Genomic DNA, 60948 nt, shown 5'->3' on the forward strand with positions numbered 1-60948 from the left:
GCTTGTCATTTATGGTGTATTTTACAAAATATAAATAGCATAAAAATAGTTGGACTGGATGTGATAGGGTTATTTGTGAGTGTAAAATTCAGATGACATAGGTTAAATACTAATATTTATGCCTGAACATGTGATAGTATAAAGGTAACCTTGGGACAACTGATTTTGTTGTCCACTTTAGCCTCCTGAAGGAATGTATAAGTGTATAAGCCAGAAAACTATTCTACTCTGAGCAAGATAAAGTGTTTAATGTTATTTTTGACTAACACAAAAAAAACCATGTGACATCATCATCAAAAGTGTGAAGAAAATTCTATAGAGAACTATCGAGAAGAATAATAAAGCCAGTTCTCAGCCTCATCCATATGTACCTTGTTCCATATGAGATGCAATTGTTTCAAGGATCAATTTCCCTTAAGAATAAAGTGACATCAGCAGGTGTAGTGGTTTGGATGAGAATTGTCCCCGTAGACTCACATATTTGAAAGCTTAGTCACCAGTGAGTGGAACTATTTGGGAAGGATTAGGAGGTGTGACCTTGTTGGGATGAGTATGGCCTTGTTGGAGGATGTGGGCCTTGAGTTTTCAAAAGCCCACCCCAGTATCAGTCTCTCTCTCTCTGCCTGCTGCCTGTGGATCAGGGTGTAAAGCTCTCAGCTACTTCTCCAGCATCATGCCTGTCTGCTTCCCTTCCTGCCAAGATGATCATGGACCAACTCTTTGAAACTATAAGTAAACCCCTAATTGAATGCTTTCTTTTGTAAGAGTTGTCTTGGCCATGGTCTCTTCACAGCAATAGAACAGTTACTGAGATGCAGACATTACCAACGTTTGCTCTTCAGTATTTCTATGTGAAGGAACCTCACTGCTCTCTGCAGAAAATTTTCCTCATGAAACCACAAATACAAGCCAACTCTCACAAATAATGCTCAGTGGCTGGCAGTCCTTAATTTTCTGATAGGATCACCTTAGGTTAAATCATGAGCTCCCTGCAAACAATAACACCCCATTTTACAAAAGAAAAAATTGAGCATCAGAGGTATTAGGAAATAAATCTCAAGTCACTGTACCTAAAAGTGATGCATGATCCATACTTGATTTGAATAGTACTATTTTAGAAGTTGTAAGCACTTCATGAACTCTCTTTTATTCTTTCTGTAAGTCAGTTCAGTGACAGATGTCTGCATTTATAGACACTTCCGTGGTACAGAGGGAATGGGGCTCTGCACGGGATTCAGATGGCAATGTCCTTGGTATTTTCATTTTAGGTCCATACTTCTTCAACTTACTGTTCTGTTGCCATTTTGCAGGAGAGTGCCTCGAGGTATTTTTCTGTTGACTTTTCTGCTTATGCTAGAAGATAACACTTTTGATCTTTGGAACCAACCTCAGACAAAACAAAAACACATCCTATCAACTTCTGTATCATGTAGGAGTCCCAACTAGAAATGACACATGTAGTAACCAGAATGAACTGCTGGCTTATCTAACCACACAGGGAGAAGGGTGGGAGGACACGCACCCTCAAGAACACAAGTTCTGTGGATTCTCCTTCACATCCCCGTTTGCTGCCTCTGGCTCCAGTTTCCCAGGTTTCTCCACACAGCTCAAGACAGGCATCCTGAGGCACTTAGCAGAGGAAAGAGGTCCCCTTTCTCCACAGATTCAAGTCTGAAGAATTCAAGGAAGCACTCAGACTGGCTTACCTAAAAGGTCTGTGGTCTCTACGAGGTGTGGGATTTCTATGAGTGACCAGAAACACTGGGAGTTGGGTAAAGACCAGTTCCCAAGATGTGTAGTCACAGAGAAAAGTAGGATGCAGGCCGACAGAACAAATGTTAGAACAGGCACTTTGGTTCTCTTTTGAACAGGTCCTTAGAAATAAATGGTTTGGGCTATCTTATGGTGCAAGATCAGGGAGCTGGGGATTTAGTTCAGTTATGGTGCTGGCCGACCATGTACAGGCCTCAACACTGAAGAGCAATGTGATCCTTACAAAAAAGTTTAATGATTGATAGCATACCAATGAAATAGAGTTTATACATTCAGCTGTCACGTGTTCAAGCTGTGTGACTGTGACTTTCTTAGTCACTTGAAAGTCTCTCCCCTGACCCAGATTTAAAGGCTACTTATTTTTCTTTTTTCTTTCTTACTGATTATCATTTGTCTTCCCTTACAGTGAAGACACATCTGCAAATAGGAAAGCATGCTGTCTTTTAGACACTATTTATTAAAGTTATTTTACCCCAACTTCCTTTCACAGCTGAGGGAGCTGTGACTTGGGGAAGGCAATAAACTTCATTCCCGGGGCCTTTTGATTGCATGGTTGGTCTGTTCAAGACAACTAAAGAAAATAGGGGTTTGTTTGCAATGTGGAGATGCTACAAAAACACAGAGACAGAGGTCAAAGTTCAACCTTCTGAATGAGGGGGAGGGCCTCTGTCCAAAGCCATGACATGGCTTGAAAAGGCTGGCTCTCTTCTTATGAGAAAAGCTGTGGTTTGCATCATACATCTTCCCTGAAGGCTCACATGTAAAGGCTTGATTGTGCTACTGTTGGGAGGTAGGGGCACTATGGAGCATGTGGCACCTTTCATCTTTGAAGAGTACATTGGGAGCCTCCCTGCCCCCAGTTCCTGTTTAGAAAGTGAGTGACTTTTCTCAAATACACATTTCTGCTATTACAGTCTGTTTCTCCTCTGGCCTAAAAGCCACAAGGACAAGTGACCATGGACAGTCCTCTGAAGTCAGGAGCCAAAATAAGCCTTTCCTTCATTGAAGTTGATTTCGCGGACATGTAGCTGAAAGTTTTCCTGTATCCTGCCTGGCCTGCAGTCAGGACAAATCTCTCTCATCCGCCAGTCCCACAGCCACTCAGACCCAAATAAATACACACAGGCTAATATTATTTTTAAACTACGGTCATGGCAGGCTTCTTGTTATCTAGTTCTTACATCTTAAATTAACCCATTTCTATAAATCTATACTTTGCCACATGGCTTGTGGCTTACCGGTACCTTTACATCTTCCTTCTCATGGCAGCGGCTGCAGCATCTGCTCTGCTCATCTTTCTCCTTCCTCTCTATCTGTTTGGATTTTCCACCTGCCTCTAAGCTGCCTTGCCATAGGCCAAATGGCTTCATTTATCAGCCAATCAGAGCAACATATTTTCACAGTATATAGAAAAATATTCCCCCACTACTAACTGCCAGACACTCTGCAGGACACAGAGAGAAATGACTGACAGACTCTAGGCCTGTGGGCTGAAAATGGATGCCCCAACATTGCAGAAGAACTTTAAGCGACTATCCAGGCAGCCAGCTGTCTCTGTCATTCTAGAGTTTTGGAAGTTGCTTACAATGCACTTCCTGTTTACTTAGATAATATTATATCCTTCATGAGGTCTTTGATGGAGTTGAAGACTAGATAGTTATAATTGTGGTTTTCTTTGGTTATGATAAGAGATAAGGTAGATATGAAACCTTAGACTCACAAATATAGGGTAGATAGGCTATTTTCTTTGATTTTGTCAGATACAAATAGATCAGATATTATAACTGTAATTCTTCCTTGATATATGTAATTTTACTAGGTTAAAGTTTAAACCTTCCTTTTGTGTTTAGAAAGAAAAGGGAAAGTGATGGAGGAATGTCTTTCTGTATGTTGTGAAAATAACTTGCTCTGATTGGTTGATAAATAAAGCTGTTTGGCCAATGGTGAGGCAGAATAAGGTTAGGCAGGGCATTCTAAAGAGAGAGAGAGGAAGGAAGAAGACAGAGCAGAGGAGACACTGCCCGCCGCCGCCAGAAGAAGTAAGATGTAAAGTACCAATAAGCTACAAGCCACACGGCAAAGTATAGATTTATAGAAATGGGTTAATTTAAGATATAAGAACTAGATAACAAGAAGCCTGCCATGGCCATAGTTTAAAAATAATATTAGCCTGTGTGTGTTAATTTGGGTCTGAGTGGCTGTGGGACTGGTGCATGAGAGAGATTTGTCCTGACTGCAGGCCAGGCGGGATACAGGAAAACTTTTAGTTACACAGATATATTGTTTATTTCAGTTCCTATTACCCATAAGTATGTTCATATTTCAACCCCTAACCATACAGATCCTGAAAGGCAAGAGAAAAACAGTGTGAGCATACAGAGTGCGAGCAGACGAAGCAACCATCAGAACCAGATTCAGACATGCATAAATCAGAATGATCAAACAGGGAATTTAAAATAGTTGTGACTAATACGTTAAAGAATCTAGTGGAGAAAAATAAACTGGACATAAACAAAGAAATAGGATTTCATGAAGCACTCAAGAGGAAATGCTACAAATAGAATACAAGCAATGAATGAAGACTGCCTTCGATGGGTCTGTCCACAGACTAGCATGGTCAAGAACTAGGATCTGGGAGCTTGAAAATGTGTCAATTGGAAACTTTATAAAGTAAAATGAAACATAAAAAGATGATAAGGCAGAACAGAATATTCAAGAACCATGGGAACATTAACAAAATATGCTACATATAAGTTGTGGATTCCTAGAAGAAGAAAAGAATAAAAAAAATTGAAATAATAATGAGCCAAGATTAATGATGTCAAATCACAGATCCAGGAGCACGAGAGAACACTAAACAAGATAAAAATCAAATAAACTAACAAAAGCCAACAAAGACATGCCCACATGCAGCCATACTACATTCAAACTGCAGAAACGCACACCTAAAAGAACAGTCGGTGAGAACCGCCAGTGCCTCCGTCATGGTTTCTCTCTCTCTTTTCTGTACAGTTCTAAAATTGACTTGGTTCACTCATAATTGATATTCATATGGACCATCAAAGACCCAGCTAGCTACAGTTTAATACTTTGGGTCTATGGTTCCAGATTTTAAATTCTTAATGGAAATCTGACTGGCTTGCTCAACTTTGGGAGACAATGGAGGTCACTGAGGAAGAGGCTAAAGAGAGGTTTTTCAGAATCAAGAGCCCACCCCAGTCTAAGTTAGGTGTGGAGGAGATGTAGATGAAGTATGAATGTGGTTCCCACTTACTCATCAGGAGCGGTTTGCAAGGCTCTTTTCTGAGGTCTGTGGGTGGACCAGGTAGCAGTGATATCTGCTCCCGCCTGAGTCACTTGGAAGATAATGGAGTGATTTGTTTAAGCAGTAAGTAGCACTCTTCTATTTTTTTCAGTGGTCTTTCCATTGGATGGTGTTGCTTGAATACGAAAGTGCCCCCATGTTTGAACACTGGTCCCCAGCTGATGGTGCTGCCTGGGAGGATGTAGACCCTTTAAGAGGTGGAGTCTTGGTAGAGGAAGTGCTTTACTGGGGACAGGCTCTGAGTTTTACAGCTGGTCCCACTTGCTGTGTGCTCTGCTTCCTGTGTGGGGATGCAATGTGATGGGCTAGCTCCCTGCACCTGCCCACATGGCTTCCCTGTCTGTGTCCATGTCTTCCTCACCACGATGTGTTGTGGGACATTTGTACACTGTGTGAAAATGTGTTGCTGTGATTGTTGTAATAAAAAGCTAAATGGCCAATAGCTAGGCAGGAGGTATAGGTGGGACTTCCTGGCACAGAGAGAACTCTGGGAAGAGGAAGAAGTGGAATTGCCAGCCAGACGGGGAAAAAATAGGAGGTGCAAGATGGAAAAGAGGTAATGCCACATGATAGAATGTAGATTAATAGAAATGGGTTAATTTAAATTATGAGAGCTAGTTAGGAACAAGCCTAAGCTATAGGCCGAGCTTTCATAACTAATAAGAAGTCTCTGTGTCATTATTTGGGAGCTGGTTTGTGGGACAGAGAAAGACCTGTTAATATGATGGACTTTACTCCTCTGGAACCCTAAGCCAAACAAACCCTTTCCCCACAAGCTGATTGTTGGCAGGGTATTTCATCACAGCAACAGAAAAGAAACCAGGCCACGTGGATGGGAAACAATTTACTAAGGTGAATGTACTGCCTATTAACCAGGTTTATACACACACACTCCCATTCCCAACAATTTCCAAGCATGCAACTACCTGTACAAAAATGTACAGATTGTCATGCTGCAGGTCTCCAGAGCTACCCCATCCTGGATGACCTGAATTCACTGCTGTGGTTTGATTGTGTCCCCCAGACGACTTGTGTCAGAATACATCCAAATAAAATCATTGTAAACTGAAAATATTGTGAAGTATTCTAGTCAGCTAAGAGTTACTATAACAAAATATCTGATGTAAACTAAGACAGAACGTGTATTTGGCTCCCAGTTTGGGAGGTTCAGAGGCGTGGTGCCCATATCTGCCTGGCACTGGCAAAGGCAGCAGATGGCAGTCATGGGAGCACAGGTTGCTGGGAGCATTCAGATTTCAAGGCAGGAAGCAGAGCGAGAGACTGGCTCCCACACTGTCCAACTAGGGTACCCCCCAATAACGTAAGGCCTCACCTCTTAACGGCCCACAGCATTTCCCAATGCCACCACCTGGGGGATTCAGCTGTTACATAAGAACCTTCAGGGGACACTCATCCAGAGCACAGCAGGAAGTCAAATGCATTTGATATAAACCACCAAGAACCATGCCTTGTCCTGGCCTACCTCTCCTGTGTTCAGGATTTACACCATATTTTTATATAATGTATTTTTTATTATTTTATGAGCATTGGTGTTTGCCTACATGTATATCTAGGTGAAGATGTCGGGTCCCCTGAAACTGGAGATCAGAAAGCTGTGAGCTGCCACATGGGTGCTGGGAATTGAACCTGGGTCCTCTGGAAAAGCAGGCAATGCTCTTAAATGCAGAGCCATCTCTCCAGCCCCATGATCTACACACTATTAACAGAGCCACCTGTACATCTATGGCACTATTTACAATAGCCAGGGTACACAACCAGCACATGAGGTGTGTGCGCGCGCGCACACGCGCACACACACACACACACACACACACACACACACCTTCTCACACTTGTGGGACTTAGGGGTGAAAAACAGATGAAGTAAAAGGAGGCCTACCAGAGGTAGGGGAGGTGAAAGAGCTGGTGGGTGGGAGAAAAGGTCGTGGGCATGGAGGACTGTGACCAAAGTGCGTTATATGTACGTATGACGTCGTTACGACAAGCCCTTTACTTTGCACAATTAATATGTGGTGATAAAAATTTGAAACAGTAGTAGTGACAACTGAATCCGAATGTGTCACCTCTGACTCAGGTGGAATTGTGGATTAGCGTGACCACTGCTAGATGCTGAAGGACTCTGCTAAAGTGAACTCACCATGAACATAGCTCCTGTAAGGTCACTGTCCTCACACAAACAGAGCATGGGGTTGATCCCAGCCCTGCAACGCTTAATAAACAAATGAATGAGAAGAATCGAATGCTTTAATCCAAGCGTTTAATCTGTAAGACTCTTAAAGGACCCATGCTCATTCTTTGCTCATATTTTTATCCGCATTCTTGGGCACTGGCATCTAGTATTGATTTGCATGGTCTGACTTCAGTACTGGGAGTCTTCACTGAAACCTCCTTTGGGGGCTGGTGATGCAGCTCAGCAAGTTAAAGCGCCTGCTGTGAAAGCCTGGTGACCCAAAGCCCATTTTTTAACGAAATATTTTAAAATCCCATGGTCTGTTGAATACTGAAACCGAAGAGCAGTACAGTGGTGTGGGAACTTTTGAACTATCCTGAAGCTGGAAACTTAGAAGGCAAACCACCCCGCGTTGTCTACAAGGAGAGGTGGGATTGTTTTATCAGGCTGTGAGGGCTCTGGCCTGTTACAGGGACAGGTTCCTTGAGTTTGACTCTTACTGCTGTTCTCCCCTTCCCTCTCCCCCTTTCTCCCCCTCCCTCTCCCCTGTCTGTCTCCCTCTCCCCTCCCCCTCCTTTGTTAATTCCCTGCTGTGGAATGATGCATAAGAAGTCCTTTTCCCCCATGCTGGCTCCTATGCCTTTGACTCCCTGGCCTCCAAAATTGCAAGTCAATAAATTTCTACTCATTATAAATTACCCAGCCTGAGGTTTCCTGTTACAACAGCCAAAGCAGACTAAGTTACCCACTAGCCAATTCCCTTCTCCTCCTGCTCCCCGCCCCATGGAGGTGGAATCGAATGCCGCATTGTTCTTCTGTGCCAGCGTGTCTCATTTAAGACACTATCTCTGAGGTCCGACCATGCTGTGAATGGCAGAGTTCCCCTCTCTGCTGGCCTGAGTAGTGTTTCCTTACATATGTATCATTCATCTGTCAGTGGACATTTAAGTAGCTTCTACCTCTTGCTTATTATGAATAATGCTGTACTTGTGAATTAGTGTGGGATGTACAAATAAACACTTCTGTGAAACCCTATTTTCAGTTATTTTGGCTAAATTCCCAGAAGTAGGATTCTGGATTGTGTGGCAGTTCAACTTTAAAATTTTTTGAGAAATCTCTATGCTATATTAATGAGTCTTTTTCTGTCCTGCCAGCCAGCTCCCAAATGATGACACAGAGACTTCTTATTAATTTGAAAGCTCAGCCTTAGCTTAGGTTGTTTTTTTTGTTTGTTTTTTGTTTTGTTTTGTTTTGTTTTGTTTTTTCGAGACAGGGTTTCTCTGTGTAGCTTTGCGCCTTTCCTGGAGCTCACTTGGTAGCCCAGGCTGGCCTCGAACTCACAGAGATCTGCCTGGCTCTGCCTCCCGAGTGCTGGGATTAAAGGCGTGCGCCACCACGCCCGGCGTTAGGTTGTTTTTTTTTAAACTAGTTCTTATAACTTAAATTAACCCATTTCTATTCACCTGCCTTCTCTCGCGCACCGCCCACCCTGCTCCCTCCTTGTCTCCTCCTGTCTCAGGGCAGCCTCATTCCTCCTCCTCTTCCTTTCTCTCCCGGAAATCCTGCCTGTACCTCCTGCCCAGCTATGGACCATTCAGCTTTTTATTACACCAATCAGAGCAAATACATCTTCACACAGTGTACACATACCCCACAACACTGTATTATGTAGCAAACGCACAATTTTTCACCCTCACCAATAGAACCCGCAGACACCAGGCTCACTACAGTTTTGATTGACAGTTTCCTGACAGTTGGTGATTAAGCATATTCTCACATGCTTACTGCCATTGGGGTACTTTGGAGATGTGTCTATTCAAGGAAGTCTTAGCCATAGTGCTGTTTATTTTCTTGTTGAAGAGTTACACCTGTTCTTCATATGTCCTCGACACTAGTCCTCTTGACAGACAGCACAGGAACTTGCTTACTGTTGACTGTCTTCTTCATCAAGTTATCGGTCTCCTTATTCTAGAAATGGCACTGTTGGCTAGAGATATGCCAAACATGTGACATCATTATTTTACACCAGGAATCTGAGAAATCGCACTACCTTAAAAAGAAGATTTATTGGGGTTGGAGAGATGTGGTTAAAATATCTGCTGCTCTTTCAGAGGACCTAGATTCGGCACCAAGGACTCACTTCGAGAGGCTAACAATGACCTATTATTCCAGCTTCAGGGGCATCCAACACCTTTCCTGACCTACACACACACACATACACACACATACACACACACACACACACCTAGAGGTCAGAGACTGTCATCAGGTGTCTTCCTCAGGTGTTCTCCACCTTTTGAAACTGTCTCTGACTGAACCTGGGCTGCTCAGTTCGGCTGGACCAGCTGGCCAGCAAGCCCCAGAGTCCTCCTGTCTCTGCCTCCCAGTGCAGAGGTTACAGGTATGTGCATGTAACTTTTTATGTGGGTGCTGGGGATCTGAACTCAGGGCTTCATGCTTGTGTGACAAGTACTCTATCAACAAAACCAGCTCTTTAGCTCTTAATCCTTGAAAAAAACAGAACAAAATATAAAAATCACGTGTTTCCCACTTAACATCAGTTAAGTATTAACTTCATATCTAGCCTTCTGCCTTTTTGTCCTAAACATAAATATATATGCATATACTCTTTACATAAACAGTGGAACCATAGTTTATGTACCATCTGTAATTCATTTTGGTTTTCAAGCAGTAAACATAACTAAAAATAATAATAAACTAAAAATAAAAAATAACTAAAAATAAAGAAGTTTTGGTTTTCAAGCAGTAAACATAACTAAAAATAAGGTTCAGTAAAGCAAAGCAAAAAAGAAAGAAAAGGTCTCCCTTTCCTGTTTCTCACAACGTTTTCAGTTTGCTTTTTTTTTTCCTTTTCCTGCTCCTTCGTAGTTCATCTCTTTTATCTCCATCCATTCCTGTGGCTCACAGCTCCATGCTTCCCATGACCAGGTACCTCACAGGCATTGAGAGCTACTGAAAAGAAAATATCCAAGGCACACAGCTGGTAGGCACGAAGACGTTAGTCCAACAATCAAGAGTTACATTGTATGACTGAAAGACTCTAATGGTTTCTGTGACCATGTGTCAGCTGATTCAGAGAGGAGCCACACTCAGGCAGATCTGACTCAGGCTATTCATGGGGAAGACACAGACTGGGCGAAGATGGAAGTCCTGTCTTCATGTAGGACACCCCCAACCCCCAGCCCCGCCCCAGGAAATGTAGTCATCCTGGTCTTCCTTCCCTGAGCTTCCTTGGTCTCATCTTCCAACATGAGTGAGTTGCTGCCTTCAGAGAACACAGCTTGACATATCTAGTCTGTGGTGATAGACCCAGTGTAGCTGGAGAGCTTTCCCTCTGGGTCCAGCTAAGCCCCGGCAGTTCCTTAGCCCATTTATAGAATAAACACACAGACTCTTACATTATTTAAACTGCTTGGCCATTAGCTCAGGCCTATCATTGTCTAGCTCTTACTCTTATATCAGCCTATTTCTATTAATCTATACCTTGCCACATGGCTCGTGGCTTACCGGCATCTTCACATGTTGCTGGCAGGGTCTCTCTCCCCCGCAGCCTTCCTGTTTCCCAGAATTCTCTTCTCTGCTTGTCCCACCTATACTTCTTGCCTAGCTACTGGCCTATCAGCATTTTATTTATACAGAGTGATATCCACAGCACCCCAGTGATTGATTATCAGGTAACATGGTGAGCAGTACGTGCATTGTTTTGGGGGAAAGGGCCTGCCAGAATCCTGGGTTCGGGCACAGACCCATGGGTGGGTATGTATGGGTGCTTTGATGCTTAGTGTTATCGCTCCTTTTTGTTGGTGTTTTTACTGCTCCTTGGTCCTCCTCATGCCAGGCTTAGGGAGTGTATACTCTAGAGTCCCGAGTAAGTCATTGTCTCAACTACAAACTCCTCGAGACTTTCCAGTTCCTGACCATTCCAGACACAGCCGGTCCAGGGAATGTCTTCCCAGGAAGCTTGTGGTCAAGCCGGCTTACGAAAAACGACCTTGACTAGTTCCATTTCAAAGCTGCACAATGCACAGGAAATATCCAAAGTTCTGGGAAGTTCTATAGCTAAGAATGTTTCTCCCAATTTGTTCTAAACTTTCCTCACCATGGAACCTTTTAGGTAAATGCCTATTCACACTTCTTTAAACTGACCAGTTCCCTTCAGAGAAGCCTGGTCAAAGCTTGCCCTCCAAAGGCTCCCTTACTTCAGATGAAACTACTGTTTCAAATTTTTATCACCACATATTAATTGTGCAAAGTAAAGGGCTTGTCGTAACGACGTCATACGTGCATACAACACACTTTGGTCACAGTCCTCCATGCCCACGACCTTTTCTCCCACCCACCAGCTCTTTCTCCTTTCCTATCAATAATATGTTGTTTTGACTTTGACACAGTGGCTGTGCCTTAATCTACTGCTTTTTCAGCCAACAATTCAGACTCCACAGTTACCGGCCTGCTTTTCTGGCAGCTGCCTGGCTGCTCAGCCTGGCAGGAATTCTGTTCCAAGGCACTGGCTCTGCTGCTTCTGCTAAAGGTAACTTTACCTAAATCTCTATCATTCTATTTATAAATAAGACTTGAGATTCAAAGGCTGAGGTGAAAACCTGCTAGCTCAGAGAGGTTGAGTGGCACCTAGCTAAACAAAAAACAAACTGCTCCACTCCAAATCCCTCCCTCCTACTTCCTGTGTCTCTCATCTCTCCCAGATGCCCTCTGATGCTCTAGGGTTACTTTCTGTTAACTAGATGCTAACCCAGCCTCCTGACCCAAAGTTAATTTTATTTAGTTAATGCAAATGCAAACTCAGGGTTTACAGTGTGATTGAATCCCCCAACACTTTTATTTCATCTTTTTTTCACCCCTAAATCCCACAAGTGAGAGAAGATGTGTGTTTGTGTTTGTGAGACTAGCTTGACATGGAGATATACAGATCCATCCATTTTCCCAAAAAAGACACTTTTATTTATGGCTCAATGAAATCCTGCTGTGTGCACACCTCATGTGCTGGCTGTGTACCTCGGCTATTGTAAGCAGTGTGCGGATGTGCAGGTGACTTGATCCTTTGGGTAGAGAGTTGGATCAATACTAGGTCTAATCTAGTTTTTTTGAGGAACCTCCGTACTGATTTTCATACAGCTTGTGCAAATTTACACTCCCCCCAACAATGTGTGAAGGCTCTCCTCTCCTCGTCCTTGCCAGCATTATTTGTTGGCTTATTTTCTTGTTAGTAGCCAATTAAAGTACGATAGAATTCCAATTTTGCTTAACTTGCATTTCCCTAATGTCTAAAATTGCTGAACATTTTTAATGAATTTATTGGCTATTTGTATTTCTTCATTTGAAAGGGGTCTATTTGGGTCGTTTGAACATTTATTGACTGGGTTATTTGCTCCTCTCCTGTAGGCTCCTCACTCTGCTAACTGCTTCTTTTGCTGCACTGTTTTTTTGTTTTATTTTCTTTTTTGTTTTTTTAGTTTAAAACACCCCCATTTGTGAAGTCTTATTTCCTCAGCCACTGGACTCCTATTCAAATGACCTCGACTCTGCCTGTGTCTTATAGTGTTTCCAGCATGTTCTCTCAGTTTCAGACTTTTAGGTCCTACATTAAAGTCCTTGATCCATTTTGACTTGATTTTTGTACAAGGTGAGATTTTTACATAGAGACCTAGCCTCATTCATCTGCACACCAACACCCAGTTTCCCAGCATCGCTTAGAAGAGGCGATCCTTTTTCCAGTGTGTATTTCCTCTTCTCTTGTCAAAACCAGATGGCTGGAGCTATAAGAGTTTATTTCTGGGTCCCTCGAGCACATCTCCAGCCCAAATGTCACCACTTTGGGTGGATGTAATTGTTAAAATGATATCTTGATCATTTCTAGGAGGGAAAAAAGAAATAAAAGAATTATAGAGAACACGATAGGGACAATAAAGTGACTTATAGGGTGATTTATTTGGAAAGATCTTGGTTTATTCCATATTTGTTTATAGACTGCCGTGTAATTTGAGAGGAAAATCTGAAAATATTTTCTACAAATACTCTTTCACAGTTTGCCTTGTTTACTATCCCATTTTAGAACAATGCATATTGCTAGCAGCATTTTCCAACAAAACCACCGTTTTGTTTGTACAAACAAAGGCTCAAGGGCACACACAGCTACTCCCTGACCCCACACGGTTGACGAGAGCCAGGCAATCTGCTCTCTTCCCTGTCTCTCATGTCTTCCCTCCATCTTATTGTCTCATCTGGATTTCTCCAAGAGGCCTTTCCCCGGGAGAAACAGCAGCCTGGACCGCAGTCTACCAACTTTCCTGGAACAAAGGTCCTGATGTTCCAGATTTCAACATTTGGAGAAAACCCTTGAGGGGTTATGCAGTATTTGCCAACACTTTCAGGAAATACACAGGCAGTGTGGCAGCCTCAGTTCAAAAGTTCTAAAATCCTGTCCCCAGAACACCATCCCCAGTGTTCAAAGATGGATTCCGTCTGATCAATGACATTAAAATGCACAGGCTCTAGAGATGAGTACAAACAGCTTGCTCTTGGAGAGGACCTGAGTTCTATTCCCCACACCCTTGTCAGACAGTCGCTTATACCTCCAGCTCCAGGGCCTCCAATGCCCTCTTCTGGCCTCCACAGGCAACTGCACACATGTGGCTTACATACATGTGCATACACACAAATAAAAATTAAAAATACATTTTTTAAATGCAGATTCCTGGGTTTGCCTGGGACTCAGTTTCTGAAGTCAGGGAAGGCAGCTTTTCTTCTGGAACACAGCTTCTCGGCACCACTGCAGTCACCTGAGGCAGAGCCAGGGTTAGGAAGAACTGAGGGGTGGCTTGGACAGACGCTAAGAACTGAGCAATGCTGCTCCAGGAGTGGACAAAGTAAAGGACAAACAAAACTTCGATTTCATTCTGATTTGCCGAAGAATTGTTGGTGGAGCTGGAGAAGTGTGGCCAGGCAAACACTAATGGTGTAGAGAGCAATTATTCAGGAAGGATTCCTGAGTCCAGGGCTGAATTCTGTGGTTTCTCAGCATTTGCCGTGATTCTCAACCTGGCAATTCTTTACAATGCTCAGGACTTGGCTTTTTAACGGTAACCCTCTGGGCTGACTGTATCAGAATCTGAGGTTGTATGCGGGGTTCCTTGCTATTTTTAACAGTCCAGAATGGCTGTCCTGTCACCCGACCAGCAGGCATAAGACTGCTCTGTGACTCACAGACACTGTTGAGTCTCCTGTTGTTGACATCACAAACAGCTAATGTTATTTTCCCAGCTCTGTGAGGTTAGGTCCTCAGGGACTATTCTTTCATCTTCAGCTCCTATCTCCTAAGCCACCATCTTTCAGATTTACATTATTTACACAGATAGTATCAATAGGCAAGTAATTTTGCCTAGTGCTTTCTTGCCATAATTATGAAGCAGTATTTTTCTTAGTCCACAGCTAGAAGTTGGATGACTTACAAGTGGGTGAAAATCCATGTGTTTGGAATGGAGGTAGTATTTTTGGAATTTTTGACCTGTTGCCTGGTAACTGTACCTAAGACAGTTAAGCTCCCCTCTGTGACCTGTCGGATTTCAGAAGCTTGGTCGCCCGGTCATAGCTTCTTACTACTAGAAGGAGATGAGCGCTTCACTATGCCCAGGGCTTGAAAAGCTGCAACTCATAGCAGCCCTCTCCTAGCCATGTCCCACTTCTTCTACCTGGCTCCAGAAATCCTGCTCCCCTTCAGCCCTCTCACTTCTAAAGAGTTCGAGCTGATCAGACGCAAGGCCCGAGAACTGTGGCAGGAGGAGACGCGTTGGACGGCTTCTTCGGTGACAACCTACTCAGGCAGTTACCGGCAAAAGCAGCTGGATGAAGCCACCTGCAGCCGACTGGCCCAAAGACCAGGCCAGCAGCAGTCTGAGTACAAACGGTAAGATCCCTTTGTGATGTGTGCTAGGATACGTCGTCGCTATCCGCTATCGAGAGACAGGTGCCATTAGAAAGGGGTATTGGAGAGCTGGGGAGCCTTCAAGATGTTAACCGTCTGCTTCCTGTGTTCATGTCACTTACCAGTACGGCTCCAATCCAAAATGGTATATAACGACTTATTACTGGAAGATAGGAATATGAGAGTTTGACTAACGTAGATTTTTTTTCTTTTTTTTTTATTTATTTTTATTTTACAATACTATTCAGTTCTACATAACAGCCACAGATTCCCTTGTTCTCCCCCGTTCTGCCCCCTCCCCTTCCCCCCAGCCTACCCCCCTTTCCCACCACCTCCAGATCAAGGCCACCCCCGAGGACTGAGATCGACCTGATAGACTCAGTCCAGGCAGGTCCAGTCCCCTCCTCCCAGATTGAGCCAAGCGTCCCTGTATAAGTCCCAGGTTTCAAACAGCCATCTCATGCAGCGAGCCCAGGACCTGGTACTACTGCCTAGATGCCTCCCAAACAGATCAAGCCAATCAACTGTCTCACCTATTCAGAGGGCCTGATCCAGTTGGGGGACCCTCAGCCTTTGGTTCATAGTTCATGTGTTTCCATTCGTTTGGCTATTTGTCCCTGTGCTTTATCCAACCTTGGTTTCAACAATTCTCACTCATATAAACCCTCCTCTTTCTCACTAATTAGACTCCCAGTGCTCCACCCGGGGGCCTAGCTGTGGATGTCTGCATCCAGATTCCTCAGTCCTTGGACGGGGTTTCTGGCACAACTACTAGGGTGTTTGGCCATCTCATCACCAGAGTAGGTCAGTCCCGGCTGTCTCTCGGCCATTGCCAGCAGTCTTTTGTGGGGGTATCTTTGTGTCTGGAATCAAACTCTGGTTATTGGGCTTTTTATCCTTGGAGCCATCTTGCTGCCCCTCCCCCTCTTTTAGACCGGGTCTCTTGTATCCCAGACTCCCTCAAACTCACTCTGTTGCCCAGAGCAACCGTAAACTCAGGATCCTCCACCTCTTTAGTACAGGAAACACAGGCATGAGCCAGCACACCCAGATTACATGTGCGGTACTGAGCATCAAACTGTAGACCTAACAACCCGACTCACATCCTTGGGCCTGAAATGTGGCTTCTGAGAATCTCTTTTGTTTCCTGTAATCCTTCCTTTTGCAGAAAGGCGAGCAAACCCACCAAGGGTGCACACCAGGACTTAAGGGTGCCCACAAGAGCTGAGGCCCAAAGGTATTCCCAAGGGCTTATTGGGACCCCAGGCCCTGTGGTAGGCCAAAGTCAAAAATTAATGTCAATTCAATTCTGCAGCAACAGATATGAGCACCCGACTCAGGGAAAGGAGGTCTCACCAGCAGGTCCTGAAGAAGAGGGCTTGTGGAAAGAGCTAAGGCAAGCTTCCCCGTTGTGGGAATGGGAAAAACACACCATTCCGAGGAAAGCATGTGCCCCTGGGCAAAGACGCCTGAAAACGCTGCATGCCAGAAGCCTATAGGTAGCTCAGCGCACATGAGCAGAAAGTGTAAGTCTGGACTCCGAAAAACTCCAGGGCTAATTATGAAATCTGTCTCTTTTGGTGTTATTTAGCAAATATCCAAATTCTGGAAACTTCTTTGAAAATACCTTGGATTATTGGCTCCAATTCCTGATGCAGTATTTGAATAACCCATGCATGGCTCTTCTAAATGGCAGTTATGGGGCTGGAGAGATGGTTTAGTTCTTAGGAGCACTGGCTGCTCTTGCAGAGAACCAGAGTTCAGTTCCCAGAATATGCATATTGGGTAGTTTAGAAGTACCTGTAACTCCAGCTTTAGGAGAGATGATGCCTTCTGGCCTTGCATGTGGGTCTCTCTCTCTCTCTCTCTCTCTCTCTCTCTCTCTCTCAATAAAGTCTTAAACAAATATATTAGTTACCTCGCCTTCCAGAGCTTTCCAACTCATGGAAATCAGCGTGCATTACCCCACCTTCCCCAGCTCTCTTTGTGAGAGCTCTCAAGCCTGTCGCCATTTCAGTCAGCTTTGGCGGTTCCTCTGCTAAGTCTCAGGCTGTTGGCGAGATCCTTGGCCAGGTACGGGATCTTGATATGTTACTGAGATCCGCTCTAAAAACACATAGATCCAAAGAGACCCATGCAACAAACTTGTTATTGTTTAATATGTTTAATAGACCTTAAAATGTGGTGAAAATGCACATAACTTTGAATTTGTTTCTCATTGTGTGATTCATCCCAGTTAGGAAGCCCAGAACATTGAAAACCACAAAAGGGTACATGCTTATGACATTTATCTGGGTGTGTTTGGAATCTTAGACACTTCAATATACTTACTGCACAACTACTATCCCGTTAGAGGCTAAAATGCAGCAATGAGAGTGAAGAGTAGGTCGAGCTTGATTGCAAAGTACCAACGGCATGCTTTATTGCTTTTGTTTTTAATCTTTCTCTTTGCTAATTTTAGTCCAGAGGAGAAATGTCTTCTAAAGTTCCAAGCAAAAGCTGTTTAATTAAAAATTTTGCGAAACTGTAGTGTGTGGTGATATTGTGTTCTCCAAAATATCGTGTACCTTAATAAACTTATCTGGGGTCAGAGAACAGAACAGTCACTAGACAGACATAGAGGCCAGAAAATGATGGCACTCACACCTTTAATCCTAGCATTCCAGAGGCAGAGATCCGCCTAGATCTCTGTGAGTTCATGGCCACACTGGAAACAGCCAGGTGTGGTGACAAGAGCCTTTAATCCCAGGAAGTGAGCACAGAAAGCAGAAAGGTATATAAGGGGTGAAAACCAGGAACTAGAGGCTGGTTAAGCTTTTAAGCTTTTGAGCAACAGTTCAGCTGAGATCTATTTGAATGAGGACTCAGAGGCTTCCAGCCTGAGGAAACAGGATCAGCTGAGGAACTGGGGAGGTGAGGTGGCTGTGGCTTGTTCTGCTTCTCTGATCTTCCAGCATTCACCCCAATAACTGGCTCCAGGTTTGTTTTTATTAATAAGACTTTCTAAGATTCGTGCTACATCTGGAGGCCAACATTCGTGGTACGAATTCACGAAAAAGCTGCTTGCCTGTGGCCTTGTGGGCCCCAGCTCAGGCCTGAGCTACACTCGGCCAGTTGTGGTGGTGCATGCCAGTAAGATTTACTGAAGGAGGCAGAGGCAGGAGGATCTCGAGCTTGAGGCTGGCCTAGGAGGCTTGCTCAGGAGAAGCTTCGGCCAGGCTGAGCCAGAAACAGTGGTGGGACCATGGAGGCAGAGACTGCTGCTCCGAGTTGCTGGCTCCTTCTCATCGTGTTGGTGACTGCGGTGATGCTGCTACCTGGGACGAAGGGTTTACTGCTTCTTGTTCAGAGAAGAATTGCCAGGACCATCATGTTACAAGAAAGCATCGGCAAAGGTCAGTTTGGAAAAGTTTGGCAAGACAAATGATGGGGAGAAATTGCTGTGAAGATTTTCTCTTCTAGGGAAGAACGTTCATGGTTCCAAGAGACAGACATTTATCAGACTGTAATTGTTCCAAACCACAGAGGAGGCACACACACACACACACACACACACACACACACACACACACACACACACACACACAAAAAAAAAAAAAAAAAACCAAAACAAAAAAAAAAACAGTCAGCAGGGAACCATGACCATGACTAACAGCAAATTTGAAATCTTCAAAAGGATGATGGGACTCCACAGCGATGATTCTGCATGGACTATGGTAAAGCCATTAAGCTGATTAACACCACAGAAAGATTGACTTTGGACTACAAACTACTCAGGACAATTTTGAGATGGCTAGCTGAGATGATCCAGCCTGACAGACTACTTGAACAAGGACTTGAAACAAGCCCTGCACCTTCTCATTATGCAGTGACTGGACAAATGATACAGGACTTGACAATTAACCCAAAAATTTTCTTTTCAGGATTCCCTAAAGATGCCTTCACCTCCCAGAAAGCAGGAAGTCATTTTAAGAAAATGATGCCACATTCCCAAGATGTGGGAGGGGAGGTTTTTGGTTGTTTAATGAGTTATGGATATTGTTGTTGTTTATGATGTTTGGTTACAAGCTGTTAATTGTTAATGGTCAGGGAAAAAGCTGAACAAGGAGATTAGATTCAGAGTTTTTGTTTAAAAAAAAGAAAAAAGAAAGAAGAGAATATAGATAAGAGGTAGATCATTGAATCTATTCTGAGAAAAAAGATAAAGGAATAATAGAATAAATGGATAGATCATTGAATCTACTCTAAAAAGAAAAAGGGGAAGATATAAAAATGACAAAAGGTAGATTATTGAATCTCTTATGAAAAGAAAAAAGAGAGAATATGGATATGATAAGATAAAAAGGTCAATTTTTTAATCTACTTTTAAAAAGGAACTACTTGTTTTAAATAGGATAAGTAATGACATTTTTTTTCTGAATTTGTCAAATGTTAATGGACTGGACATTGTTATATATTAATGGAATTTTTCATCTGAATCTGTCAATTGTTAATGGACTAGACATCGTTAATGTAATTCTTGACTGTATATATTGTATATACTTTTTGGATATAGTTCTTCTTGTATTAGTTATAAGCTTTTTAAAATTTTAGACAAAAGAAGACAGCAGAAAGTTGTAATAAAATATTCCATAAAAACCAAAGGAAGAAAAAAGAGATCCAAATGGTTTTTTACAAAAGTTTTTTTGTGGTGGTAGTATGTTCCTCAAAATATTGTGCACCCTAATAAACTTATCTGGGGTCAGAGAACAGAACAGTCACTAGATATAGAGGCCAGAAAATTGTGGCACACACGCCTTTAATCCTAGCATTCCACTTGGATCTCTGAGTTCAAGGCCACACTGGAAACAGCTAGGCATGGTGACTCACGCCTTTAATCCCAGGAAGTAATGGCAGGAAAAAGTATATAAGGAGTGAGAACCAGGAACTAGAGGCTGGTTAAGCTTTTAGGCTTTTGAGCAACAGTTCAGCTGAGATCCATTTGGGTGAGGACACAGAGGCTTCCAGTCTGAGGAAACAGGATCAGCTGAGGAACTGGGGAGGTGAGGTAACTGTGGCTTGTTCTGCTTCTCTGATCTTCCAGCATTCACCCTAATACCTGGGTCCAGGTTTGTTTTTATTAATAAGACTTTTTAAGATTCGTGCTACAGTAGGGAGACATTTTTTATGATACTAAAAAGTCTTCTTCTATGTAAAGACTGTACAAATGCAGGAGCACAGCATGGTCACAGGGACTGTTTATGGGGCAGTGAGGGCATCTGAATAAAAATGGAAATGGTCATTTAAAATGCAGTAAGCCAGGGAAATTCTGCACTAGAACACACTTTTCATTCGCACTGTTCATCCTGTGTTTGCAATGACATCCTGAACCACACCATTTGTTCTCAGTTAGCCTAACTGTCAACTTGCCTCAGTTTACTGTCATCTGGCAGGAAAGTCTCAAGTGAGGAAATACCCAGGTCAGACTGTGGGCATGCATGTGAGGAACTGTCTTATCAGCTGACGTGGGAAGGCATGATCCTGTGAGTGAGTCACACCATGAAGCAGCAGGTGTGACGTTCCTCCATAGTTACACTCCAGGTCCCTGTTCTGAGTTCCGGCCCCAATTTCCCTTAATGATGGATGGACTATGAAGTAAGTGTAAAATGCAGTAAAACCCTTTCATCCTGGGAGATCCTTTTGGTCGGAGTGTTTTATCCTGGCAACAGAATGAAATTAGCATACGGCACAAGAAGAAGAAACCTGGGGGAACCTCAATCACTTCCCTCTAAAGCAGTTTTAATTCATAAAATTCCTAATGTACAAAAACTGCGCACGTGCTGGGGGTCGGAGATGCACAGTAAGGGACGTGTACTGATACGATGTTAGGGTCAATCCTCGTTGCCCACCAAGATTAGAATGGGGGAGCATTGCACTTTGGAGCTGCCGAGACAGGCGCAGAGTGCCACTAGGATTTGCTGTGCAGCCGTGGGGTTAAAACAGGGCCTCCCCCGCCCCCCCCTCTAGACAGATGCTCCCTGAGGAGCTACAATCCCCAATCCCAGCCCTCAGCACACACTTTAAAGTCTTGAAGCTCTACTTGCTCACTAGTCAAATATTTATTTAGGTCCTACCATGCTTAAGGTCTGAAATTTGATACACCGGTTCTAAAAACTCATGGTCCCTCCAAGAGCTTCTCATCAGGTGAGGGAAAAGTCACCAGGGAAACCTGAGCCATTGGGGTGCTGGAGGACTTGTTTAAGCAAAGTGGGCGACAGTCAGTGTCCTACAAAGTGAAACAGTCTGATTGTGTTACTCCCGAACCACATTCTTAGGTATTTGCTCAGGAGCACGAAAACTTAGTACATACCCATACAAAACCAACGCAGAATCTTTATGATACTTTTCTTTATCATGGACACAGATTGGAGGAACCAATAGGTAAACAGACAAACTATGCTATATTTATACAATAGAGTATTATCCAGTGATTAAAAATAAAAAAGATATGAGGTACCAGGCTGTGAAAAGCTGTGGATGAGTCTTAGATCCATATTTCTAAGAAAAGATGTAGGAAGTTACACATTGTATATTGCAAACACTATATATATATACACACACACACACTATACAGATCACTGTTTCCAGAGGATGGGCAAGCGTTAAACAGATGAAGCACGCTGATGTTTTAGGTCTGGTGGAGTTCTTCTGTGTGATGCCATACTGGTGAATACAAGACGTTAAATGTTTGTCAAAACATACAGCACTTCATAGCATAAAGAGTGAACTTTATGCAGATTGAGAAAACATTCAGGAGTTTGAGAAGCTAAAAATAGGATAAAGAGACTGAGAAATACGGCTCTGTGAGATGAGCTCACTGGCATGTGATAAAAGGCTGAGGTCAGTGGGAGATAAAGATAAAGATAAAGGAGCTGGGCATAAGCAGGTTTTATGACTGGCAACGTTGTTTCCCACTAGATTTGAGCAATATTTCTGAAACTATTATATGCAGAAGCTAGAACTGAACAATTCAGCAAATGGGTGATAGGTGGTGGAAGCCAAGGTTTTTATTGGAACAGGAAGTAAATGATAAGGAGTAGAGTCTAGAAATGACCCCTGTCATAATGATCAAAATTAGATAGTTGTTAGTGTAGATGATAACTTACTTAGAGATAACGATATATGGAAATAGTTATGTGTATGTGTCTATATACAGGTTACTGTATATTTCCTCATTCTCTGCTCAGTCCATGTCAGTGGAGACCTTTACACAAAAGGACCTTGAAGCAATGTTTTGCAAGTGCAGAGATATCAAGGGCCCTGATATTGGTTTCTGCTAAGTTTTCTCCAATACAAAGGAATCAGATTTACTTAGAGAAACACAGACTCAACCAGGTGGTAGATACAATGAGCAGGGAGCAGGGAGTGCCAGAAAATGTTAAAATGCCAAGAGGTGAAACAGCAATGGTGGGGGGGGGGCAAATGAAATTTCCAGATGGTTAAAGCTGAAAGGTACTGAGGGAAAACAGATATTACTGCATCATAACCCAGTGTACCAAATAAACACCCACGAGTCCACACTGGAGTAAATAACAATTGAATTATAGAGGGGAAAGGACAGATTCCCATGCAGAAGGTCGGCAGCCATAGGCTAATGCAAATAGCTTCTTCAGCAGCAGTTGCTACTGTAACTGTTTTTCTGCACCTGAACAGGAAGACTGATATTTGAATTTAAAAGCTTAATACCACTTATGTTAGTAGTCCCCTAAAATAAAATTTGTGAGTAAAAATTTCATAATATGTACAAGACCCACATAAAGAAAACTAAAATTCTGATACAAGAAATCATAGCATAACAAACCAATACAGATATTCCCTGTTTATGGTTAAGAAGACTAAATAGCATCAAAATGTTCTTCCCAACTCAGTGTGTGTCCTGGCTTGTTTCCTGTTCCTGTGATGAAACACCCTGACAAGAGCAACGTGGAAGAGACAAGGTCCCCTTGGCTCATGGGTCCACGTTTGAGTTCATCACTATGGGAAATCAGGGCAGCAGGGACTTGAAGCAGCTAGTCCCACCCACGGTTGAGAGCAGAGAGAGAACCCAGGCATGCTTGTGTGCTAGTGCTCAGTCCAGGATCCCCAAGCCTGGGAGTGGGGCACCTACAGTGGGCACAGCTAGCATGATGAAGACAATTCCCCAAGCCAGGCCCATGGGCCACGCTGATCCAGACAGCCCCTCATTAAGATGCTATTCCAGAAGATTCTAGATGATACCACATTGACAAAACTAACCATCACAATGTGTGAGTTCAATGTGAACCCAATTAAAGTCCCAGCAAGTAATTTTGTGAGCACCAAAAACTGGGTCCAGTGTTTAACTGGAGAGACAAACAGGCAGAACCACCAGCAGATTGTAGAGGAAAGGTTGGCGGACTAACAATGCTTGTCTGTGAGTACAGTACATGGCACTGGTGAACAAACAGACAGACAGACGCTTGGAACAGAACAGAGCCCAGAAATAAGTGCACATAAAATATCATTTGTTAATATTTGGCAAAGAAGCAAAGTTATCCTTTCAAAGCATGTTAGATCAATTGGACTCCTATGTGTGTGGGGTAGGGGGATCTAGACACAGACAAAAATTAACTCAAAATGGATAATGCTCTAGTGCAAAATGCAAAACTATAAAAGTTCCAGGAGATTAAAGCCTAGATGGCCTTGTGATTTGGAGGGCACAGAATCAAAGATTTGGTAAAATTGGACTTCATCAAAAATTTTTAAATTATTTCTTTCTTTAAATTTTTTAGATTATAATATAGTGTCATCATTTCCTCCTTCCATTTCTGCCCTCTGAACCTTCCCATATACCCCTCCTTCATGACCTCTTTTCTAATTAGTTGTTGTTTTATACACACACACACACACACACACACACACACACACATCTCTCTCTCTCTCTCTCTCTCTCTCTCTCTCTCTCTCTCTCTCTCTCTCCTTAAATACCTACATACAACCTGCTCAGTCTGTACATATGTGTGTGTACACACATATTTATGTTTTCTGGGCTGACCATTTGGTAGCGGCTAGCAAACTGGTGTACTCTTCCTTGGGGAAGACAATCTCTCCCACTCTCAGCGTCCTTAGTTGCCTGTAGTTCTTTGTGTAGGATTGAGGCATCCTGGGCTTCTCCCTGTCTCCTGACCTCCCTCCTCTGGTTCAGATTAGCCTGTCTATTGTTGTCCTTGTTCAGCTCACTTTCAGGCATCACGTTGGTGAGACTTATGGGTGTGGCTTCCGACATTCCTAGGAGATGCAACCTCTCAGCAAACTCCCTGTTCCTCTGGCTCTCACAATCTTTCTGCCCCCTCTTGAGCTTTAGGTGTGGGAGTTGTATTGCAGATGTATCCACTGAGATGGGGCGCCACAACTCTCCATTTGTTTGGTTGTAGTTTTCTGTAATGATCTCTGTTTTTGCAAAGAGAAGTCTCCTTGATGTTAGGCAAAGACTACGCTTATCTGTGGGGACTAGGACAAATATTTAGAATTCAGTTAGGGATTCTGCTGGTTTAGTAAAGTGGCCGCTGCAGGTTCTCCTCCAAGATCCACGACTTCACCAGCCCTGGGCAGTTGGCTAGGTTTCTAGTCCCAGGCGTGATTTCCCTCTTGTTCACTGTGTTTCCAGTCCAATTAGAGAGCTGTTGGTTACTCCCAAGGTGTGTGTGCCACTGCCGCACAAATAAAGGTTATTGTGCCATGCTGGTTCTTGTTCATGAAAAGTTTTAAATTTCTGAAAAATGCAATGTCAAGAGAATGAGAAAACAAGTAACAGATAGGGAGAAAATAGTTGAAAAGTCCTTTTTTGGTAAGTATTCTGATTAATATACCCAAGATTCAGAAAGAGCTCTTGTAATGAAAAGAATAAACTATTTGATTTTAAAATGGGCCCAAGACTAACAGATATCTCATCAAAGAAGATGCACACATGCTTCACTTCTATGCTATCAAGGAAATATAATTAAAACAACAATTAAGTTCCACTACTCACCTGTTGGAACGACAAAAATCTGGACTGAAGAAATGGCTCAAGTTAATAGGACTCAGTGTACAACTACGAGAACCAGAGTTCCCATCCCAGCACTCATGTAACTGTGTGTATGTATGCATGTATGCATCTGAGGCAGGTGGAGACAGAAGATCTCTGAGGCTCGCTGGCTTCTAGCCTAGCTGAGAAAGTACAGGCCTTAGGTTCAGGGAGAGATCCTGCTTCAAAGGAATAAGTGGAGAGTGACAGAAAAGGAAACATGATGCTTTTTCTGGCCTTAGGGTACACAAACAGACATAAGCACTCATACTCACACATGCTCATACAATCACACATACACATAAATAAAACTTTTTTAAAAAAAGAATGATCAAAATCCAATAATGTTGGTGAAAGCATGGAACAGCTGGAACTTTCATTCACAAAAATACAAAACAGCCACCTGGAAGACGATTTGGCAATTTCTTGGAAAACCAAACTATATTGTTATTTAACAATTGTCTTCTTTGGTATTAATCTGTAGCTGGAGGGCTTCTCTCCAGGTTCCCCAAGCCCCGCAGTCCCACAATCCACTTATAAAATAATCACTCAGACGCTTATATCACTTATAAACTGTATGGCCGTGGCAGGCTTCTCGCTAACTGTTCTTTTATCTTAAATTAACCCATTTTTATAAATCTATAGCTTGCCACGTGGCTGGTGGCTTACCGGCGTCTCTACATGCTCTTCTCCTCCCGGTGGCTGCAGTCTCTCTCTCAGCCTTCCGCTTCCCAGAATTCTCCTCTCTCCTTGTCCCACCTACCTCCTGCCTGGTCATTGGCCATCAGTGTTTTATTTATATAGAACAATATCCACAGCACTTCCCCTTTTTTCTTTTTTTTAAAAAGGAAGGTTTTAACTTTAACATGGTAAAATTACATATAACAAAACAATTACCGAGCAAGAATTATAGTTACAATATTAAAGAAGATGTCCTATCTATCTTATATTTGTGAGTTTAAGGTTTTATATCTAACTTATCTTTTATCATAACTGAGGAAATTACAACTATCTAGTTTTCAACCACATCAAAGACCTGAGAAGGAACATAATGGTACCTGAGAAATGGTAGACGGATGCAAGCAACTTCGGGAATCTTGCAAGAGTAGACCAAGACAGCTGGCAGCCTGGACAGTCACCTGATGTTTCTCAGCATTGTTGGTGCATTCAAATTGGCTACAGGCCTAGAGTATCTGACAGACCATTTTCAGAAGCAGGAATTCTGAGAGACCATCTTACCCTGTCTTGGCAGAGTACAGTGGTCGCTTTCCTTGTGTCCCGCTTGTCCAGAAAGGACAGCATTGCATTTGTACTGTCAGCCGTCAAGGCAAGGGCAGTTCTTTGCCCAGTAGGCCATTTTGTGCCAAAAAGACAAACTTCCAAATGGAAATGTCTTAGAAGCCCAACATTCTCTCGGATCAATTGGTGCAGCCAGGAGCAATTGTGTCTCACATCAACAGAATTTTAAGTTATTTGAATGCCATATTCTCTAGGTCTATGAAGTTTTTGAAGATTACCTATCTATCTGAAATATATCTATGTATACCTAGAAGACTTAACTAACATGGCTACAAATATGATTATCATAGATGACTGATTATTAATCTATTTTTAATCATCCATTACAATTTTAAATGAGTTAAACATAATACCTCAAACAAGAATAGAAATATATATATACAGTATAACAAAATTAACTTTAAGTTTGTATTAATAAACTAAAATTTTTACCAATGTAAAACATTTTAAACATAAACTAAAATCTATACCAATGTAAAACATTTTAAACAAGTTGTTCTTTAAAAGTAGGTTCATTAATCTACCCTTTTATCTTATCATCTCCATATCCTCCTATAATCTATATTATATCCCCTTTTCTTTTTTAGAAAGAGATCACATTTATAATCAACCTGTTTTAAATAAAAATATTGGTTTCTCTCTGTCCCACACCAGAGGGCTCTTCTGATTTGGGACACAAGAATCACTTAACCATTTTTTTTTTTTAAAGCAATATGTCTGGGTTTAGAGGGGAGTGAGCCAATTCCACCTCTAAAGCCAGCTTGGTATATTTGGGAATTTGGGCGTAGCATCTCTTACTACTTCCTGCTGGAGGGGGGCGCTGTATCTTATGGGGATGTAAAGAAAATTTTAGACCTATGGGGGTAGTCCGTGAGGCTGTATTGTGCGAACCAGTTGCCTTGAAACCGATCTGGATGTTGGATCATCTGGGCCATGGTGTCATCGGAGTCCTTTCAGGGGGTCTTGGCTGGTGAAACCTGATGTATCTTAATCTGGAACAAGTCCACAGCCTCTGGCTTTCTGTGGAAACAAAAGCAGAACCTCTTTTCCAAAGTAACATATCCTTATATCCAAATTTTGAAGTCAAGGTACTTTAAAATATACATTTTGGCATAACTCAACAGGTTTTGTAATCAAATGTTTTTCTTTAGTTATGAATATCAAAGAGAACATAATCCAGATTCTCTGTGTGGTAGCCATCTTTATGTGGCTTATGTTTTATATTACCTTGAGCCTTGAGCCTATTGCTTTAAACTGTACCATTGTAAGCCTGAAACGGCGCTGTGGCTGCTGGCTCCGCCCACTTCAGCTTCCCAACATGGCAGTGGTACGTTTTCCGCCAGCTCTGGGAGTCATCAAGTCTCAGAAATAGTGGGTCTATGCTTCTTATCAAAGCAGCGTGTAGCCCAGAAACCTCTTTTTTTTTTTTTTTTTAAATACTAGTAAAGACTAAATCTATCACACAGCTTAATTTGCCGCTGGCAGATGCCTCATTTCCGCCATACTGCCGGTCAAACGCACCCGCCAGGAACCCGCCAGTGTTCAAACCTGCGTTTTGCAGCGTCTAGCTGCTCATATGAGACAAGAAGCAGGAACCTGGTTTTGGCTCTGTTTAGAATTGGTTATTAAATATTCTCAGGTTTAAGTGGAAACTCGAGCCGTTGGGCGCCATTTGTTGCTGGAGGGCTTCTCTCCAGGTTCCCCAAGCCCCGCAGTCCCACAATCCACTTATAAAATAATCACTCAGACGCTTATATCACTTATAAACTGTATGGCCGTGGCAGGCTTCTCGCTAACTGTTCTTTTATCTTAAATTAACCCATTTTTATAAATCTATAGCTTGCCACGTGGCTGGTGGCTTACCGGCGTCTCTACATGCTCTTCTCCTCCCGGTGGCTGCAGTCTCTCTCTCAGCCTTCCGCTTCCCAGAATTCTCCTCTCTCCTTGTCCCACCTACCTCCTGCCTGGTCATTGGCCATCAGTGTTTTATTTATATAGAACAATATCCACAGCATTAATCCAGAGGAATAAAAAAATTATGTCCATACAAAAATCCATATAAATTCTTTATGGTAGCTTTATTCATAACCACCAAAACTTGGTAGGAATGAAACTGTCTTCTCACAGGTCAGTGGTTAAACTGTGGCACACACATACAACAGAATGATATTCAGTGGTGAAAAGCAACGACTTATCAAGGCATGAGAAGACATGAAGAATTTATACATATTACTAACTGAAAACAATCTGAAACAGCTATGTACTCTGTATAGCCAACTAAATGACATTTGGAAAAGACAAAAAAATCTATGAGGACAGTGACTATATCAGGGAACTCCATGGGATTGTTGAAAGGGGGAAGGACAAAGAGTTGGTAAATAAAGGGGCTATTTTAGGACAGTGAAAATATTACATTGATATGATATAATTACATTGATTTCATATCATAATATGATATGAAAATATTACATATGATACTATTATGAGGGATGTGGATATTGTACAGGTGGCCAAACCCACGGGCTTCTCACTTCAGCTATGGACTTTGGTGTCCGTTCTCACAAGTGTGCCGCTCTGCTGAGGAATGAAGGGATCGGGGAACTGTGAATGCACTAGAGAGCACTGCCTCCTCAGCTGCTTTCTGAGTGCTGCGATCGAATGCTCTGACCAAGGCACCTCAAGAGACAGAGGGTTTGCTTGCTCTGGTTCGCAGTTACAATGCAGGAGTCACGTGGCAACTGGTCCCGCTGCATTCACAGTCAGTATAGAGAGGAACAAATGCATGCTGGTGCTCAGCTCCCTTCACCGTTTATGTAGTTCAGGATCCCGGCCAGGGAACTGTGCTGCCATGATAGGTAGGTCATCCCACCTCCGTTCACACTCCCACCCCTCCCGTCCACTCCTGTCCACTCCTGTTCAGAAAACTACAAATTACTGAGGGAAAATAGACAACATCTGAGTATGTGGATAGATAAACCATGTTCATGGATTGGGAGACTGAATGTTGCAAAGCAGTGTCGTTCCCTCCTAATTTATAGACCCAGTGCAATTCTGATAGCTTCTTTGGTTTAGAATTTGATGAGGCAATTCTAAAGCTTAACATGAAAACAAAAAGTGTTGTGATCCAGCCAAGATATTCTTAGGAAAGAATCAACTATGAGAGTTTACTCTACAGATAGCAAACATCACTGTAGCTTAGGGGGATACAATAAATAAACCGGGACAGTAGTATGGCACAAAGGTAGAGCAACAGGTCAATGGAATGGAGGAAAACAGGGGCTGGAGAGACGGCTCAGCAGTTAAGAGCGTGTATTGCTCTTGCAGAGGACCTGAATTCAGTTCTTAACACCTCCTAACTGAGGCTCTTCCTGAAACTCTGCCTCCAGGGAACCTCCCATGTCTCAAGTCCTCCACAGGCACAGCATGCACACACACACACCCACACTCAGACATACATACACATAATTTAAAGTAAAAGTAAACCTTAGCCTTAACAAGGGAGTACAGATTAAAGAGCAGAAACAAACCTACGCTTGTAACAGGTGCTGACGTATAGAAGTGATGCCACAGAAAGGCTGTGCTCCCAGCTCAGTGAGTTAAAGACCTTAACAAAATTTTCCCAGGGGCCTGCCCTGAGAATATTTCTCCCAGAGTCCTGGGGAAGACGCTATGGTCGGTGTGGGGTAGTATGAGGGAAAGTAATCTAAGTACACCGGGTTCTTTCATCCGTTTACTTTATTCCTCTGAGATTAAATACTATTTACACAGCTTCAGTTCTGTACTCATACTTAGCTCCTCTCTGTCCCTTTTCCTCCTCTCCTATCTGAAGGGTTCACAACACACCCACACAGTTGGGCATGTTTGCATATGCCCGGCGGACCTGACACTTCTGCCTAGCCAGTTCCAGGTTAAGACAGCCATTTCCGGGTCAAGGCGTCTCTCGTGACCAGGATTCGTGACTTTGCATGGTTATGTAAGCGCTCAGTGTAGCCATGTGATCTACGCACATGTGTGGAGTAGTTAGGTCAACCTGTGCACGCCCAGCCTTTATAAGCCGGCGCCATATTCCCAGCTCTTTCTTCTTCTCTACATATGTGTCTTCCACAGGCCTGGGCACTTTCTGTCCCTTTTATCTTAATAAAACTCTTATTAGCGGATTCTGTCATGTTTCATGACATTTCCTTGCAGGGTAAGAGCACAGCGCCACAAAATAACTAATGTTGTGCCCAGATCGTGACCCCCAGGGAGACCACCAAAGACGAGCATGCCGGAATGCAAAAGCAAGGTTTAATTCTGGATATCCAAAAGCAATACAAGCCTAGGCAAGGACTTCGTCCAATACATCCAACACAGTGGAGGCTGGAGGAAGCGCCCACCTGTCTGCAAGCTCAGTTTTTAAAGGGAAAAGTCACAAGGTTACATCATTTAGGGGTGCTAGTACGGGTACAATTCTGATTGGCTCGCTTCTAGGACTTCTAGAAATTACTTCTAAGGGAGTGGTTGCCCGCCACCATTTCTCATTGGCTGCCCTCAGGTGGAGGCATTTCTGTGATCAGTTACCCTGGAAACCAGGGAGAGGACATTCCATAGTCTGGCAGGCATTACCTCGTGACTATCTTGTGGCTCTGTACTTTTACACTTCCTGGTTTCTGGAATCTGAACTGACTGGTCTCAGTAACTTCTGGCCTGTTCCAGTAACTTATGGCCTGTAGCTAAAAGAAGCAGTCTTAGGTTTAGTTTTGGGGTGAGAGCATTTTGGTCTTATTTTGGTTCCACATTTCCCCCTTCTCATGTGCCTAATGGAACCCAATCATGGGTTTTGGACAGTTAGCTCCTAAGTATCCCTCTCTAATAATGGCCATGTATAGTTAGCCATCTTGTCTCTATGCCAGGGAGTTTTCTTTTGACCCAGCATTTCAGCCTTTCCTGAACAGGGAATATGGGTGATGTATTCTCTTCTGGAACTGCTTCGAGCTGGCATTGGGGCGCCGATGTCAGGGGACCCCAAAAGGCTGAAAAGCTAGTCAAAGACTGGGCAAGGGGGCATTTGTCAGAAGCATGTAGCTGCCTGACCCCATAGGGATGGGGAAGAACCATGTTAGCTGGGCTGGTCCACATCAGCTTTTAGCAAGTCTGGAGCTCACAGTCGTCTGGAGCAGTGGAGTCAGTGACTGAAACCTGGAGGTGACTGCCAGCTGAGTAGAAATCTGTTGAGACAAATTTAAACTAGGAACAGAAGTTAAAATTTATGAACTTATTTGGAACCCTTAGGTCCATACCCTTAGTAATGGGAAAAGCAGTAGTAGTCCCAAGACCAGGAGAGAGGAAAAATACCATCTTTAGGAATACTTTTCTGGGGTCCTTTTGACCTCTGCGAAGTGGGTCTAGGTTTTTATGACTCTTTTGATCCTTTGAGGACTACTTACAAAATGACATAAAAGTTTTAGATACATTAGTATTACCAATCTGTACTGAAATCCATATTGTAGACAAAGCAGGTAATGGGTATCTTGTAAAACAGCAGAAGTGGACTCATACCTTTGAGTCCCAACAAGTTACATTTAAATATGACATCTAAAACAAATCCAAAATGTTGAGCTTGTGACTGAATAGTTAAGTAGTCATTGCTCTACCAGCTCATCAGAGCTCCTAAATGTTAAGCTCTGAACCACAGAACAGGAGAGTAATCTGAAACATATCTCATTTTAGACTCATATCTGAATCTTTATGACTTAAACTTTTATATCTTAGAACATTTTCCTAAAAGTGAGCTAACAAGCTAGCTATGGCCTTGCAGAAGGATCTGGTTGATGCTGCCATGCTGACAAAGTTAGAGCTAGCCTGGCCATCAGTACTGTCAGAGATCTGAGAAGGATAAACTATATCTGAGTGCAGACCAAGAAGCTTCCAATCCTATAAATTACAGGGACCAAACCCTACCCAGGTCTCCACAGCATTGGAGGCACCAGTCAGAACAGCATCAATCTTCTTCCGCCATCAGGTCCATAAGGCAGAGTATTTTTCCTGTGGAATAGGGACATGGAAGACTGACCTTGGTCATGCAAAAGGGTGCAATCAATTCCAGTGTCCTACTGCTTGTCCACAGTCTGGGCTGGGTCCTGGCGGCAGGCGTTGCACTGGGGCATCTTGCCCTGTGGTCAGCGTTGTCATATTTCAGGCAGAGACGTTGTGGTGCCTCGTACGTAATCTTCTTTGGAGACCTTGGGTCACTGCTAGGATCTGGAAGCCTGTCTGATATAGTAAGCTTTTAGATCAACATTTAAATGCCATATTCTGCAGATCTCTGAAGTATGAGGGCTGTCCAGGTATATCTGAATAGACAAACTTTGTTTCTAATTACTTGTTTCAAGCTCAACCCTAAAAACATATGCAAGAGACTGAGTAAATGAGTAAACTTACATCAGTACTTACTTACCCTGACTACAATTAAAAAACTTGATTACTTATGACTGACTATTTATGTTCTCTAACAGTCTACAAAAGTAGCCTAAAAACAATGTTTTTAAGTTGAAGCTCTTCTAGCATCAAATACAGGTTCAGTAAAGAAACCAAAACAAAATATCATTATACAACATTCTTAAGCCTGAACGTACCTTGGGTAAGAAGAAACATTTTTAAGCCATTTATTTTTTAACTATAAAAACTGTTCTTAAAAGACTGAGATCTCTCAAATGTCTTCTACCACTGCAACTAGACTCTTTTTGGAACTCTAGTCCTGCCATACATTTGCAAACCTCAGCTGTTTCCTATGATTCCTTTATGTTGCAAAGTTTGGCTGCCAGAGCAAGGTATATTCCTGTGAATAAAAGCATTGATGTGCAGCTTTAATATTAATCAAATACCTTATTTATTAAACATATGTTGCCATCTATTTAAATTCTCTAGAAACTTGCTGTTGAACACTTGGTAAAGACATAAGTATTAGGTGTTAACCCGAGTAGATCTTTATATCCTTAGTAAAAGATGGCTGCCAGCCACATGGCTGCCCATGAGATCACCAGCCAAGATGGAGGAGCCACGTGGTTGCTGTTTAAAGCTCGGTTTTCTAAACAATAATTACTTGCACACATACACACAGTTGGATCCAAGTTACTCACATACATACATACAGTTAAAGCTTGCTTACATTTTCAAGTCACATGCCTGTATACATACACACATAAGCAGTTTGCAGAATCATTAGCCATTCTTAAGATGAAAACCAACAAGAATTAACTTTCAAATTCAGTATTTGCAGGTATAAGAAACCATAACAAACAGTTTACATCACATCCCCTCTGACCTTCTACAACCTTTCATGTACCCTCAGTCCATTCCTTTGATCCCTCAGACATTTACTCTAGACAAATTCCACCTTTTCTTTTCCTTCAAAACAGAAACTCTTACCAAAGTCTTTCTTGTGATTTCCCTCAGTACTCTAGAATATATTGTAAAGTTACAATATTTTAAACAAGAACAGAAATACATGCATACACCATAACAAGAATAACTCTCAATTTGCATCAGCACTGTACCGCAGACAAGAAACTGTTGGTGACATTCCATTCTTGGAGCCAGACCTTGATCGAGTTTTAGCCCCAGGGCAGGTCTTGGGAGCCCCACCCAACAGCATGGAAGAGGAAGATGGGGAAAGCGGGGGGGGGGGGGGGGGGGGGGGGGGGGGAAAGCATGCACCATGGAGACAAACAAGAACACGAGAATGACAGACTGAAAGTGACTCCATGCCCTGGCTGGGCCCACAGATCTGTAGGTCACTCCTCAGCTGTGACCCTGGAGGGGCAGTTAGTTCTCCACCAGCCCCCACACTGAGCTCCTTGAGGCTTCTGCTGGCTCCCGCCAGCTCTGCCCCATGTCCACACAGGAGCCCAGCCAGAACCTGCCGACCATATCTGGGACCCACAGTGCTCACAGCCCGCTCTAGCACAAAGCCATGCCTAGTTCCCATGCAGCCAAGCCTCTACTCCATAGCTTTTTGAGCGAGCTGGGGCCCGAACCCGCTGCATCTAGGCCCCATGATGCTCATGGGCCGCCTAGCCCTCTCAGAGGCGCCCTGGGTCCCCGAAGTAGCAGCTGTGCAGCCGCTGCCTGCCGGACTCATTGCAAGCTTTCTGCTGCCTGCTGCCTGTGCTCTGGTCAGAGAGAGCAAGGAAGCAATGTTAGGTTAGTCTGTGCCAGTTCAACCACCGAAGGGGTCTCCATCCCTTCGGCTGGCAATCGGCCCACAAGTCCCAATGCACACACAAGCTCAGGCATAAAACACTCACACATGTGGCCACAGTTCTCACACATTTATACATTTATGAAGGTATAACAAATAACACTGACGAACAAGATAGGCAGACAAAAAGGAAGAACAAGGGCCCTACAGATGGTCCAGGCAGACAGACGAGAGTCCAGAGAGGGAGCCTCAATAATGCCAAAGACCTACAGATGGGACAGGGAGAATTCAACAGAGTCTCCCGATCCCCAGATGGATCCAAACAGACGGACCCCTCATGGGCATCTCTCCCGATCCCCAGACGGATCCAAACAGACGGACCCCTCACGGGCATCCTAACAGACGGACCCCTCTCGGGCGTCCTATGACGGGGGGACCTGTGAGGACCCCCGCGTCCTGATGAGGGGTTGGAACGTCTTCCAACTCCTCCAGGTCACCTTACAGGCGCGTCCGCCAAGGTGAGCCTGTCAGATTCAACCGCCGGCTTCGGATAAGAAAATGAAAGCAAAGACAAGAAAACAGAGCGCTCTTACCGATCGGTGCAGATGGACCTCCGGAGCTCTTAGGGGTCCCGGCGGGGAGTCTCTGGGGATCCCGGACGAGCCCCCAAATGTTGTGCCCAGATCGTGACCCCCAGAGAGACCACCAAAGACGAGCATGCCGGAATGCAAAAGCAAGGTTTAATTCTGGATATTCAAAAGCAATACAAGCCTAGGCAAGGACTTCGTCCAATACATCCAACGCAGTGGAGGCTGGAGGAAGCGCCCACCTGTCTGCAAGCTCAGTTTTTAAAGGGAAAAGTCACAAGGTTACATCATTTAGGGGTGCTAGTACGGGTACAATTCTGATTGGCTCGCTTCTAGGGACTTCTAGAAATTACTTCTAAGGGAGTGGTTGCCCGCCACCATTTCTCATTGGCTGCCCTCAGGTGGAGGCATTTCTGTGATCAGTTACCCTGGAAACCAGGGAGAGGACATTCCATAGTCTGGCAGGCATTACCTCGTGACTATCTTGTGGCTCTGTACTTTTACACTTCCTGGTTTCTGGAATCTGAACTGACTGGTCTCAGTAACTTCTGGCCTGTTCCAGTAACTTATGGCCTGTAGCTAAAAGAAGCAGTCTTAGGTTTAGTTTTGGGGTGAGAGCATTTTGGTCTTATTTTGGTTCCACACTAACACTATCCTAGTTCTAACTAAGCTCCTTTTGCCTCGTCCTCATCTTCAACTTCATTTTTCTCCATCTTGGTCCTTCCCATTCCACTCCTGGAACTGGTCTATGACCTCGCAAGCAGTAACTCTCACAATACAATGCAAAACTTCAGAGGTCCTCACAAGGGCAGTGATAGCCAGCTTCATTTGTAACACAAAAGGGGAGTGAATAGAGGAGGTGGGGTCAGATAAGGCCTGGAATAGGTCAGAGAATTTATGTGCTCAAAATATATTCTTATAAGTGGTTAGGTGAGTCTATCATAAATGTGCTCAAACTACAATCTTACAGGTGGTTAGGTAAATGATTCTATAGGTCATCAAAATAAAACTGTCTCTAATTTCCTATGCCACCATATATACTGGCAGGGCGGGGTGACTTTGCTGGGAGCTAAGAAACCTGTCTCAAAGCTAATTTGCACCTGGTATGCAAAAAACCCTTTTGTTCTGAGTCAATTGCTCTGGAATGCCATTTGGGCTGAGAGAGGAAAGAGGGCCTGAGCTTCATTTGCCTAAGAAATAAAGCTATGCATCTACACAACCCCCTGTCTCCTAGGAGATAGGCGTTGTCTCTGTAAGGGTGGTACCTAGTTCGGATCAGAAGGTCTGAGAAGCTTATACTCTTTGCCTAGGAGTTATGGGTGCACAAGAAATTGATAGTAGGAAACAGCTGATATATTAAAAGCCAAATAACACCAGGTATTCCTTGATATTTGACTTCTCCAGAAGGATTCCTTGGTCCTTCTAGGTATAGCTTTATCATATACAGCTGAATCTCTATTTCATATTTTTGTGGCCTGCAGCAAGACCTGGTAACAGTGAAATATTTGGTGTCAACATTGAGGCTATCTTGATTGGCAAAGATTTCTTTTTCTTTTTAGAGAGATCTTTATTTTCGCTCTTGTGTGGGTGTGTGCATGGTGGCACAGGCATGTGTGTGGTGGTCAGAAGACAACTTTGTGGAGTCAGTTCTTTCTTTCCCTTGTTGTGCCCAGATCGCGACCCCCAGAGAGACCACCAAGGACGAGCAAGCCGGAATGCAAAAGCAAGGTTTAATCGTGGATATCCAAATGCAATACAAGCCTAGGCAGGGACTTCGTCCAATACATCCAACGCAGTGGAGGCTGGAGGAAGCGCCCACCTGTCTGCAAGCTCAGTTTTTAAAGGGAAAAGTCACAAGGTTACATCATTTAGGGGTGCTAGTACAGGTACAATTCTGATTGGCTTGTGTCTAGGAATTCCAGAAATCACAATTCAGTTTTCCTTCTAAGGAAGTAGTTGCCCACCACCATTTTTCATTGGCTGCCCCCAGATGGGGGCATCTGGTGATTACACAGTCACTATGGAAACTAGGGTTGGGGCATTCTATGGTCAAGCAGTTGCCTAGGGGGCCAGGGAGAGGACATTCCATAGTCCGGCAGCCATTACCTCCTGACTACCTTGTGACTCTGTACTTTTACACTTCCTGGTTTCTGGAATCTGAACTGACTGGTCTTAGTAACTTCTGGCCTGTTCTCAAAAGGAGAAATCTTAGGCCTTAATTTTAGGGTGAAAGCATTTTGGTCTTATTTCTAAGATGGCTCATTTTGGTCTCACACCCTAACTCGGATCACCAGACTTAGCAGCAGCCACCTTTACCTGCTGAGCCCTAGAAAAAAATTCTTAAACAGATGCAAAGAGCACTGACCCCAAGGAAAAAGTTAGATAAATTGGACACCTTATTGTAATTCGCTTCCTCTACAAACCTAGTTCTGTTATAACTTAAAAACATCATTTCTAAGTGTTGGTAAGGATGAGGCATGTGGGGATCTCCCACAAATGGCTGGTAGGGAAGCACACTGCTGTGGATCCCTGAAGAAGCAGCTTGGTCTTATCTAGCATCGATGGTATTAAGCAACCCAGCAGCTCCACTTCCAAGTAACCACCATCTCAAATGCATTTTCACTCTTACATCAAGACATATATAAACCTATTCCCAGCAGCATTGTTCAGAATAGTCAAAAAAAGAAAAAAAGAAAGAAAGAAAGAAAAGAAAAAAAAAAAACCCCAACCCCCTCCCCAAAAAACTGAACACAAGACAAATATAAAAGAAATTCCATAGTTGTCTCTCAAGTGCCAAAATCTGAGAGTGCCTGGATCCCACCCCCTCTGTCTTAGTCAGTGTTCTGTTGCCATGAAGAGACACCATGACCATGGCAACTCTTATAAGGAAAGCATTTAACTGGGGCTTGCTTGCAGTTTCAGAGGTTTAGTCTATTATTCGCATGGTGGGGAGCATGGCGATGTTAAAGCAGACATGATGCCGGGGAAGCTGGGAATTAATTCTACATTTAGATCTGCAGGCAGCAGGAAGAAGAGAGACCCACTGGGCCTGGCTTATGCATTTGAAACCTCGAAGCCCAGTGACACACTTCCTCCAACAAGGCCACATCTCCTATGACTGCCACTCCTTGGTGAACAAGCTATCAAATCCATGAGCCTATCAGGTCCATTTCTATTTAAACCACCACATTCCACTCCCTGTCCCCCAGAAGCTGTATCCTAATGTAAAAATGCATTTAGTCTAACTTTAAAGGTCCCCATAGTCTCTAACAGTTTCAACACTATTTAAAAGTCTAAAGTCCATCAGCTGGGCAGTGGTGGCACACGCCTTTAATCCCAGCACTTGAGTAGCAGAGGCATGTAGATCTTTCTGAGTTCAAGGCCAGCTGGTCTACAGAGCTAGTTTCAGGACAACCAGGGCTACCCTGTCTCGATAAACAAAACAAAACAAAACAAAACAAAAAATACTACAAAAAGTCCAAAGTCTCTTCTGAGACTCAAGGCAATCTCTTAACTCTAGCCCCCTGTAAAACAAAAATCAAAAGGCAGGTCACATACTTCCAACATACAATGGCACAGAATATACATTACCATTCCAAAAGGGATGGAAAGGAGCATAATGAGGAAATACTGTATCAAAGCAAGACTGAAAACCAGCTGAGCAAACTCCAAATTCTATCTCGAAGTCTAATGTCAAAGCGCTCTCCAGATCTCCAACAAACTTTCAGCTTTGTTGACTGCAACGTACTTCTCTCTCTTGGGCTGGTTCCACTCCGTTAGCAGCTCTCCTCAGCAGGGATCCCACAGCTCTGGCATCTCCAACACCTTGGGGTCTCCAAGGCAATCCGAGCTTCACCTTCATAGCCTTACACAAAGGTCTTTCTGGGCCTCCATGCAGGGACGCCCCTGACACACCTGACACACGCCGGGATGCCCCTGACACATGCTGGGATGCCCCTGACACACGCCTGGCCTCAGCGGCATCCCTTAGCTTCAGAGGAAGATTCCACAACCCCTTTCTTGAATCCTTGACTTTAAAACCAGAACCAGGAGGCCAAAGCTGCCAAGTTCTTCTGCCTGCTGAGGCTGGACCGTGGCCCTTTCATTCAGTTCATCTGCATCAGCCTTTTGGTTTTGATGGTTTCCTCCACTGCTTAAGCTGTTCTTTAACTCCTTTTCACAAGTGGGGAGGTTAGCTGAGTGGGGTCTTGTCCTGAGGTCACTCCCTTTATTCCATTTAGCATCAGGTTTTTCTTTAATCTGTTTATCTCCTTGAGCACAGAACTTAGCTCCATTACACTTCCTGGTGCCCTGTTCTCCTCAAACTGTACATTTTTGTATTTTTCCTTGCTGAGTTTGGTTCTTTCCATTATAGCTCTGCAGGACAAAAAATATACATATCCTATAATTCCAAGGACAGAATTTAAAATTTGTATGTGTATGGATGTTTTGTCTATCCATATATCTGTACATTACTTGTGTGTCTAGTGGATGCAGAGGCCAGAAAAGGGCACTGAATCACCTGGGACAGGAGTTACAGATGGCTTTGAGCGGCCATGTGGGTGCTAGGAGTTGAACCCAAGTCCCCTGGAAAAACAGCCAGTGCTCTCAACTGCTGAGCCATCTCCACCCCCCTCCCCAATACAATGTTTTAAAAACTAACCAAACCACAATATTTGGAGATTGAATTATATATAAAGGGTAGTCTAATATAAAAAGAAAAACAAAGGAGTGATTCCCACAGAGGTCAGCTCACGAGCTCCCTGTCTGTCTGTCTGTCAGAACGTCTACTCCACACCTACTGAGAGGCAACCAGTGGGTGCTTTATTCAGAAACTGCACTTAAGAATTAATGGCCTGTAGCGGTAATGCCCACATTACCGATACCCGTTCACCATGTCCGAGCGAAGGGCTGCGGATTAAAAATAGAGACAAGAGACAGCAAGTCATTCGCCATGGCTGAATGCCGAATGCCGTTTATTGAAAGAGGGAAGAAACCTTAAATACAGGCTTACAACACAAATGGAGGAACCCCCGGAGGGCAGAAGTTCGCTACCAATGGTCTACATTCCAGACCCAATGTTCTACATTCTTGCATCTAAGTTGTTAACGCCCAATATGTAGGATACACAAACAAGGAACTTCCCTTAAGCATTCAGAAGGGTGGATACCGGCAGGGAATCTGAATAGGGAGGACATCTGATCAAGGTCAGCAAGCAAGGCCGCAGCCACTCACAGTCGGGGGCCAGGGCCCATGGCGCCCACAATGGCCTGTGATGATTGCTTTGCTGTCATGGGGTAGGAGAAAGATGCAGGGTGGACTTCCCGTCCCTGTCTGCAGTCTGAATACATGGACAGGAGGGGCAGTCAGGACTCTCTAATACATGGACAGGAGGGGCAGTCAGGACTCTCTAATACATGGACAGGAGGGGCAGTCAGGACTCTCTGAATACATGGACAGGAGGGGCAGTCAGGACTCTCTGATACATGGACAGGAGGGGCAGTCAGGACTCTCTGATACATGGACAGGAGGGGCAGGCAGGACTCTCTGATACATGGACAGGAGGGGCAGGCAGGACTCTCTGATACATGGACAGGAGGGGCAGGCAGGACTCTCTGATACATGTACAGGAGGGGCAGGCAGGACTCTCTGGGCTGATTTCAGCTCCACTGCACCCTCCCTCCCCTCACAGTTCCAGAGGCCTCGGTTTAGAAACCCTCTTTCCGGAACCAAAGGACCTGCAGTTAGTTACCACGACATGTGCAGGCTGGAGATCAATTTGTTCACTCCAGGCACAATGCCCCATCTCGCCCAATAAACCATAGCTTGCTGGTAAGGAATGCCATTTCTGAGTTCAGGGAAACTGAGATACAGATGCGTTTCAAAGGATACACATAACATCTGTGAGTCCCCACATTACCCCACTGCCATTAAATTTTATTTGGAAACCAATGTAATTACTGTAATCTTTCTTATTCCATGCATGGCACTTATCTTATTTTGAAAGCAACTCCCTGGAGAAACACTCATAAATCCTGCTGAAGTAATTATGAACTTAATGTTTGAGCTTTGCATGCAGAGATGAAAATGTTACCCTTTTATGACAAATCAGAGCACAAACAAATCCCTGAAGACTGTGCAAAATTTCAGCTCGGGTTGATTTAATGGGAATATGGGGTGTGTGGGGGGATGGTAAGAGAAGAAAAGTAGCAGAACCTTAAGAAACCAAATGAAATTTAAATCTGTAGGCTGTGTGTGATTGCCGAGCCTACCCGTGTGTAACTTGTTTCTCCCACGGGCTTTCTTTAGGACACCGTTGCTGGGCAGCTCTGCCTACAGCAATCTTCCGGGCCAGGCTGGTTCCCAAGAGGCGGCAGACGGCAAAGGTTAGTTCCCGATCCGTTCCCCCAAGCACAACCCTTTCAGACCCTTCTCCCCTACTTACCTGAGGTAGACCGGCGAAAGAAGCTGTGTGTCCTAGGTGAGTCAACAGGATGCTTTGATAAGTGTTTGTACTGTGACATGATTACCATGGCAATGCTAATCAATGGTTTCCACATAGCTCTCTGTGTGTGTGTGTGTGTGTGTGTGTGTGTGTGTGTGTGTGTGAGAGAGAGAGAGAGAGAGAGAGAGAGAGAGAGAGAGAGAGAGAGAGAGGAGAAAGAGAGAATGTTTTGGGTGTATGTTAAGTGTGTGTGTGTGCGTGTGTGCACTGGGTATGTGTGCATGTTTATGTGTGTGTGGTATGTATGTGTATATGTTTGTGTGCATGTGTGCTATGTGCGTGGTGTGTGTATGTGTGAATTTGTGTTTGGTGTACCCATATGTGTGGGTGTGTTAGTGCATATGTGCATGCATGTGTTTTGTGTGTGCATGTGTGCTTGTATGTGCACAATGAGCATGTATGTAGAAACCGGCACCTCTTCCCTCTGTGCATGTTGCATCTGTGGAGCAGACAGCTGCTGGCTGTGAACGATGACGAGCCTAAGATGAGGAATACTGAAGGACGTGTGAAGTGACTTGCAGATGACGGATCCTCCCCAAGTGGGAACTGGGATCCAAGATTCTTTGCTGAGCTCTAGGCTCTGGCTGGTTTGAGTTCTTGCCTCTGCTTCTTGGACCTGATCTCCCTCAGCACCCAGCACTCTGACCACCCCAGGATTCTGAGTAGAGTCAGGAGGAGGTAAGCCTCTTGGGTAGTATCTGGATGGGAGGAGGAGCCAGAGCTCACCCCCTGCCGTCTACTTCTCCGCGAGGAAGTACCAGGCTGAGATCTCCCTTGGCTCTGAGCTCTGCTGCCTTGGCGGTGACACAGGGCAAGTGAAATGGTGCTTTCTGGCCTTGCATGCCCCTGCTGTTGTCTTTCACTTCATGATGTGGCGGAAATTCCCTCTGGGCGTCTGGACTCCCACAAAGGTGTTCTCATCTATGGTTGGAATCCATACTTTTTATGTCAAGCTTTGCTAGAGAATGTCAGAAAAACCCCATTCTACCATCTTCTTGCATTTTCCTTTTCTACTCCCAGGTTCTTGATTGTGGCCCATATGGCTTCCACTTGTCTAAAAAGGTAAGATCCCTCTCACAAGAAAGTAACTCAAGATACAGTGCTTGTAAAAGTGACAGTCACTTTAAGGTATCTCCCCCTCTTCCATGTTAGTCCTAGAATGTGCCTTCCAGCAGAGCTTGGCCCTCGTTGATAACGTGTTAATACTGGGTGTGCCGGCCTCAGATGAGACACCAAGGCTGGGGATCATCTGCTGCTCAGCACCATTCTCTAGTCGTCGTCCCCCCCTCCACGCTGTTTTAGTCATTTGAAGTTAACACCAGATGCTATAACAAGACATTAAATCCCCAACTCCAGTTTCTTTCTTTACACAACCAAAGAACACCTTTCTTCACATAAAGGCCAAAATGTTGCTCTGTGGGCTAGCTGCCCATGTGGCATTTTTGGGGTACAGGCTTTCTTCCTCTTGGGTGCTATTACCCCTTGGCACCCTAGATTCCTTTGTCTCTACCTTCAGGTGAGGAGTGAAGGATAAGGAAAGCACACAGTGCTTTCCCTCCAGCCTGAGAATAGCTCTCCTTCCTCACATACAATGTGAGGTCAGCGAGCTCAGACATGGATTCTCTGTGGGTCAGCTACATCCTACCAACAGCTGCACCTGGAGAAGAAAACAGCTGCCCATCCTGTCACCAAGTCTGACTTTGAGGAGGAGACAGAGATATTGTCCAGCACAATGGCCATCTCTCAGAGCTGAGTCTCTGGGGCATTAATAATACTGATTAATATAATCACAAGTGATATTTGAAGCACACCATAACATATTCTGGCACTCGGTCCATTTGGTGAGCTATTTAAGGTTGTAATGCGCTAATGGGGTGAGCTGGGTGGTAGAAAGTCCCTCAGCAGCTTGGTGGGTGTTTGCCAACTGATAGAGATAAAGGTTTCCAATGTTTTCATTGGGTGTCCTCCTAGTAAAACTTGACTTTACGAGAAGAACCTGAGATGGAGGGTCAGCATTCCTCCATGGCTTGCTGATGCATGATGATAGGAAACGTAGCCATTTACACCGTGTTAATCAGGCCACACTTTATTCCCTTTGCTTTGGAGAACAAAACCATTGGAAGACACTACTTAAAAACAGGTCCAAACTCACACAGATGAGGTTAAGCAGTCTGTGGGTCACGATCCCCATTTCACAGAGGTCACATATCAGATATTTACATTGAGTCATAACAGTAGCAAAATTACAGTTATGAAGTAGCAATGAAAATAATTTTATGGTTGTGGGGGCACCACCACATGAGGAGCTGTTCTAAAGGGCCGAAGCATTAGGAAGGTTGAGAAGCACTGGTTTATACGAAGGCAGGCTGGCAGCGCCTCCAATCTGAGGAGCCCAGCACAGTCCCATCCCATTCACGGGGCTGTCTGTGCCCTTTAGAGCGCCAGTTAAAACAGTGATAACCTGTGGTCTGAAGGCTACTTCACAGGTCCGCGAGGAGACAGCATGAGCAGCAATAACTGTATATAACAATATACAACAATATACAATGTGCAGCTTTGTCTCCCAGCTCCTTTGCAAGGTCTTATATAGGCCAAGTTGACCTCAAACTCTATAACTAAAATCCTCCTGTTCCTACCTCATGAGTCCTGGGATTACAGACCTGCACCGTTACACCCTGGACAGAACAGATGGTGTCACATACTTAGCAGCTTTCAGATTCAATGAACAGAGCAGTAGCCAGTAACAATCAAGTTTCTGAAACCCAGTATAGAAACAACCAATCCACTTTCTGCTTAGTCTTTGCTATATGGAGTATTCTGTGTTATGTCTCATCAAGCAGCTTCTGTCTAGCTCTCTGTCCATCCCAGACAACTCTGTGGTAGGACATATATCCAAAGTAGACTTGTCTCGCTCACTCTTGCTCTTTCAGGAGGTATAATTTGCACCGGGAGGGTTTTATATGTACGAACACACCAAAATCCAGAGGTTATGATATAGACAAGATGTCCTCGAGATAGTTCCTCGTCACAGAACACAATCCAAGTCTGAAGCAGCCACCTGGGACTACTCTTATAGCACAGTCTTTACAGGGATGAGAATGTCTAGGAGAATGTCAACACAAATCAAATAACAGACAGGAGAGATGGCTCAGCATTGAAGAGGACTCGCTGACCTTCTTGAAAACCTGGAGTTGTGTCCCAGAACCTACATGGTGGCTCACAACTGTCTGCAACTCCAGTTCCAGGGAATCCGAAGCCCAATTCCAGTTGTCCTAGGCACCAGGTTTGCAAGTGTTATACATCTATGCAGACCAAACACCTATACACAGAAAATTTAAAACTTAAAAAGAAAGACTCATGTTTGAAGGGGAGAGCATGTCATGTGCCATGTGATTTCGACAATGTGTACACCCATTTGTAGCGTCCTTCCTCTTCTTCTCCTTGAGTCCCATTTTAATTCTTCTACGACACATTCTCCTTACTGGAAACAACCCCAGAAAAGCAGTAAGAAAGAGTGTCTTGTAAGTCATGTCTCACCTATCCAGTCCATTTTCTACACAGGGGCATACTAATATATAAAGGAGATGATATTGCTCTTCTGTTTCCTGTCAGACTTGGGTTAAGTCCTGTTTCCTTACCAAAACCTGCAGGGCCGATTGTGGATATGACTCCTGTGCCAACTCATATTTCCTCTTCATTTTGTTCATTCTCTTCTAGCTACATTGTCTTCACTTAAATATGTGCACACCAAGCCAGTTTTTGCCCCAGGACCTTCACACGCTGTTCTTTCAGGAACACAGTTATCTGGATTCTGCTTTCTCTGTATTGTTTGTTTGTCTGTCTTTATCTGTCTAAAACATAAGCTTCCTGCAGACAACAACTTGTCTTGTTTGAGTCTTCAGTATCTCATGCAGAAAGAAAACAGATGCCCCCATGAGAGTTGGATTAATAGATGCCTAAGGATTAGGCAAGAGCTCTTGTGGGTTGGGCCAGGACGTGGTGGCACATGCCTTTAATTCCAGCACTCAGGAGGCAGAGGCAGGCGGGTCTCTGTAACAGGCTTTCTCCGACTGCCAGCCCCCAAATCATGACACAGAGACTTATTATTAGTTATGAGTGCTCAGCCTTAGCTTATACCTGTCCCACTGACTTTAATTTAATCTGTTTCTCTTCATCTACATTTTGTCTCGGGGCTTTTTACCTTTCTTCCATTCTGTATGTCCTACTCTGTGTCTGGCAGCCAGGCCCAGGGTGCTTCCCTTTCTTTCTCCCTCATTCTCTCCTCCCTTACTCCCCCTAGATTCCTTCTCCTACCCACCTCCTCTCTCTGTCCACCAGTCCCGCCTATCCCTCTACTAACTAGCTATTGGCCATTCAGCTTTTCATTAGACCAATCGGGTACCTTAGTTAGGCAACACAACACATCTTTACATCATTAAACAAATGCAGCATAAACAAATGTAACACATCTTTACATAGTTAAAGTAATATTCCACAACAGATCTCTAAATTCAAGACCAGCCTGCTCTACAGAGCGAGTTTCAGGACAGCCAGGGCTACACAGAGAAACTCTCAAAAAACCAAAACATCAAAGTGTTCACAAACTCACTCCACTTCCTACATGTAGCTGGAAGTTTTCCTGTGTCTGGCCTGTTCCTACAGTCACTCAGACCAAAATAAACACACAGAGGCTTATATTAATTACAAACTGTATGGTCATGGCCTATGGCTCAAACTTCTTGCTAGCTAGCTCTTAAAACTAAACTCAGCTAATTTCTATTAATCTATGTGTTACCACATGTTCTGTGACTTTATCTGTGTGCCATTACATGCTGCTCCCTGGACCGTGGGATGACATCTCCTGCCTTTCTTCTTCCTGTCTCTCTCCTGGATTTCCTGCCTGCCTCTAAGCTGCCTTGCCATAGGCCAAACAGCTTTATTTATCAACCAATCAGAGCAACACATATTCACAGCATACAGAAAGACATCCCACAGCAGCTATTTGCTGTTCAGTTTCCTGTGTATATGAAAACTGTAACCAGCCAACTTCCTGCCTGCGTGCCATACTTTCCCAGCCAGTTCGTTATGGACTCTCCCTCTGGAACCTCAAGCCAAAGTAAACTTTCTTTCTTTGGTTGCTTTTGGATATAGTATTTTTATTACAGCAACAGAAAAGTAACTAATTTGTCAGGCAAACCCTAAATGCAAAACATTCCCATTTATAGTTTGAGTGAGTTATGGTCAGTGTGATCTGCGGTGAGAAGGAGAGGGTAGATACTGATTCTGAGAGGGCATCTGGGGCCCGGGACAACAAAAAGAACTTCCTTTCATTTTTTACTAAGGTGGGCACCCTACAGGTTCCAGGCTCTGTTGCTTTTATTTGTATTAAGCCTTGGGGACCTGTTCCTGTGTGCTGTTACTGGACCATTTCCAAAGCTTTCTCTCCTAAGGTTGGGGCACCAAGACGAAGGTTGTAGCAGATGAATTAGGGTTTCCCTGAAGAGAGGGGCTTTCGGCACAAGGGTCCCCCTCACGCAGAGGTTCCCTCTCTAAGGCCTCCTTCTGCTCTGACATCTAGAAATGGGCCAAGAGGAAGGCTTTCACAACCCTCAACTCTACACAGAGACAACACAGGAGGAAACCTGCCCACCGGTCCTACAAGAGACCTAGCTCCTCTTCTCCACAATCGCACACAATACCCCATCCATCAACCTTCAGTGTGCTGTTCCTGCCCATCAGCCACTCTTCACTCACTGTCCATCCCCTGGAGTGGGCCTGCTTCTCCTCCAACCATCTCCCCTGCACCACTGTTGGGCAGGGTCAGAGTTCACCATTCCCTTCTGATACGAACCCTCACAGTCTGTTCTGGGGAGGGTTCCCCAAAGCTTTGCAGCGGGGCCTGCATCACTTCTGGGGCCATGCTTGCTTGCCTGCCTTCACTAAAAGGGCAAGCTGTTCTGTGAGATCTGAGCAGGAAGGGCGCACACAGCGCTCTCCCCTAACACCGCTCTCACCCTCAGGTCTCAGCACACTGTGACCTTGACAGCCACCAGGGCCCCAGAGTGTGCAGGGCAGAGAACAAAGTGACTTGAACTCACCTCATGGCTTCCACGTAGACTTTGGGTGTGAGCTGATGTGAGCTGGCAGATGAGGAGGGAGTGTGTTAACACTAGAAATTCATTGTTTTCTGGCTAATTTGCATGCTTTGTTGTGAGAAAAACCTATATTTCTTCTAAGCTACAGAGAAAGAGAAAAAAAAAATAATATTGGCTACCAATGAATCTGGGCAGAGTGGTGTGCTCTTGGCCTGGAACTGAGGTCCCACTGTGCCGATGATGGCAGACCTTTCCAGCAGGCCCCGAAGAATCCCAGGATGGCCCTCCTGACTCAGGGACAACAGGGTTCCTTCCAGGTGTTGGGGATTCTGTTAGCTGTTTTTATTTCCCTGATTTAAATTAGGAAACTGACTAATAAATAGTTAAATGTGTTTGCCGGAAAATATTCAGGTGTAAGGCTACAGTTCCCAGTTCCTCACAGAGCCTGGACACAGGGAACCTTCGCAGACAAGCCTGTTGTTAAGAAGGTCACAAGATGCCATGTGTGACAGTGTGCACTTTCCTGCCATGACACGGGCTGAGGGGGCTGCAGTTGATTTTGCCTGTGAGTGTGAAGCTGGCACTCTCTTGTGGACACACAGTGACTTGGGTAGGCTATGTGGGTAGACCAGGGGTCTGCCCCCAACAGGGCTGGAGCTACATGGCTGAAGAAAGGAAAAGATGAAGCAGTTCTTGGATCCGTCTTTCATTACAGTTCACACATGTTTGGGGAATGTTCACGCCTGGCTTTCCTAAACTTTCTTGATGTCAGCCACCTTTGAATATGGCAGTAGCTCTCTTGGAATTCAGGCAGATAAGTGAACATTTTACTTACAATGGAAAAGTTAAAAGAATATGACAACCAGTTCCAGAATTCTTTCACGGACTTTACAACTGTTTACATTTTGCCTTATCAGAATTTCTAAAACGCATTTTACTTTTCATTACATCTTATTTACTGGAAAGAGCATGCAATATGGCACATATGGCACGGTCAGAGGAGAGCTTTCAGGAGTTCATTCTCTCCTGCTATGTGGGTCTTGGGATCCAGCTCGGGCTTCGGGCTGATCAGAAAGCACCTTGGCCAGCTGAACCATCTCACCAGCCTGAATGTCTATTTGCTGATACATGTGTGTGGTTCTTTGTTGGACTATTGGGAGTAAATTAAAGTATATGTTTGCACGCATGAGTCCTCCAAAGGTCAGAATACTTTCATGTATAACCACGATACTATCATACCCCCAACTTAACCAATCATAGAGCAATGTGTATCTCATACACAGACTACTAAATTCTTAGAAATCTGCTATCTGTCCCAATGGCTAACGACTGTCTAAAACAGTGATGCCTAGTGGTTTTTAGACACTTTGAAAAACCCAGTGACAGCCCTGGTCTTCAGAAAAAAATCTCCAGACAGACTTTAACACCCTAATGGCAGCCATCTTGGGGCCTCACAGGTGGACGACAGGTTGTGTTAATCCATTGTTGATGCTCCATTTAAATTGCCCTCCTCTGGGTGTATACACTATACAATGCTCTATACAATACAAAAATGACAGACAGCACTCTGTCATCATCTCACATCATCATTTTGTGCTGGTGAGCCTTCATTTGAAGGAGCTTAAAGTTCCAAGGAAATCAGGTAGGAGAAGGATGGCCCACCTGCTGAGTCGTCACAAACATTGCTCAGTCACGAACATCACTGAGTCACAAACATTGCGGGCAGTCAGTCCACAGAAGCCAGCAGGTGGACTAAATGATTAGGAGGGATGACTGGGAAGGATCCTTCCAAACTGGGGCATCTCCGATATAGCCTCGGCAGGGCCTTACCAGCCTTGACAATCCGCTGTTAAAACCAAGTGTGTGTGGTGCTCAGTGTTAGCGCAGTAGTTAAGGGCCCAGTTTCTGAAGGTACAGATTGTTGGCAGTTATTGAGATAGTCTCGTCAATGAAAACTTCCCACTTGGTTCTTGTTCTACACCTAGGAAGCAGTGGGGGACGGAGGCTAATAAATTAGGGTAACGGTAAACATCCTTAATTAAAAAGCGGAGGTCAAGCTGCACTATTTTGTCAAGTGTGAACTTGCAAGGAAAAACGACTAGCCAAGCATATTCCTGAAGATGAGCTCTCACTGTTCTCCTCCACAAAGTCTGACAAAAACAAGACATGGATTACGGCGATGCTGTGTAACTCAGTAAAGCTTGCTGAAAACCTGCTCAAATATACAATGAAAAGTGGGTCAGAGTAGCGTGTGAAAGCCATAAGATACTCCTGAACATCTCAGGAGGTTCAGGGCAAGTGCAGCCTTGAGATTTCTCCACGGCCTCAGTTCCCTCTGAGTCTAAGAGTGATCACAGAAGAATGTTCCAGACATTAAAATGCTTGTCCCTCCCCTAAAGCTCCTGAAGGTTTACTACAAATTGAAGTGTCAGCCACGGTTTTTCCTCTAACTGTTCTGCGGTCAAGGGTAAATGGGAATCAAAGGTGGCTTGTGCAGTGTGGGAGTAGTTGTGTAACTTGTGAGTGTAAGAAGTTCCATCTTGACTCCCCTCTTCATCTGCACGCAGGAGGACTCTCTGATGGAGCAAGACCCTCTGGGCACACTCCGCTCAACGTCAAGCACAGAGTGGTATGTTCTGACTCTTCCTGAGGCCCTTTTCAGAGTGCGTGGAAAGGACTGAAATATGCACATTAGTCATAAAAAAATAAACTCGAAGGGGGTGAGTTCTAAAAACGAGTATTCATTCATCAAACAGTTCTTTCTGAGGTATTATGTGTGTAGCTTCCTGTTAGAGGAAAAAAAAAAAAAATCCATGGATCCATGAGTAACCAAGGTTACCAATTGTAAACAACTGGCCAGGCTGAGGTTGTCACATTCCCCATGTGGTGGTCTCTTCTCCATGCATGGCAATAATCACATGTAAGCTTCTAAGTCTCTAACTGTAAACTCCCAAACAGTGAAGAGATTAGAAATAGAAAGAACAGTGAGAAACAAATATGGAGGTCAGTGGGAAAGCAATTGCTTGGTACCCCAGAAGGCCCTGGGTTCAAGTCACTGTGTTTCAAAAGAAAAAAAACATGAGAAGTTCTTTCTCTTCCTCTGGGATAATAATTTACTTTTAGTCACACTTCTTACAACATCAGTGTGCTTGTATGTCATCATATGTCTGCACATCCACCTGTGTCCAGTGAGTTGACCGGATCATACTGGACCTTTTCCTCTGTGATCTGCTTCTATAGACCAATATTTTTATGTATACCTTTCCTTGTTAACAATCATAATCATTTGTTATCATAGCTAATGCACACATACATCCTTCTGATGGGATACATCACAATAAAAAAATGTTCTGTATCTGCAAGCATCTAGCATTTTTTCTTTTTCTAGCTTTTTCTTTTTTCCTTTTTGTTTTTATTTGCTAGACACTTAGGGTTTTTTTATTTATAATTATTATAAACAGTGTTATGATAAATAAGAGTTATCATAAACATACTTATGCAATGGCAAACTCATCTTAGTGCATTCCCAGAAGTTAAATTCTTGAGTTGGAAAGTAAGCTTGTATTATTCACAGTTAAATTGCCTCCCTGTATTAGCCTAGGCACTTTCCTATATTCTCACACCTGGTTTAATCCAGGCCTAGGGGCACATGCTTTGATCCCAGCACTTAAGAGAGCCCACATCAGGAAGGTCACAAGTTCAAGATCAGCCTGTGCTGCACAGTGAGAGTGGTTTTTTCCTCAAAAGGTTAATGAAGATAATTATAACCTTAATGCTTCCCAATTTGATAGATGAATATAGTTGCATTTTCTTTACTTTTCTTAGATAGATTAAGTATCTTCCCTCATGTTTATTAGTTGCATGGGTGTTTTTATTAACAGTAGCTGATTCTCCTTTCTGCAGAAGTCACACTTTCTAAAGTGGGACCAAACAGTACATTACAGCAATCCATTGCTCCCATGGGAGATATATAGTTTGGGTTTTGTCAGTCTCTAGTCACAACATTTTCCTCAATTTATCAACATATAACTTTGTTTTTATGTATTCTTAAAATAAACTTTATTATAAAACACTTGCAAATAAAAAATCAGCACAGTAATTTTTATGTGAATGTTCCTGTTCAAAAACTCTCTAATATATGTCTATTAGCCTTGAACTTGAGCCAATGGCACTAACATGAAGCTTAATTAGAGCAGTTCTTTTCCTTGAGAGGCATGCCACAGCCTTCTTTTGCTTATGGACCCTACACCGTACTTTAGAAGGATGGTCAGGACCATTTTAAACAGCAAAATCCTTAACGAGGAAACATAAAAAAGAGACTGTGAAAAGGACACTTAATTACCTGTGCCAGCACGGCCAAGGCTGCCTGTGCTTGACCTCGGCCTGGACGCACATGACAGGGAATTCCATTTTCCCACTCTGTACATGCTTCTCAATGACCTCAAAAGTGCTGCATTAACCTCAGATTACACACAGATTTTAGCAAGTAGGTGAATTCACAAATATGGAATCCATGAATAATGAAATGTGACTGTGTATCTTCTTTGCCCATGTTTCTGTTGGGATAGTTGGTTTTTTGTTTTTGTCTTTAGTGATTTTTTTTAAAAAAATAAACTCTTTACATATTAGGACTAGACTCTTTTGCCCACCCTCATTTGCAAGTACTATATCCGGTTTTGTCTTTTCATTTCCCGGTTATAGTGGCTTTTGTCAGTAGTATCAAAATGCCATTTGAATAAGGATGGGGATTTTGTTAGATGTTTATTATTGTAAAAGTGGTTTGTTGCTGTTGTGCACATGTGTGTATGGAACATGTGTATGTACAGGTGGACATGTGATGTAGAGGCCGGAGATTGACATGAGGCACCTTTCTCTGTCCTTCTCCACTTTATTGTTGCTCAGCAAACTTGGAGCTGACTGATTGGCTAGACTGGCTGGCTAGTGAGCCCTAGAGCGGCCGTCCGTTCACCTGGTCCTCTGGTCCTCACTCCGCCCCATCCCCAGCACTGTGGTGAGCCAGCACCTCCCTGGTGTTTGGTTTTTGCAGTTTTACTGTGGGTGCTGAGCTTAGAGCTCCTCACCTACAGAGCCATCTTCTCAGCCAGTTCTGGGCTCTGGTGTTCGTTATTTGGGGTTTGGAGGCACAGTCTTGCTATGTGACCCAGGCTGACTTCAATCTCAGTATGGTCCTGTCTCAGCCTTTCCAGTTCTGGGATCTCAGGCATGTAGCCCACGTCTGCCTTGGTTGGTATTAATTCCCAACTCTCTGTTCTCCAGGCACACCAGATTTGGGGGTATGAAGCTCCTTATCTAACATTTCCAGATTACAGAGTTTTACGTAAGTCCTCCCAGCCCCGCCCTGTGCCCAGTAAGCTGCCATTCCTATCTGCTGTGGTCTTTGTCTGCAGTTTCTGTGACTTCAGGGTCAGAGGCCACTTAATAAAGCCCGCCACACTACTGTCTCTGCCCCGCTGACCCCGCCACTTCATTTTATGAGACCTAACAGCAAAGAAAGTAGGGTCAGATGTGACCGGGGGACATTCAGCAGACATCTGACTTTCAGCTGCTCTGAGAACAAGCATCGTGGGGAGTTGCTGCTGAGGTTGGGGAGACTGTGAGTGAGGGTCTGGGATTATTGTTTTAAAAAGTGCTTCAGAATGTCAGCAAATTTCAAGCCAAGCCTTGTAGCATAGCACGTAATCCTAGTTTCTCAGGAGGCTGAGGCAGGAGGATTGCAATGTGAGGTGTGGCTGGGGAGTTTTTTGAGATGCTGTCTCAAAATGAAAAGCAAAAGGAGCCTGAGTGTCGTGCTCACCTATAATCTCAGCACTCAGGAGGTAGACGTGGGCCCAGTTCTGTGAGCTCAAGGCTCACACACAGGCGTAGGTGCTGAGTTCCAGGCCAGCCACATGCAGTAAGACCCTGTCTAAGGGATGCGGCTGGGGTAGGAATGGAGGTGGGGCGGAGAGTTGGGCATGATATGATGGCTAACGCTCGTAATCCTAGTACTTAGGAGGCTGAGACAGAAGATCAAGACAGGAGTGCAGGGCCAACTAAGTTACGTGAAACCCTGCCTCAAGAGAATAAACAACAACCACCACCAAAACTAGAAAGCAAGCAGCGAGAAGCGCTGAGGGTGTAGCGCAGTGATTTGCTAGCGTGTGCAAGACTGTGGGTTCAGCCCTCAGTAGGGAACAGAACAGCAGTCAGAGTCCTCCCTTTCCCGTGGTAGGCTTCGCTCTACCTAAAGCACTTTGGCCCTGAACGTGTCTTCTCTCCAGGTGCGAAACCCAAGAAGCCAGGCTTTGATCTCCTCATGAACTACAGGACTAGAGGGGAGAAGCTCCTGAAAAATGTAAGAACCTTTACCCGACCTTCGCCCCGGGGCCCTGGGCATGTCTGCAGAGCGCAGCAGTGTGGTGCGGGGTGCAGTGTGGTGCGGGGTGCAGTGTGGTGCGGGGTGCAGTGTGGTGGGGGGGTGGGGGGGGGTGCAGTGTGGTGCGGGGGGGGGGGGGGGGGGGGGGGGTGCAGTGTGGTGCGGGGTGCAGTGTGGTGTGGGGTGCAGTGGAGAGGTGCGGGGTGCAGTGTGGTGCGGGGTGCAGTGTGGTGTGGGGTGCAGTGTGGTGTGGGGTGCAGTGTGGTGTGGGGTGCAGTGTGGTGCGGGGTGCAGTGTGGTGTGGGGTGCAGTGGAGAGGTGCGGGGTGCAGTGTGGTGCGGGGTGCAGTGTGGTGTGGGGTGCAGTGGAGAGGTGTGGGGTGCAGTGTGGTGTGGGGTGCAGTGTGGTGTGGGGTGCAGTGTGGTGTGGGGTGCAGTGTGGGTGCGGGGTGCAGTGGAGGTGCGGGGTGCAGTGTGGTGTGGGGTGCAGTGTGGTGCGGGGTGCAGTGTGGTGTGGGGTGCAGTGGGGTGCGGGGTGCAGTGTGGTGTGCGGGGTGCAGTGTGGTGTGGGGTGCAGTGGAGGTGCGGGGTGCAGTGTGGTGTGGGGTGCAGTGTGGTGCGGGGTGCAGTGTGGTGTGGGGTGCAGTGTGGTGTGGGGTGCAGTGTGGTGCGGGGTGCAGTGGAGAGGTGTGGGGTGCAGTGTAGAGGTGCGGGGTGCAGTGGAGGTGCGGGGTGCAGTGTAGAGGTGCGGGGTGCAGTGGAGAGGTGCGGGGTGCAGTGTGGTGTGGGGTGCAGTGTAGAGGTGCGGGGTGCAGTGGAGGTGTGGGGTGCAGTGTAGAGGTGCGGGGTGCAGTGTAGAGGTGCGGGGTGCAGTGAGAGGTGCGGGGTGCAGTGTGGTGTGGGGTGCAGTGTGGGGTGGGGTGCAGTGTGGTGCGGGGTGCAGTGTGGTGTGGGGTGCAGTGGAGGTGCGGGGTGCAGTGTGGTGTGGGGTGCAGTGTGAGGTGCGGGGTGCAGTGTGGTGTGGGGTGCAGTGTGGTGCGGGGTGCAGTGTGGTGCGGGGTGCAGTGTGGTGCGGGGTGCAGTGGGGGTGCGGGGTGCAGTGTGGTGCGGGGTGCAGTGGAGGTGCGGGGTGCAGTGTAGAGGTGTGGGGTGCAGTGGAGAGGTGTGGGGTGCAGTGGGAGGTGCGGGGTGCAGTGTAGAGGTGCGGGGTGCAGTGTAGAGGTGCGGGGTGCAGTGTGAGTGTGGGGTGCAGTAGTGGGTGTGGGGTGCAGTGTGGGTGCAGGGTTCAGTGTAGAGGTGAGGGTGCAGTGTAGAGGTGCGGGGTGCAGTGGGGGTGCAGGGTTCAGTGTAGAGGTGAGGGGTGCAGTGTAGAGGTGCGGGGTGCAGTGGAGAGGTGCGGGGTGCAGTGGAGAGGTGCGGGGTGCAGTGGGGGTGCAGAGTGCAGTGGGGCGCGGCGTGCAGTGGGGGTGCGGGGTGCAGTGTAGAGGTGCGGGATGCAGTGGGGGTGCAGAGTGCAGTGGGGCGCGGCGTGCAGTGGGGGCGGGGTGCTTAGCGTTGGCACGTACACAGCCTTCCTGCATACTCTCTGAGAGGTGGGCTGTGCGGTCAGACAGGCTCCAAACAATTCCTGCGCGCTCCTGTCAGATGTGCAGGAAGCAGGCTTGAGAGAGGCTTTAGGGGTAGGAGCTGCAGGGTGGTGAGATCGCAGCTTGCCCTGCCCTGCTGGGGACCCACCCTGCCTGCTGAGTGTGCCCTGTCTCTCCGCTCTCCTGGCCTCCCCCGACCAGGCTGTGACGGACCGGACCGTGCAGACCCTCTCAAACCCCAGTGCTTTTAAACCGGGGTGGCGACGGCTCAGCTTGACTAGAAGCACAGCGATCTTCATTTAACCCCAGAACTCACCCCAAAGCTGGGTGTGGCACCATGGGCTTTTGAATTCCTTGTGCTGAGGCAGGTGGATGGAGCCACTGGGCAAACAGCAGGCCAATGAGAGACCTATCTCAAGAAACAAGGTAGATGGCATCTGAGGATCAGGAACTGAAGTTGTTTTCTGATGTACACAAGCACATGCATGCATATCATACACATTACACACACACAGGCACACACACACACACACACATGAACACACAAACACACGAACATATGTACATACAGTAACACTTATATACACATACCACACAATACATGAATACACATATGCACACACAACAAACACATACACACAGGCACGAATACACACCAACACACACATAGGCACATACACACATGAACACATGAACACACATACATGGACACACAGAGACATGCATAGACACATGAACACACACATGCACACACACAAACACACATATTTATACACCCCACACACACGCACACACGCTCACACTCATGCACACAATTCTCTGGCAGGGATTCCTGAAGAATAGGTTAAAAAGCAAAGAAAAACTTTTTTGTCTGTGTGCCCTACTGACTTCATTTACTATAAAATGAAACAATAATTTTAGCTATCCCCCAGTTTTTATTATAAACCTCCTTCAAGTTGAATTTACACAACTCAGCTTTGTGCTAAGTAATTATATTTGTGATGTCATGTGTTTGGTATGCTAGCTATGTTTGTTAGGGAGAAAGAATAACTTGACCACTAAACATTTTTTAAATGTTATTAAAGTAGCATATAAGATTGTCACACGAATACCAACACATGTCACTTTGAAAAGGCTGGTCTGGGCCACTAAGGGAACCCGGAAAATTAACAGGACAAGGTTGGCCCAACCTTGGGCCAACAGCTACACCTGTTTTCATGGCAGCCTTCAGGAATAAAACTTCTGCTTTGGATCTAGGGACTGTGTGGACCCTGTGGATCTAGGGACTGTGTGGACACTGTGGATCTAGGGACTGTGTGGACACTGTGGATCTAGGGACTGTGTGGACACTGTGGATCTAGGGACTGTGTGGACACTGTGGATCTAGGGACTGTGTGGACACTGTGGATCTAGGGACGTGTGGTGGACACGTGTGGATGTAGGACTGTGTGGACACTGTGATCTAGGGACTGTGTGGACACTGTGGATCTAGGGACTGTGTGGACACTGTGGATCTAGGGACTGTGTGGACACTGTAGATCTAGGGACTGTGTGGACACTGTGGATGTAGGGACTGTGTGGACACTGTGGATCTAGGGACTGTGTGGACACTGTGGATCTAGGGACTGTGTGGACACTGTGAGGCACGCTGTTGCCGGGAGACACACGCAGGGCCCAAAGCTGTCTATTGAAAGTTCCTCATGAGCTCGGTCAAGGCCTGCTTCTCTGGAGGGCTGGGCCTCAGTTCTCGGAAGGGGTGATTTCTTGAAAGCTGCTCAGCTTCCTCCTGGGAGTTGTCTGAGGGAATGATTAACTACTATTAAACAATTCCCTCCTGCTGCGTGGAGCTGCTTGAGGCCAATCACTGTCACAGTTGTGCTGAGGGACACTGGTCCTGTCAGGCACTTTCCTGACCCCTCCTCTAAATACATTTTCATACATTTTTGTGATGTACTAACAGTACAAAATCGTTCTCTCTCTCTCCCCTTCTCTCCCTCTTCCTCCCTCCTCTTCCTCCCTTCCTCCCCCTCTCCCCTTGTCATATGCAATAAATATGGGGGACTTATCTGAGAAATGTTGAGCCTAGAATCCTGACCAAACTATTTCAACTTTAAAATAAAATTTTAATTATTCTGTTTTTGTTTTTTTTTTTTTTTTTTTTACGTGTATGAGTGTTTTGCTTGCATGTATGTCTGTACACTACATGTGTGCCTGATGCCCTCAGAGGCTGGAAGGCAGCTCCAATCTCCTGGAACTGTGGTTACAGATGCATGTGAGCCATCAAGGGTGCTGAGACTAGAACTCAGGTCCTCTGGAAGAGCAGTCCGTGCTCTTAACCTCTGAGCCATCTCTCCAGCCCCCAAATTTAAAATATTTGTAAACAGGCACTGATGTTTTGGGGGAAGAAGCTCGAGCTGCCAGGTCACCAGTACTCTTACTTTTTAAAAAATATTTGCTTGGTGACTAGCATCTTTGGTAACTGTCCTCGAATTATTTATATTCTTGGGACCTAACTTGAAGATCATGATGTAGGACTGAAAAGCAGACAATTCACACCCAGGATTGTGACTAAGGAGGTGGCTGGAAGTAGAGAAGGGGTGAGCAGGAAAGAGGGATTCTAATCAGTAGGTCATTAGTGAGCCTGAGGGTTCTTTCCTTTCAAATTTGTCCTGCTCATTGATGTCCTTCGTGAACTGAGACACAATAGACGAAACAGAAAGGGTTTGTCTTTCTTTCTTTCTTTCTTTCTTTCTTTCTTTCTTTCTTTCTTTCTTTCTTTCTTTCTTTCTTTCTTTCTTTCTTTCTTTCTTTCTTTCTTTCTTTTTTTTGGTTTTCCGAGACAGGGTTTCTCTGTGTAGCTTTGCGTCTTTCCTGGAACTCGCTTTGTAGAACAGGCTGGCCTCGAACTCACAGAGATCCGCCTGCCTCTGCCTCCCGAGTGCTGGGATTAAAGGCGTGCTCCACCACCGCGCGGCCAGAAAGGTTTTTTTTGTTTTGTTTTTTTAAGATGGAAGAAAATGCAGAAGCAATCCCAGCCCCTGATCGTGAATGATGTCTGGTTTGAAAGAAGCAATTTAATTTCCAATTTTGTGGGAACAGTGACTTTTGAGGATGAGCGAGTGTTGACAATCGGACCATTTTTTTCCCCTCCAGCTTGGGCGACAATGGGATTATGAAAGCAAGTTTGGCTCCTCGGAGGACTCAGAGGGGGATCGAAACTCCTCCGATTACTGAGAAGGCTCACTGCGCATCTTGAACTGAAGGAAGTCCCAGAGCTGCGGCCCTAGTTTCTGCGTTAACCGTTAACTGGTTAAGACAGGAGGTTGGAGGAGGCCTTGGTTGGGTGTGCACCTAGGGAAGACCGTGCTAGAAACTTCCCTGGGTTTCCTCTCTCGTTCTTTTTCTCGTGTGTGTGTGTGTGTGTGTGTGTGTGTGTGTGTGTGTGTGTGTGTGTGTGTACTGATGTGGAGGGGAGTTGTCATAATCATGAGTAAATGTTCCTTTAACGTAAGTGCCCAGACTCACATTCTGCTGTAGGAACCTCGCAAATGATGGCTGTCACTCAGAAGAGAAGGCCCTCGGCCAGGTTTCCCTCCAGGCAAAGAAATATGGCTGGGCCGCCCGCCCCGCCTTCGGCCCCGCCCACGAGCCTTCGACCCCACCCACGAACCTTCGGTCCCGCCCACGGGCCTCCGGCCCCGCCCACGGGCCTCCGGCCCCGCCCACGGGCCTCCGGCCCCGCCCACGGCCTGCGCCTCCCTGGCCCCGCTGCGCTGTCCCCGCGGGGACCCCACGCAGCCCTCCGATCGCCCCGCAGCACAGTGCTGGGCGGGACCTGGCGCGGAAGGAACAAGGCCACGGAACAGGCCCTGCTGGCAGCCCCCTCCTCTGCCAACCGGCGCTTCGGCTCTCCTGATCCAGCCTGTCCCCCGACTCATGGCTCCTGCTGCACAGAAAACACAAAGTCGCACCCTAACCCCTAGCCGCGCCCCACACGACCCAGCCATTATTATTATTATTTTTTCCTTTAGCCCCAGGTTGGGCTAAATACATTCGCTGGAAGCCATCTGGTCTGCTTCCCGGGAACCCTTCATGTGGTTTCCATTAAGCTCTCCAGAACTGTGCATTGAAAATGCTGCCCAGGGCCGCTCAGGAGCCTCCCCCTGTCTGCCCTGCACGTGCAGAGCGAAGGGACCTCTGGGTAGGCGCCCAGGCTGGCACCCAAGGACCATGCCCTAGTGACTGCACGTCGCCACTCCTAGGAATACATTTATCCATGGCAAAGCTTTCTCGTTTTTTGCCGCATGCAAGCCAGTTTGTTAGAATTCTGTTTCGATTCTAAAAATCAATGTCAACAGCTTTACAGACGAATTTTCAGAAATAACCTGGCCACAGAAACTCAGTGTGGCCAGCCACATTGGTAGGGCTGAGTCTGCCTCCTTCTACGCCTGTCCCTGACTGCCCCTATCCCCATAGGAAAAAAAATGTTAGCTTATGGAAAAATACTGCCTCACACAATGAGTTAGGGTTTATAGTACAAGATCAAGGAGACAGGCTGAGTTAAGCAATCATAGTGCGCTGTATCTACAAAGTTCCTTAGGGTTTATTAAAGATTACTCCGTTTATTGAGGAGACTGGAAAATGGAGGGGCTTGAGAAGGGTCACATGACCCGTGAGGAAAGTACTATCAGTACTGTGGCCTAACGTAAGGAAATAGTAGAAGAGGACCTGGCCTCCAGGTACTTTCAGGCAGCTCAAAGGATTCTGGTCAAAGGGAATTAATCTGCGGCGTCCTGTTCTTCCCCGGTGTTCCCAACAAGCAGAGTTTTTTCCTTTCCTCGGTCCGCACCGCCAGCCTGGTTTTCCTCCCTCTCTCTTTTTTTTCTTTGCTTTCTTTCTGTTCTCTTCCCACCCCCAGCCTGGCCGGGTGATTTTATTTGGGATTTTAAAATGAAACCAGGTGCTGCGTAAAACAAAGGCAAAGTAATAACAAGGAAAGACGACCCAATG

At 45.0% G+C, this 60948-nt stretch overlaps 1 protein-coding gene across 1 annotated transcript; it reads left to right on the forward strand.

The window, feature by feature from the left end:
* The first annotated feature begins 13273 nt into the window (after positions 1-13273).
* C5H4orf51 (chromosome 5 C4orf51 homolog) lies at positions 13274-59449 on the forward strand. Its single transcript, XM_028892913.2, has 6 exons — positions 13274-15231; positions 41687-41763; positions 50545-50606; positions 53255-53315; positions 54259-54332; positions 59092-59449. The coding sequence occupies exons 1-6, from the start codon at positions 14999-15001 to the stop codon at positions 59170-59172; spliced, it is 588 nt and encodes a 195-aa protein (XP_028748746.1). The 5' UTR covers positions 13274-14998; the 3' UTR covers positions 59173-59449.
* Positions 59450-60948: the final 1499 nt, after the last annotated feature.

This window comes from Peromyscus leucopus, chromosome 5, assembly GCF_004664715.2.
Source record: "Peromyscus leucopus breed LL Stock chromosome 5, UCI_PerLeu_2.1, whole genome shotgun sequence".
NCBI classification, from domain to species: domain Eukaryota; kingdom Metazoa; phylum Chordata; class Mammalia; order Rodentia; family Cricetidae; genus Peromyscus; species Peromyscus leucopus.

What these genes read in the sequence shown, in the direction of transcription:
- C5H4orf51 (XM_028892913.2), top strand. Translation starts at nt 14,999, where the DNA reads ATGTCCCACTTCTTCTACCTGGCTCCAGAAATCCTGCTCCCCTTCAGC. An exon ending in TCAACGTCAAGCACAGAGTG is followed by an intron (nt 50,607 to 53,254) that starts GTATGTTCTGAC and finishes TCTGTTCTCCAG; the next exon opens with GCACACCAGATTTGGGGGTA. An exon ending in GGGAGAAGCTCCTGAAAAAT is followed by an intron (nt 54,333 to 59,091) that starts GTAAGAACCTTT and finishes TTTCCCCTCCAG; the next exon opens with CTTGGGCGACAATGGGATTA.